The 72,089-nt window shown below is 44.1% G+C and overlaps 1 protein-coding gene across 2 annotated transcripts; it reads right to left on the bottom strand.

Moving 5' to 3' along the window:
- Positions 1-27,022: 27,022 nt before the first annotated feature.
- Positions 27,023-70,684, bottom strand: RCC1L (RCC1 like). 2 transcript variants are annotated; one of them, XM_056556437.1, is made up of 12 exons: positions 70,516-70,683; positions 55,933-56,229; positions 53,317-53,446; positions 52,555-52,683; positions 51,435-51,501; positions 50,702-50,753; positions 49,937-50,021; positions 46,777-46,958; positions 45,255-45,342; positions 42,445-42,618; positions 32,892-32,977; positions 27,026-28,418 (listed from the first exon to the last, which is right to left on the bottom strand). In XM_056556437.1, the coding sequence occupies exons 1-12, from the start codon at positions 70,531-70,533 to the stop codon at positions 28,341-28,343; spliced, it is 1,386 nt and encodes a 461-aa protein (XP_056412412.1). In that variant the 5' UTR covers positions 70,534-70,683; the 3' UTR covers positions 27,026-28,340. The 2 variants fall into 2 exon arrangements, with proteins under 2 accessions (XP_056412413.1, XP_056412412.1); XM_056556438.1 differs by lacking the exon at positions 55,933-56,229 and having other exon boundaries at positions 27,023-28,418; positions 70,516-70,684.
- Positions 70,685-72,089: the final 1,405 nt, after the last annotated feature.

The raw sequence follows: 72,089 nt of genomic DNA, 5'->3' as shown, positions 1-72,089 counted from the left end.
TCCATTTTCCTTACAAGTAGAGAGCTTCAAAGTTAGAAAAATGCTAAATTTTCAAAATTTTCATGAAATTTGGGGATTTCTCACCAAAAAAGGATGCCGAAAATTTACCACCAAAATAAAGTAGAATATGTCACGAAAAACTCTCACAATCAGAATATTCGGTAAGTGTTTTCGAGTTATTAATTCGTAAAACGACGGCGGTCAGAATTGCGAAAAACGGCTCAGTCCTTAAGGTGAAAAAGGGCTGCGTCCTTAAGGGGTTAAAACTGTGGCTGCAAGTTGCGGCTCCTAAATATTCAGAGCAAGCAGGGGGGTAGCCCGGCCCATCAGGAAAATGCCTGGTTTGCCCAATGGCCAGTCCGTCCCTGATGGATACAACTGAGCTGGGATGAATCAAGTTCTGCTTCTAGAATATTGTGAGGATTTAGTAATAGATATATAGAAAAAAGGGAGGTTGCTATCAAATAACAAATATCCATTTGTTCTTAAGCTCCTGTCATTAGGACAACCGGGTCTGCTGCAAGCCACAGACAGAGATCTACCTCATTCTTGGATGTCAAATTCTTCTGGATGATGGAAAGGGTGGACATCCTCTGGGTCTTCATAACGTGTGCTCTAAGCAGGCACTGTTTTATCTCTTTATGGGGAACATGTCCAAGTGCTGACCCACCAGGGACTGACAGGAGTATAAGACATTCAGCTCTTGAGGAGGGAATTTTTATTACTACTAATATATCTGAGTAATAGTATTAGATACCATAGCCACAGTATAATACTGTATTCATACTGGGTTTCCAATAGTAGTACAAAGTTAAAATGATAAAAAGGATCTTTATGTGTTGTGTTTTTACTGGGTTATCAGCTTTGTTGAGTATATACATTAGACTGTAATAGAGAACTTCTTATAAAATGCATTGATTTTGGTGGTTTTATGACTTGTGAGTTAAACAATCTCCCAATCTGTCTATAGCTATCTAAATCTAATGTACAACACACCAGTGTTGGGTCACCTTTGGGCCTTCTTTCTATAGGAAGAAAAAAAGGCAGCGCCAGTGGAATTTGCATTCATCAGACCCTTACGTTCAAATCCCTCAAACACGCCATTTATGTAATAGAGAAACAGGCCTAGATGTATTCTAAAACAGGCAACACCATTAACAAGGTTATCTAGGAAAGCAAAACAGAGACTATTCCTTCCAAAAACAGCACCACTCCTGTCCTCAGGTTGTGTGTGGTATTGCTGTTCAATTCCATTCAAATGAATAAAGCCAAGCTGTAATACCACCCACAACCTAAGGATAGGTATGGTGCTATTTGTGGAAGAAATTAGCTCTATTTTTCTGTTTCTGGATAAACTGTGTAATTGTGTCAGAGATTAGCTAAATCTAGGAAAGTAAAATCTGTCATCGGCATCACCTGCACTAACCTTTAATCTTCATAAACATTCTTCTTCTGCCCTCCACAACAGCTCCAATACATGCTGCGTGCATTTCATCATGTACGGCCCTGGACCTTGAGCGTGTATGCACCACTACCCACCTTGTGCTGGAAAGCAGAAGATGAATATTTATGGAGGGGGCAGTCAGAACACCCCCATTGCACCAAGATCAGCATTTGCATATTAAGATTTTTGGGACCAAGGGAAAACAGACTAACATTAGTTTAATCTACTTTTATCTTGCATCCCACAGCAGCGCAAGTAGTAACCCCACAGTGAGGGCCCTCTTAACTATTGAAACTCAAAAACACCCACGTGAGAGCTGAGACAGCTCTCACATGGTCATTTTTGAGTTTCAATATTTAAGAGGGCCCTCACTGTGGGGTTACTACTTGCGCTGCTGTGGGATGCAAGAACCTTAGAACCTTAATTTTAACTTATAATGGTTAATGTCAATGGCTGATAAACCTAATTCAAACTTAGATTCAGAATTAGCTCTATTTCTCTCAAAGGCACAACAGAATTGTTACAATCGGCATCACCCACACTATTACACTGTATAATCATAATATATCCTTTCAACATAAAACCTATTTCAACGGGAACATAACACTAGTAACAATGTTTCAATTTATTGTGACTTGCACTTGTCTTTGTAGTAATGACATTTCACCTTGTCACACTGATACATTTCCTTACCATCAGTCCGGTCTTGGAGATTAATGCTTGTTTTTTTTCCTCTTTAGTGCACAGCACTATATTTCATCATAAGACAGATAATGACATCAACACCTGCAGACTGTAACCGATAAAAATAAGAGCTCCCTTCTGCTGCTATATGAGTCACTCTTACTGGGTGAAATGGCAAAATATATTTCTTACCAAGACCTTGTGCAGTCTTGCTTTCTAATTCAAATGAGAAAATTGCAGTGACCTAGAAATCACAATAGGTTCTTTCATTTCAAGGACATCCCTGGCCACGGTGAAGGTGCTTCCAGGATTTAGGCGCATTGTTTCATCTTGACACTTATTATTCATTACAGTACTTAAATTGCTACAGGTTGATTTCATGGTTGCCTTATGGTAACTGAACAAAGACTACTCCATAACAAAGCCCAGCTGGCAGCACAATCGCCATGAATAAGAATGAAGCCCATCAATATTGAGCACAGCACAGCCCTACTGCATGTATTAAAGCCATCCACCTTAGAAGCTGCTGTAAAATGTGATCACATCACCAGACAGAACATTATGTTACAGTTTGGTGGTCTGGCTCACTATATTCAGCAGCCTAAAGGTTAAATCACACTCAGGCATGACCACAGGGAACTTCATTCTTCATCACATTCTTCATTTCTATTTGCACAGAAAGGATCAATTTTCAGCACAAATCTATAGCGAGTTTCTGAATTACGCCCACAGGCGGAAAACAATGCTTTGAAGATTAGGCTGTATAAAAGCATAACTAGCCTTAGCGAGAGAATAAACAAGACGGTAACAATTACGCCACCATTCACTCTCTAAACAGCTGTAAATATGAATATCATTAACTTTCCTTCGCTACCATTGTACCATTGTTTTTAATCTCAAGGCCTGTGAAAATAACAATGGCTGCCATCCAGTGTGAACTGTTGGGAATAATAAGAAAATGCAATTATGATTTCAGAAACATAATTAGATTTTTTTTTTCGCATCTGCATTTCAAAAGAAATAAAGCCTTTACCTGCAAGGATTAAACTAAAACCTAACCAATGTAAATGGAGAGGCAGGGACGTGATACTTATAGGGAATGTACCACTTTTTTTTTTTTTTTTTTTTTTTTTAAGGCTGTTATTTTAGTACAAAGTTCAATAGAGAGACAAAAGAATATAGCATAATTGTTTTAATGAACAATCCCATAATCTGATAAACACCCACAGGCTGGGGGGAGGAACCAACACTTTAAAGAAAAAAAAAATAGTTTGGCCCAATGTTGTATAAGAGCCATAGGCACTGACCAAATTAACGTGTTTTGTTAACGTGAATGCAGGCATGTGATATATTGGGCTGATGTCCAATTCTTAGTGATAAGGAGTCTTATACACATTTTTTTTAATGAACAGATAAAGTTAAAGCAGACACACAGTGCATTTATTAGTTTTCAGACCCTTGTACTTCCATGTTAGGTTGCAGCCTCGTCCTAAATTTAACAAAATGAAATTGTTTGCCCATCAATTTTTTTTACTAATTTATAAAAAAAATTCAATTTTACATGGACATAAATATTTAGAACCTTTGCTCAGTATTTCGTTAAAGTTCCATTGGAGGCAATTACAGTCTCCAGTCTTCTTGAGTGTAAGGTCACAAGATTTGTATACCTGGATTTGAGAATGTTCTGCTATTTTTCTTTGCACATCCTCTCAGGCTCTATCAGGTTGGATGGAGACTATCGACGGAAGCTGATGGGTTAAAGTCAGAACTCTGGCTGGCCTCTCAAGGACATTCTCAGAGTGGACCCTAATCTGGTGCCACGACAGCCACTTTAAAATCAGTGCCGACCCTGACATCGCGCTGAGGAGCCACACAAGAGGACGTCATTCACCAGACCCACCGACCCTCCACCTGTGTCTTCGGCAGAACAATGGGAGACACAGGCCAGGTAAAAACTTAATGGCACAGTGGGGGACTGGGGCAGGGCCGGACTGGGGATGAAAACCAGCCTGGAAAGATGGATTACTTACCGGGTAATCTGTTTTTCACTAGCTCATGACAGCACCCCTGGAGAGGACCTCCCACCGCAGGACAGGAAACCTGGGAACATAAAATAGGGACATGCCTCTCCACACCTCAGTTCAAAGTAAAGTACTCCAAAGGAGCCATTAAACACAGAAAAACACTTTCATTCTCTTAGAATAATTAAACAAAGTAAAAAGACTTTTTTTTTTTTTTTTTTTTTTTTTTAGGGTGGGATAAATGAGGGGTGCTGTCATGAGCTAATTAAAAACAGATTACCCGGTAAGTAATCGATCTTTACCTAATCGCTCATCAGGGCGGGACTACCGCCTGAAGGACTTTACGTTACAATTTAACTGTAATCTCTAGTGTTTTAAAAAAGTATGTATTGAGGACCATGTAGCTGCTCTACAGATCTGTTCCAAAGAGGCTTCAGCCTTCTCTGCACAGGAAGAAGCCACTGTTCTGGTAGAATAAGCTGAAAAAAAGGAAGGTGGATCCTGATTCTTTGTAGTATAAGCTAATGTAATTGATGCCCTGATCCATCTACTAATAGTCGGTTTAGATTAAGTCTTGCCTTTATTAAGGTCAGAAAATGTAACTAAAAGATTCTCTGTAGAATGAAAGTCCTTAGTAGAGTCCAGATACTTTAGGAGGCATCTTCTGACATCAAGGTTATGGAACTTAACTTCACCTTCATGTCTCGGCTCATCACAAAAAGAGGGAAGAATAACCTCCTGAGATTTATGAAACTCTGAGACCACTTTCGGCAGAAAAGATGGTAAAGTTCTTATTAGTACTCTGTCATCTAATATCTTGGTATAAGGAGGAAAGGCAGAGGGCGCTTGTAATTCCCCTACCCTCCTAGCCATTGTTATTGCCAGGAGGAAGCACATCTTGAGGGTGAGCAACTTGATGGAGATAGAATCCATAGGTTCGAATGGTGGTCCTGATAAGGCATTTAACACAGTTCAAGTCCCAAGGGGGAACGGTAGGTTTTGATAGAGGATTTAATCATGTAGCCCCAGATATAAAACGTTTAACTAAGATATTATCTGTTAAAAAAGGAACTAAGAGCTGAAATCTGTACTTTAAGGGTACTAGGACTTCGCTTTCTTATGAGGAAATTAAGGATTTGAAGGATATTAGGATCTCCCAATGGATCGACTGCAGGTCCTACTACTCTTAAGAAGGTTCGCCATGTTCTACGCCGTTATACGCCGTAATACGTCGATAAGCCGCTGCAGTTCAATGTTTTAAAGCGGGCGCTTTAAATCAATGAACTGCAGCTGCTTTTGCAGGTCCAGAGACCTGCCGTCGGTGTCCGATTCTCTGCCCCTGCCTGTCCTGGGGTCCAGAGACTGCCGCCGCCACTGCCCCATTGCCTCCCCCATCCCGGTTTTATAATTACCTGTTCCCGGGGTCGGGTCCGCGCTGCTTCTGGCTCCGGCTGCGCAATGACGAGTGACACCTTCAATGCGACGTCACCGTCAGTGGCCCGGCGCACAGTGACAGCTAAGGAAGCCTCCGGAGCCAGAGGCAGCGTGGACCCGACCCCAGGAACAGGTAATTATAAAACCGGGGATGGGGGAGGTAATGGGGCAGCGGCAGCTGCAGTCTGTGGATAGTCAGGGGGGAGAGAAGCGGCGGCAGCAGGACTCCAGCCCCCAGGAAAGGCAGGGGGAGAGAAGCGGGCAGCGACGGCCTCTCTGCCGCTGCCTTTCCTGGGGGCTTCTGCGGGGTCAGAAACAGTTTATCAGGGTATACACATGAACACACAAGCACCCTCATTTTACCAAGGATATTTGTGTAAAAAACTTTTTTTACCCAAATATCCTGGGAAAAATGAGGGTGCGTGTTATAGGCCGGTGCGTGGTATAACCCGATAAATACGGTATATGGCGGATGTTACATCTTTCCTACTTGCAAGTAAGGTGTTTATTACTTGGTCAGATAGGCCTCTAGCTTTTAAAATTGACCTCTCAGCATCCAGACTGTTAGATGAAGGTGAGCTGACTGAGGATGATGAACGGGTCCCTGGTACAGTAGATCCTCCCTGTCTGGAAGAACCCATGGTTGTGAGACTGACATTGTCCTTAGCAATGTAAACCAGGGCCTTCGAGCCCAGAAGTGCGCTATCAATAGCACTAAGGCTCTGTCCTGTCGTATCTTTTTCAAGATCCGAGGGATAAGGCGAAGAGGTGGGAAAGCGTACTCTCTTTCTCTTCCCCAGTCCTGAGAGAGAAGGAGTCTACTGCTGTCGGATAATCCAGTGGGTTGAGAGGTTGAGAGAATAGAACTTGTGGTTCTTCCTGTTTCTTTTTTTTTCTCAACTGTAATTTTTATTAAGGAATTTTGTTTTTGTTTGTACAAGTTAAGTACAAGAACAGTATTGCATATGACTGGAAATGAGAAACAATATAGAGTGGGATAGCCCCGGAGTATAAATGCTCAGAATTACAATAGCCTGTAATAAACCAGAGAGAAAAGTTAAGGCATCATGAACATTAACTTAACCTGTATGGGGATATACAAGTAATCGAAACAACAGAGAGAACAACTCAACACAGAACAAATTCATGCAAGACAACAAAGAGACACTAGAAAGGGAAAGGCAATACATAGACAAGGGGAACAATGTGAGGTGCTCAGGGAGGTTGGCGATCAGTAAAGCAGTTCCAGGGGTCCCAAACAGACAGAAACAGTGGTACAGTATTATGAAGAGAAGAAGTCAAAGACTCCAGGGAGCGGATGTCTCGGACACGGGTCAATAAATCACTCTCTGATTGATTTATCATAAACAACTTAAAGGAGTAGTCCAGTAGTGAACAAGTGGTGAACAACTTATCCCCTATTCTAAGGATAGGGGATAAGTTGCAGATGGGGGGGGGGGGTCCGACCACTGGGGCCCCCTGCGATCTCCTCTACGGGGCCCCGGCATCCTGCGCGAAGGGGGCGTGTCGACCCCCGCACGAAGCGGCGGCCGACACGCCCCCTCAATACAACTCTATGGCAGAGCCGAAGCGCTGGCTTCGGCAATCTCTGGCTCTGCCATAGAGATGTATTGAGGGGGCGTGTCGGCCGCCGCTTCGTGCGGGGGTCGACACCCGATAGCTGGCCGGAGAGCCTGGCCCCCGTACAGAGAGATCGCAGGGGGCCCCAACGGTCGGACCCCCTGCGATCTCAAACTTATCCCCTATCCTTAGGATAGGGGATACGTTTTTCACCACTGGACTACCTCTTTAAGTGGCTTCTTAGATAAAGCAGTATGGGACAAGTGTAAGAGATAGACACAAGGGCCAAGGGGGACCTGAACCTCCAGAACTGAGCTAACTAAATGGGCTACTACCCCCAAAAAAAACCTTATGAGTGGCCAGGACCAGAAGATATATGATCTATGAATCCAATTCCCACACCACAGCACCAGCACTGTGGAGGTATGGAAAGATTCAGTCTGTTGAGTAGCTCAGGAGTGTGGTACCATCCCATGAGCATCTTAAACTGGGTTTCCTTGTAGGCCGTACATATCAAGGCCTTATAGGCCCATTCCCAAATCACCCTCCATTGAGGGATAGTAATACAGGTATTCAAATCCTCCTCCCAATGGCTCATAAAACGATCATTAGGTGCAGCCCCTCCCAAGGGGGAGTTAAGGATATAGTAAATAGCTGAGAGGAGGCCTTTCACCTGCGGTCCCCGTCGGTACAACAGTTCGAAGCTGTTGGGCAAAGAGACCGCCGGGGAGCTCAAGGAAGAGGACATGTGATGACTAGGTTGAAGGTAATTAAACCATTCAGAGGAGGGAAGACCATTATGGGACATCAGCTGATCAAAAGGTAAATGGGTATATGAACTAAAGTGCACAACATCAGCCCAGCAAAAAAGCCCTCTAGTACCCCATTCCCCTACCATAGCAGAAGTCAAGCCCGCCAGGAAGCTGGGATGGTATAGAAACAACCTCATAGGGGAAGCTAAAGAGGCTAATTTAAACTTAACAGAACAGTAGTACCACACATAGAGAGAAGGCCATCGGACCTAAAAGAGGGCCTAGGGAGGGAGAAGAAAGAGGGAGAGTCCAGAGAAGAGGGTTAGGATAAGAGGGCGCCAACCAAAGCTTCTCTAACTCCATTCATCTGCTGTAGGACCACACCACCAGGTGGCGCAAATGGGCACCCCAGTAGTACTTGGTCACATCCGGGACAGCTAGACCTCCAAAGGAGCGACCAGCCATCATTACAGACATAGGGAGACAATGCCTCTTATCGTTCCATATAAAACGAAAGATGGCGGACTGAAATAAGCGAAGAGCAGCAAGAGGGACCTGTATCGGAAAAGTACAACAATTTAGGGAGGATCCTCATCTTAACCGCAGCTATGCGCCCAAAAAAAGGAGATAAATTGGGACCTCCACTTTTCAAAAAGGCCCCGAAGTTCATGAAACAAAGAAGAAAAGTTAGGGAAGCAGAAGAAGAAGTCAGAAAGACCCCAAGATATTTAAGCTTAATAGGAGACCACTGAAAAGAGAAGTTAGCTTGGAAAAGAGAGGACAGAGGAGGGGGGAGATTCAGAGGCATTGGCTCAGTTTTAGAGAGATTGACTTTATAACCCGAAAAAATCCCATAGGAATGCAAGGTCCGGTAGAAAGCAGGGAGAGAAAGTAGAGGGCGAGTAAGGGTCAGAAGAACATCGTCAGCAAACAAACAGATCTTATAGTCCCTATCATGTAGGCAGACCCTTGAGATGTCCGGGTCACCCTGGATCAAGGCAGCAAGAGGCTCTATGCATAGTGCAAAGATCAGGGGCGACAACGGACATCCCTGCCTAGTCCCATTAACTAGGGGGAAGCTCGGAGAAGTAACATGAAGAAGTTTGCAGAGTAAAGGTTCCGCAAGGCAGTCAGAAAAGGCCCTGTAATCCCGAATTTCTGTAGGGTAGCAAAAAGGATAGGTAGCTTATAACTAGCACAGTCAAGGGGGTCCTTACCTTGCTTAGGGATAAGAGTCACCAGAGAATGAAGAAAAGTCTGCGGGATCCACAGGCAGCTACCAAGCGCCACAGCACCGAGAGGGACGGAGAAACGAGAGGCCTCCAGCCAAGAAATCTCAGCCTGAAGCTCCTGGGAACAAGCCAGGGCATCCTTCTTCAATCGAGTACCCAGGGCAATACAATGTCCCCTGACTACCGACTTGTGCGCTTCCCACAAAATAGCCTGTGAGGAAACAGAGCCATCATTAGTAGCGAAGTAGTGGGGGAGATGCAAGCCTGGATTGAGTCCCGGAGGGGGAGTAAGCATAGAGTCATTAAGGCGCCAGTGACCTAGACTGAGGAGAAAAGGAAACCAAGATGGGACTATGGTCCAACCAAGATATCGGCTCCAGGGACTCCTCGGTAAGCAGTGCAACACGGGAAGATTACCGAAAAAATTATCAATACAGGTATGTAACCGATGAGGGAGAGAAAAGAAGGAAAAGGACCGGTCCCTCGGATGATTTATACTCCAAAGATCGTATAGGGAGTAGGAGCGGACAACACGCCGAAAAACAGATGCTAGGCACAAATGAGCAGGGGTGGGAGAGGAACCAGTCAGGGAGTGCCGGTCCATAGAAGGGGAAAAGAGCAAATCAAAATCAGCGGCTAACAGCCATGCAGATGGAGGATATTTATTAAGCTTAGCAAGGAACCTGCATAGGAAAGGGATCTGGGAAGGGTTAGGAGCAAAGCAGTAAAGGCCAACCACTCAGAGTACCCCACAACCATGACATAACGCCCCCCAGGATCTACAATAGAGGAGGTCACTGGAGGTTAAAATAGCTACCCCCCGAAACCTTCCTACCAGAAGTAGCAGAAAAAGCCTCGGGATAAAGATGGTGCAAAAACTGGAAGGAGCCAGTATGGTAAAGTGTGTCTCCTGAAGAAATGCAATATCTGCCTTAAGTTTCACTAATTCCCACTGTAGTAGTAGGCGTCTTGTAGGAGGGGGAGTTGAGACCCTTGATGTTCAAGGAGACACACTTGGCCATGGCGGACACCAAGGAGGGGGAAACGCTAGTAGAGAAGTGCACTCACCACCATCCATAGAGTTGGCGGAAACTTCAGGAGAGTAGAGTCCGAGCCCCAGGAGCCTAGAAAATTAAGGAAGGGGGAAAAGAAAAATAAACACCAAAGTTGACATCAGACAACAGGAGGGGTAACACAGGGAAAGACAACATAGACCACAAAAGACAAAACAAAAAACACATCCAAGAAAAATTTAATGAATGACCTAAAAGTCAAAGAAGAGGCAAAACAGAATCAACACTAACAAATTGTCAGTCCAATTGACACCGCCTCAGAGGGGAAGTGAGAGAACCATTACCAAAAAGAGACCAAGAAGTAAGCGTCTCCACCCCGAAGGACATGTCAAGCTAAGTACCAAAGGGCAAAAATTAATCATAGTATTAAAGAACATGTCTATAAGAAAAATAAAACTCAAACAGCAGTAGAGACATGGCAATTAAAAAGTAATAACGGTGCAATACAGGGGAGAACAAAGCACCACCGAGTCCAGCAACACAGGAAGAAGCTCGCAGTAGAGTTCCGTCAAACCCACAAATCAGAATATCTTCAGGTAGATTCTGCTGAGCAGGAGAGGCCGCCCTCCAACCTGAGCCTGACCGCCGACTGCAGACCAGCTGTCCCACTGGAGGCAAAGGGGGCGGGGGACAGAGACCCCAGTCCTCTACTGAGGGGACAAGGACATCCAGAGTATTGCAGAAAGCAGTGAGGTCAGCAAAGGACCGGAGAACAGCAGAGCGTCCTTCCCGGCGGCAAGGCACTTGATGGCTCCTCAGAATGGCCAGAAGGGGTTGAAGCATTCACCCTTTTCTCAGGGTGATGGCAGTGTGCGTGACCTGCGGTGCGCACGGGAGGAATAGAGTGTGAACGCACAGCAGGAGGAGACAGAGCCCGGAGCGCAGCAGCACTCAGAGCGGGACAGGAGTCCAGAGGCAGGCCCTGCAATGGCGGATGCAGGGCCCTCCAAACTGCCAGGAGGCCTCAGGAAGCGGGTGATGCCAGAAGATGGGGATGGAGGCTGGAGAGATGAGGGTACCTTCCTGGAATGAGTGCCCGTACCGGCAGAATTCGGCTAATTACAGGCCTCAGGGAGCGGGAGCACACCGTCTATGCGGCCATTCCGTTCGCACGCCTCGCCACGTCCTCCCCTTGAAGCAAAGATCTATAGAGAATTTTCTAAACCTTTCCTCTATCATTGCAAATCTCTCCTTGTTTAGACACCATTCGGACTGAAGAAAATGAAAGTCTGCCACCTTGTTGTCTTCCCCTTTCAGGTGAACCACAGAGAGAGATGCCAATCTGGCTTCTTCTAGGGAAAAAATCTGGAAGGAGAGATCTAACAGGGAGTCTGATCTTGTCCCCGTTTGTTTAGGTAAGCTACAGTGGGGGTGTTGTCTGAATATATCAGCACATCCTTCCCTTGAATTTGAGAAATAAGCAGAGATATTGCCTGGAGCACTGCATAGAGCTCTTTGTAATTTGATGTAGACTTATGCATCAGAGGAGACCATCTGCCTTGAAGGAGATGCTGGCCGCAGGAGGCACCCCAACCCCAAGGATTGGCACCTGAAGTCGTACTCACTACCGATGAGGGAAACCAAGATACCCCTTGAGGTAGGTTGTTGGAGTTCATCCACCATATCAAAGAGACCCTTGCTTTTGATGAAAGGGAAAATTTTGGGTTTAGTGATGAGGGATTGCAATCTCACTTTTGAAGGGTATCTGTCTGTAACATCCTGGATCTGTACTGAGCCCATTTCACTGCTACATTACAAGAAGTCATCAGACCTAGTACGGACATTGCTTCCCTGAAGGTGCATAAGTGAGACCGGAAAATAATTTCTACTCTGTCCTTGATGAGGATCTGTTTAGCTAGAGGCAGAAGAGAAAGCTGAGACACTGAATACAGAAGGATGCCCAAGAAAACACACTACCTGGAAGGGGTTAAGTCTGACTTTTTTAGATTCAGATTCCAGCCGAGATCTTTCAGTATGGAGCAAACTACTTGAATGTGCAAATTAAGGGTTTCTGAGGAGTCTGAAGCAATCAGTAAATCGTCCAGATATGGAACGAACAGAATGTTTTGGGTTCTTATGAAAGCTGCCACCTCCGCCATCACTTTGGTGAATACCCTTGGGGCCTGAGAGACCCCAAAGGGAAGGGCTTGGTACTGTAAATGAACCCATGCTCCCTCCATAAACACCGCCACTCTTAGAAACTTTTGATGAGAGTTGTGGATGGGAATATGGTAGTAGGCGTCTTCTAAATCTACAGAGGCCATCATGCAATTTGGAAATAGCATAGGGATTATTGATTTTAGGGACTCCATCCTGAATTTTTTGTATGACAGAAAGTTTGGAGGTAGACTATTTGTTGGGATTGAAGAGGAACCCTCTACCTTTACTAGGGACTTTAAATTTCCTATTGTCCTGAAACTTCTGATCAGGCTTTCTGGATTGTTTTTTTTTCTAAGAAAGGATTCAGGGGCACAACCCTGAATAGGATTTCAGAAGCCTTCTTAAGTACTTCGTCTAAGACAGGACCAAAAAGGCAATCATCAATGCAAGAGATGGAACATAGTTTGCCTTTTGGGCCCACATCGCCCTTCCACTGCCTAAGCCATGTGGCTCTTTTAGAAGAATTAGATAAGGCAGCTGATCTGGCACCCAATCTTAGCGAATCTACCGAGGCATCTGCCAAAAGATCTGCTGCCTTAGAAATTACAGGTAAGGATTCTAAGTCTGATTAACAAGATGGGATTGTAATTGTGAAATCCAGACTCTTAGGGAGCAAGCAACACACGTAGCCGCTACATTGGTTCTGATAGAAGCTGAGGCCGCCTCCCAATTTTTTTTATTTTATTTTTTTAAAGAACTCAGTTTTTTTTTGTCCATTGGAGCAGACAAAGTTCCTAGGTCCTCAAAGGGCAAGGTGTGACTTCTTAGTCATTTTAGCTGCCGGGCATCAATTAATGGGGCTCTATTTCATGACTTACTGATGGACTCCTCAAAGGGGTACTTCCTCTTAAAGAGTTTGGGATAAAATATTTTTTCTCAGGATTTTCCCATTTGTTATCAATTATTTGCTTGATACTTTTATGCTAATTAAACGTATGGGACTTCTTGGGCCCTATACCTTCATATAGGGAGTCTTCAGCCGTGAGTTTCTCTCTGCTCTCCTCAAGGTTAACTGTTAGGCGGATTGCTTTAACCCCTTAAGGACCAAGCCATTTTACACCTTAAGGACCAGAGTATTTTTTGCAATTCTGACCACTGTCACTTTAAACATTAATAACTCTGGAATGCTTTTACTTATCATTCTGATTCCGAGATAGTTTTTTCGTAACATATTCTACTTTAACATAGTGGTAAAATTTTATGGTAACTTGCATCCTTTCTTGATGAAAAATCCCAAAATTTTATGAAGAAATTGAAAATGTTTCATTTTGAAGCTCTCTCTGCTTGTAAGGAAAATGGATATTCAAAATATTATTTTTTTTTGGTTCACATATACAATATGTCTACTTTATGTTTGCATCATAAAATTGACGTGTTTTTACTTTTGGAAGACACCAGAGAGCTTCAAAGTTCAGCAGCAATTTTCCAAATTTTCACAAAATTTTCAAATTCGATATTTTTCAGGGACCAGTTCAGTTTTGAAGTGGATTTGAAGAGTCTTCATATTAGAAATACCCCATAAATGACCCCATTATAAAAACTACACCCCCCAAAGTATTCAAAATGACATTAAGTAAGTGTCTTAACCCTTTAGGTGTTTCACAGGAATAGCAGCAAAGTGAAGGAGAAAATTCAAAATCTTCCTTTTTTACACTCGCATGTTCATGTAGACCCAATTTTTTAATTTTTGCAAGGGGTAAAAGGAGAAAATTTCTACTTGTATTTGTAGCCCAATTTCTCTCGAGTAAGCACATACCTCATATGTCTATGTAAAGTGTTCGGCGGGCACAGTAGAGGGCTCAGAAACGAAGGAGTGACAAGGGGATTTTGGAGAGAACATTTTTCTGAAATGTTTTTTTGGGGGCATGTCACCTTTAGGAAGCCCCTAGGGTGCCAAAACAGCAAAAAAAAAAAACACATGCATACCATTTTGGAAACTAGACCCCTTGAGGAACGTAACAAGGAATTCAGTGAGCCTTAATACCCCACAGGTGTTTCATGACTTTTGCAAATGTAAAAAAAAAAAAAAAATGTACCTAAAATGCTTGTTTTCCCAAAAATTTTACATTTTTAAAAAGGGTAATAGCAGAAAATACCCCCCAAAATTTGAAGCCCAATTTCTCCCGATTCAGAAAACACCCCATATGGAGGTGAAAAGTGCTCTGCTGGCGCACTACAGGTCTCAGAAGAGAAGGAGTCACATTTGGCTTTTTTTAAAGGGTACCTCTCATCAAATAAACTTTTGATATATTTTAGATTAATGAATGTTGAATAACTTTCCAATAGCATGTTAATGAAAAATATGCTTCTTTCTATTGTATTTTTCCCGATCAGTCCTGTTAGCAAGCATTTCTGACTCATGCTGGAGTCCTAAACACTCAGAGCTGCCAGCCTGCTTTGTTCACAGCCAAACAGGCTGTGAACAAAGCAGGCTGGCAGCTCTGAGTGTTCTCCTTTGTGAAAAAAGCAGACTGGCAGCTCGTAGTGTTTAGGACTCCAGCATGAGTCTGAAATGCTTGCTGCCAGGACTGGTAGGGAGACCCCTAGTGGTCATTTCTTCAAAGTGGAAAATGAAATAGAAAGAAGCATATTTTTTAATAACATGCAATTGTGAAGTTATTCTGCATACATTAATCTATAATATATCAAAAGTTTTTTTGATGAGAGGTACCCTTTAAGCAAATTTTGCTCTGGGGGAATGCCGCATTTAGGAAGCCCCTATGGTGCCAGGACAGCAAAAAAAAAAAACCCATATGGCATACCATTTTGGAAACTGGACCCCTTGGGGAACGTAACAAGGGGTAAAGTGAACCTTAATACCCCACAGGGGTTTCACGACTTTAAAATTTGGAAGTCAATGTACCCTGGACTGGTACATTGGAGCCGAATTCTGGGGAATTAAAATTAGGGCAAAGGATGAAAAATTTAGTACTCCATGGAAGTGTGATACTCCCTGAAGCAGCCTATGCAGAGGCCCGGATGATCGGGGTGTGTGTCACATTGGTATGTGGTGTCCTTCCGTCTCCCCTTCCTGTGACACACTCTGCATTTCTTCTGGGTTCGTCCCGTCCTTCCAGTGTTGGGGATCACACCTGGAAAGTGTTGGCCGGGGACTATCCGGGGACCTGAAGTTTCAGAGGTGCTCTGACCCGCTCTTTGGCGGTCACCATAGATGAGGGCCTTTAGAACTACCTCCTGAAACTCCAGGAATGTCCCTGTGTTGCCAGCGTTCTGGTACAGTATAAGAGTTGTACATGGCAACCTGTACCATGTAGACCGCAACCTTTTTATACCATACGCGTGATTTCCGCATGACATTATATAGTTTCGGGATTTCATCAGAAAGATCAACTCCCCCCATATACCGATTGTAGTCCAGAATACAATCGGGCTTGAGGACCAGTCCCGCGGTACCTCGTACAGGGACAGGGGTGCTGCCGTTCCCATGAATAGTGGGGAGCATAAGGACATCCCTCTTGTCCTTATACCGGACCAACAACGGGAAAAGGCACGGGACTCACCCCGGGGGATAGGAGCATGTAGGGGATGGGGCGGAAGGCCTCTTTTATTCTTCCGGACTGTCCCACAAGCGACCGTGGATCTGGCGGCAAGGGATGTGAAAAGAGGAATACTAGTATAAAAGTTATCCACGTAAAGGTGGTAACCTTTATCTAGCAATGGGTGCAAAAGGCCCCAAACGATTTTCCCGCTAACACACAGAGTGGGGGGACATTCTGGGGATTCAAAACGGGAATCTTGTCCCTCATACACTATAAACTTGCAAGTGTACCTGGAAGTACTCTCGCAAAGTATATACATCTTCACGCCATGGTAGGGATGTATTGCCGGACGCTGAGTCTCCCCTTAAAGCTGATGAGAGACTCATCAATAGAGACCTCCCGCCCGGGACATAGGCCTCCCAAAATCTGGCCCCGAAGTGATTGATGACCGGTCTGATTTTATACAGGTGGTCATACGCAGGATCAGTTTAGTGGGGGACATGCCGCATTATCAGCATAATGCAAACATCTCCGAATGGCCTCGAACCGGGAACGTGCCATGGCAATACTATAGAGGGGTGTCTGGTAAAAGATGTCCCCACTCCAATATTGCCTGACACTGTTTTTTTTTTTAACTATACCCATATGCAGCACGAGGCCCCAAAAGGTCCTCATTTCGGCTGCATCGACTGGAGTCCAGCCGCCGGGTCTAGCTAAAAGTGAGCCCGGGTTAGCGGCGACGAACTGTTGGGCATATAGATTTGTCTGTGTAACCATCAAATTAACAAAGTCGTCACTGAAAAAATGACCGAAAAAGTCCTTTTCAGTGAACCCGGCGATGTTAATTTTGATTGCTGAGTCGCCAACAAACTCAGGAATCACGGGCTCATGGTCCGCTGGCTTAGTCCAGACAAGTTCTCTGGTACGATGGGGGGCTTCACTAGTATGAGTGCCAGGGGGACTCATACTAGCATGGGGCACAGGGTCAGAGGAGGTTTGCGGCGCCGCACGGCGGCGTCTCCGCTGCCTTAGTGGCTCATCATCAGAACTAGATGATGAGGGGGACGATGAAATAAGGAAGGTGGGGTCTTCATCGTCCTCTGAGCCGCTCTCAGTGTCGGAGGCAATTATGGCATATGCCTCCTCCGCCAAAAACGCTCTGCGGGCCATTTCCCTACTCTAATGGGGATACGGGTGTGTGTGTGTGTGTGGGGGAAACTTTATTTGCGTATGTGCTGCGTGTGGTGTGGTGCTAGACTACCTCCCTAACCCTCCCTAACCTAAGTAAACTAACCCACCCTAACAGAAAAAAATATAAAATAAAAAGGGGACTTTTTTTTAAAAAAAGGAGACTTCTAACGCAAAAAAGCCCTGCGCCCAAAAAAAAAAGCGTTTATCTAATCAGTGGTGTGCGCACTCATTAGCGCTTGTGGCGGCAGGGTGCGCAGAAGTCAGTGGGGGGTCCAGCCACTCAGCCCAGAACAGTGGCTGGTGGCTTGTACACAGACCCCGCACAAAAAAAAAAGCAAAAATTTTATAAAAAATGCTTTACCCCCAAAAAAATGCACCCACCTGAACCCCAAAGAAAAAACGCTGATCAGTGATAAATCACTGACAGCAGTGGGACAGGCTGCACACACAGGTACGGTCCGTCCACACAGTACACACCTGCTACTGGTGACACGGACCGCCTATGGGTGCAAAAAAACGCGAAAAAAAGTGCCAGCACCACAAAAAAAAAAAATATGCTGATCAGTACTACGGGACTGATCAGCGGCGGGTGGGCTTTAACAAACGGTGGTGGACCGCTCTTTTATAACTAAGAGGGTCTGCACACACGCTTAGGTGGAAAAAAGAGATCTGCGACAAAAAAAACGCTGGCGGCAGACCGCAGCGACCCAGCAGGGCCGGGGTCATGCAGCTAAAGGTGCTATGGACCCCCGGACACCCACTGATGTACGCTGGGAATTTTTTTTTTTTTTTTAAACCCTAACCTGTCCCTACCTAATCTAAAACTAACCCTGGGGAATTCTGTGCCAAGGGGCTACAGAAAGGGGGCAAAGGGCACTTTTTTTAACTGAGGGGACGGTGGGCAGCACGGGGACTCAGTCCTGCTCGCCAGATCTCTGTGGAATGGCGGGCAGAACGGAGCAACATGCTCCTAGCCCCCACCATCCCCTCCCATTACACTGTGATTGCTGTGGCCACCCAATCACAACTGTACTGAGGGGGGTGGCCACAATGCCAGCCCCCAGTACAGCACGGATGGTGATTGGTGGTGTATATTACACCACCAGTCACCATCTATATCCTGGTCACACGTGACCCTGATGACGCGGAACCGCTGCAGAACACCGGTAAGTAGTTACCGGCACCCTGCAACGATCGCCGGTATAGGAGGTCCTCCGGACCTCCTCCGGCACACTGCCGGGATGTCTGCTGAATAAAATCAGCAGACATCCGGCTCCGATCCCTGCCCGGTGAGAGCCTGGGAACGGAATCGCAGCACATCGCTCGTCTGAATTGACAAGCGATGTGCTGCGATCGCCGACAAGAGGTGTCATCATGACCCCCCTGGGCGATATGCCGCGATGCCTGCTGATCGATATCAGCAGGTATCGGGCACCGGCTCACCTCCGGCTAGCGGAATGGACAGGGAATGGACAGGACGTACTCATACGTCCTCGGTCCTTAAGGACTAGGAAACGGGGGCGTAGGAGTACGTCCATTGTGCTTAAGCGGTTAAGGAGCTGATCAGTATCATCTGGAGAAAAGAGCAATTTGGATTTACACTTCTTGCTCTTCATCAGAGGAGGAATATAGAATAAGATTTTCCTCTTGAACACTAGAGGAACTGGAAATGGCAGGGGTGACCACAGAGGAGGCATAAGCACCCATATTCCCAACAATTCCTAGTCCTTTAAGGGATGAATCTATCTCCTCCCAGATCATTACTCTTAGGTTGCTAGCAATTGCAGAGGACTCCTGGGCCACGATAACTTCAATACAGGCATATATTGATTTTTTTTATTGGCAGGATCTAACTACTTCCTACATTCTGCACATTCTTTATTACGGGATTTAGAAGAATTCTTACTACAATACAATACAATACAATACCCTGACTTAGCTAGCAGAATATGGAATGAAATTGAAATAATCTTACCCAGAAGTAGATCCACACCTCCGTAGCTGGGCTGGAATTACTCCTTTTGGAGCATCCATCTCCCTCTGTCGAATGCTTAGACATGCTGGAGGAGTTTTTTCAGCAAAACACTGCAGGGCAACCAATAATGGTCTGCTCAGCTGCTTGCAGGCTGGTACTGTTGGCGCTGGATACTGGCTGCTGCGGCTGGAACTACTGCCCCTGGATACTGCTGCCGTCTTCTGTGGGCTGAAGCTGTTGCCACTGGATACTGCTGCTGCTGTGGCTGGAAGCTGCACTGCTGCGGCTGGAAGCTGCACTGCTGCGGGACTTAAGAATATTGCTGTGGGCTGGCTGGCTGGCTGCCTGCTGTCCACAAGGTTCCACATGCTGAGAACGCCGATGGGGAATCCGAAAATGGAGGATTCCCACGCCCCTTTTGAAAGGAGGCCGGAACCAGAAGTGACGCTACGCTGCCAGTCTGCCGCACATCTGCCGGTGTCACTGGGCAAGCGTCGTTATGATGTCAGAGAGCGCACTACTCCACAGCCCCCTCCTCCTTAACGCCGCAGTGACCGAGAGTAGGATGGAGATGCAGGGCTATCAGGACCCCACCAGACCCCCGCAGGCAGGCTTACGGCTGCTCCCCAGAGGACACTTCTGATGGTCAGGGAGCCCCACTACTGGTGGACCTGCAGCTCCTTGGAGAGGTATGGAAACAGCTCCCATGCCTCCTACCAGAGGACAGGAACCCTGAACTGCGGTGTGGAGAGGCGTGTCCCTATTTTATATTCCCAGGTTTCCTGTCCTGTGGTGGGAGGTCCTCTCCAGGGGTGCTGTCATGAGCGATTAGGTAAATTATTGCATACCAGCCCCACAGCATTGAGTTAACAAATGGCTGCCAAATGCAGGCATATCCCTTTATGTGGCTATATTATATACATATACACACATACTGCTCAAAAAAAAAAAAAAAAGGGAACACTCATATCACACCCTAGATCTGAATGAATGAACTAATCATATGAAATACTTTCGTCTTTACATAGTTGAATGTGCTGACATTAAAAAATCACACAAAAATTATCAATGGAAATCAAATGTATCAACCCATGGAGGTCTGGATATGGAGTCACACTCAAAATCAAAGTGGAAAACCACACTACAGGCTGATCCAACTTTGATGTAATGTCCTTCAAACAAGTCAAAATGAGGCTCAGTAGTGTGTGTGGCCTCCACGTGCTCGTATGACATCCCAACAATGCCTGTGCATGCTCCTGATGAGGTGATGGATGGTCTCCTGAGGGATGTCCTCCCAGACTTGGACTAAAGCATCTGCCAACTCCTGGACAGTCAGTGGTGCAATGTGGCTTTGGTGGATGGAGCGAGACATGATGTCCCAGATGTGCTAAATCGGATTCAGATCTGGGGAACAGGCGGGCCAGTCCATAGCATCAATACCTTCCTCTTGCAGGAATTGTTGACACACTCCAGCCACATGAGGTCTAGCATTGTCTTGCATTAAGAGGAACCTGGGGCCAACCGCACTTGCATATGGTCTCACAAGGGGTCTGAGGATCTCATCTCGGTACCTAATGGCAGTCAGGCTACCTCTGGCAAGCACACTGGTGCAGCCCCCCCCCCCCCCCCCCCCCCAAAGAAATGCCACCCCACACCATTACTGACCGACTGCCAAACCGGTCCTGCTGGAGGATGTTGCAGGCAGCAGGACATTCTCCACGGCGTCTCCTGACTGTCACATGTGCTCAGTGTGAACCTGCTTTCATCTGTGAAGAGCACAGGGCGCCAGTGGCGAATTTGCCAATCTTTGTGTTCTCTGGCAAATGCCAAACGCCCTGCATGGTGTTGGGCTGTAAGCACAACCCCCACCTGTGGAAGTCGGGCCCTCAAACCACCCTCATGGAGTCTGTTTCTGACCATTTGAGTGGACACATGTACATTTGTGGCCTGCTGAAAGTAATTTTGCAGGGCTATGGCAGTGCTCCTCCTGCTCCTTCTTGCACAAAGGCGGAGTTAGCGGTCCTGCTGCTGGGTTGTTGTCCTCTTATGGCCTCCTCCACATCTCCTGATGTACTGGCCTGTCTCCTGGTAGTGCCCCCATGCTCTAGACATTATGCTGACAGACAGCAAACCTTCTTGCCATAGCTCGCATTGATGTGAAATCCTGAATGAGGTGCACTACCTGAGCCACTTGTGTGGGTTGTAGACTCCGTCTCATGCTACCACTAGAGTGAAAGCACCGTCAGCATTCAGATGTGACCAAAACATCAGCCAGGAAGCATAGGAACTGAGAAGTGGTCTGTGGTCACCACCTGCAGAACCACTCCTTTTATTTAGGCCTGCTAATTGCCTATTTGTCTTGCTAATTGCCTATAACTTCCACCTGTTGTCTGTTCCATTTGCACAACAGCATGTGAAATAGATTGTCAATCAGTGTTGCTTCCTGAGTGGACAGTGTGATTTCACAGAAGTGTCATTGACTTGGAGTTACATTGTGTTGATTAAGTGTTCCCTTTATTTTTTTTTTGAGGAGTGTAATAAAGAAGGGGGATTATAACGCCTATTAATGGCTAGAGAAGCTTACTGAATTTTTTATCTAGATACCTTCTACCCAAAAGGGGCTAAATTACAAACAAGAATTATTGTTTCACTATCGATCCAACGTCATTTATTTTCTAGTCTCAGTATGTTTTATTTGTCCAATCTATTGTTTTATAGTAATTGTGAATATTTTATGTTATTTTATTTAAGTCAATGTTCACATCTCACTAGTGCAGTAGCGTTTTTCCATGCTATGCCTAGCTATGAGCAGGTGTGACCTTAACCCCTTGGGGACGAAGCCCATTTTTGTATTTGCACTAATTTTTTCCTCCTCATTTAAAAAAAAAAAATCACAACGCTTTCAATTTTCCACCTATAGACCCATAAAAGGGCTTGTTTTTTGTGTCACCAATTGTACTTTGTACTGACATCACTTATTTTATAACAATCTGTGGCAAAACAAAAAAAAAAGTATTTGTGGGGTGAAAAAAAAGAAACAACGCCATTTTGTAACTTTTGGAGGCTTCCGTTTCTACGCAGTGCACTTTTGGGTAAAAATAACACCTTATCTTCATTCTGTAGGTCCATACGGTTACAAGTATACCCAATTTATGTAGGTTTTATTTTACTACTATTAAAAAATTATAACTACATGCACCAAAATTAGTATGTTGTCCTCTTCTGCCCCCTATAACTTTTATTTTTCCGCATACAGGGCTATATGAGGGCTCATTTTTTATGGGACTTTTTGATTGCTTTTTTATTTAAAAAAATGTATGGTATATGAAGTGACCAAAAATGCAAAATTTTGGACTTAAGTATTTTTTTTTTTTTGTGTGTACGCCATCGACCGTGCGGTTTAAATAACCTTCTATTTTAAGAGTTTGGACATTTATGCACAAGGCCATACCTCATGATTATTTTTATTTTATTTAAAAATGGGGGGGAAAAACTTTTATTAGGAAGGGGGTTAATTTAAAAAGAAAATAATAAAAATGTAAAACTTTTTTTTTTTTTATAGCCCTTAGGGGGTTATACCAAGCAATCTTTTGATTACATATACTGATCAATGCTATGCCATTGCATAGCATTGATCAGTGTTATCGGTGCTCTGCTGAGCAGGCATGGAGCAGCAGGTCACAGATCAGACAGCGAGGCAGCAGGTGAGGACCCTACTGCTGTCCAGTTAGCTGATCAGGACTTCATCCTTAAGTACCGGGACGCGAGGGCGTACCCATACGCCCTCCATCCCCCAACAGGTTAAAGGGGTACTCCGGTAGAAAAAAAATTTTTTTTTCAAATCAACTGGTCCCAGAAAGTTAAACAGATTTGTAAATTATTTCTAAGTTGAGTTGTTCTTTTCTGTCTGACCACAGTGCTCTCTGCTGACACCTCTGTCTGTATCAGGAACTGTTCAGAGTAGAAGCAAAGCCCCACAGCAAACCTCTCCTGCTCCAGACAGTTCCTGACACAGACAGAGGTGTCAGCAAAGAGCACTTTGGTCAGATTGGAAAGAACAACTCAACTTCCTGTGGAGCATACAGCAGTTGATAAGTACCGGAAAGGTTAAAGGGGACTCCACCCCTAGACATCTTATCTCATAAAATGTCTGATCGCGGGGGTCCTGCTGCTGGGAACCCCCGCAATCTCTCCTGCAGCACACAGTGTCATCAGCTGCATGGAGTGAAGTTCACTCCGTGCCTGATGACGGGCGATACAGGGGCCGGAGTATCGTTATGTCACAACCCCGCCTCCTCGTGACGTCCTGCCCACTGAATACAAGTCTATGGGAGTGGGCGTGATGTCCGCCATGCCCCTCCCATAGACTTGCATTGAGGGGGCAGGGTCATGACGTCATGATACACCGGCCCCTGTATCGACCGTCATCAGGCACGGAGCGAAATTCGCTCCATGCAGCAGATGATACGGGCAACTGCAGGAGAGATTGCGGGGTTCCCAGCAGCGGGACCCCCGCGATCAGATATCTTATCCCCTATCCTTTGAATAGGGGGATAAGATGTCTAGAGGTGGAGTACCCCTTTAAGATTTTTTTTTTTTTTAAATAGAAGTAATTTACAAATCTGTTCAACTTTCTGGCACCAGTTGATTTTGAAAAAAAATAAAAAATAAATAAAAATTCCACCAGAGTACCCCTTTAAGCAGGAAGTTCACTGCCGGGTCTCATCCAGTCATAAAAAATAGATGTTTGTTCAGATAGGCAGCCTTGACAAAGGGTGCGGTGGAACCTAAAACATGTAGGTTTTACAATCTTTTGTTGGTTCATACGGTCAATGCTGTTTGACTTTTAAATCTTTTGGAATAAAGTATACTACTATTAGTGAATAACTTTGCTGGATCATCTCTATTTATGGCTTTCATAATGACAGAATTGATGACATCAGTGTGAACAGAGCTCAACACATGGCTGCAGGACTTCCATACACAGTTTTTTTTTGTTTTGTTTTTTAACTGTGGAGACACATATGTCAGCACTAAAACTGTATACACAAGTTTTTATTAGCATTGTTTGGGCACTATAATCAGAGCAAAATATGGTTATAAAGAAAATGGCAAGTTTTGGTTCCAAAATTGTTGGATACTGAAGTTGCTCCACAGACGAAGTCCCTTCTAGCACACAAGTCGATTTTATCCTAGTTAAATGAGGTCAGCACTAGAGATGAGCAAACTTACAGTAAATTCGATTCGTCACGAACTTCTCGGCTCGGCAGTTGATGACTTATCCTGCATAACTTAGTTCAGCTTTCAGGTGCTTCCATGGGCTGGAAAAGGTGGATACAGTCCTCGGAGACTCTTTCCTAGGACTGTATCCACCTTTTCCAACCCACCGAAGCACCTGAAAGCTGAACTAATTTATGCAGGATAAGTCAGCAACTGCCGAGCCGAGAAGTTCGTGACGAATCAAATTTACTGTAAGTTCGCTCATCTCTAGTCAGCACTTTAAACTACAGTGCTTCAGAAATATGGTATTAAACCATCTCTAGGGAAGAAACACTATATTGCTTTGGAACATACAGAAGGGGCTGTTTATTTGCATTATCTCTGGAGCACACAAGCTTCTTGCAGAAAATATGGGATCTGTAAATTCAGTGTTTACAGTGAGAACATTATTTCTTTCTACTGCTAATCGACAAAATGAACTCACTTAATGTTCCATCCATTCACAGAAGATTGCGTTCCGATTAGCTGTTCTACAGTCAGGCACCAGTCCAACAAAAATTGAAAATTCCATACTGAACATTCAAGTTTTTAAAGCAACTATACAGACTATAAAATACCATATTTATGTATGGTGTACAAAATATAGATGATAAAAAAAAAGCAGTATAGACCTTTACTGGAACATGACCTCTGCTAAACCTTCTCTAACCATTTCTGTGTTGGTGAGATGAGGAAGGGGTGTCATCTTCTAAACTTTATAAACATTCTTATATGATTAAAATTATCCACAATGAAAAGGGAGTGTGTAAGGAAGACAAACCCCATAAGGAATCAATATATGTTGTGGAGTACATGTCCAGCCATTCTCTTGAAGCATCCACTTTATTAAATCATACATTCATGTCACGGATGCTCTGTAAAAGTAGAAAACATGCATTTATACACTTTACATTGCAAGTTTCTTTTTAATTTACAATACCCAGTCTTCTCCAAGAATGACATATACAGTATTTGCCTTATAGAGCTATTGGGGTCTGGATATGTTTCTTGCACCTTGTATCATCATACACTCTATTAAAACAATTGTGATTGCTGTATAGACCCTCAATGTATGTAATATTATGTAATACTGTTACTGTTGTACCAACTAAAAGGGCTAAATTCTATCAGCCATCATTTACAGTAACTTCCAGGAGTACTCCGGTGGAAAACTTTAAATCAACTGGTGCCATAAAGTTAAATAGATCTGTAAATTACTTCTATTTAAGAATCTTAATCCTTCCAGTACTTCAGCTGCTGTATGCTCCACAAGTAGTTATTTTCTTTTTTAATTTATTATCTGTATGACCACAGTGCTCTCTGCCAACACCCCTGTCCATGTCAGGAACTGTCTAGAGCAGGAGCAAATCCCCACAGCAAAGCTATCCTGCTCTGGTCAGTTCCTGACATGGACAGAGGTGTCAGCAAAGCGCACTGTGGTCAGTCCGAAAAGAAATTCAAAAAGAAAAGAACTTCCTGTGGAGCATATAGCAGCTGATAAGTACTGGAAGGATTAACATTTTTAAATAGAAGTAATTTACAAATGTGTTTAAACTTTCTGGCACCAGTTGATTTTAAAAATAATAGTTTTCACCAGAGTACCCCTTTAAAAGATACACTTAAAATGACCTCTAAGTAAAAATCTAGAAAGGTATGGTATCGATAACACACCATCTCAGCAAAAATACCGACATCAGAGGAGAAGAATGAAAGTAATGCTATGACACTGAATTTTTAATAGTTGCTTCCATGTTAGGTACTTATCCTGGGTCCTCATAGCACAATATTGAAAGCATAAGATTCTTCCATTTTTGCTATGTAAACCCACTTCTATAGATCATGAAGCACATCCATACAGCAGACAAAGAAAACTCTGCATGTAAACTCATCATACTTTGTAGCAATGTAGCACTGGTTGCAGATACGGATACGGATACATGGCACAAGCACTTGTGAACAAAATCAATAGAAGAGAACAGCTATGGTATAGAATTAATTATATATATATATATATATATATATATATATATATATACACACACACACATACATACACACACACACACACACACACACACACACACACACACATACATACACATACTGCTCAAAAAAATAAAGGGAGCACTTACACAAAATGCAACTCCAAGTCAATCACACTTTTCCTCCCTAAAAATTTTTTTTTTTTTTGGGGGGGGGGGGTTCGCCGTACATTTTATGGTAAAATGAGAGGTTTCATTACAAAGTACAATTACAATTGTAAAACAAGCCCTTATATGGGTCTGTACATGGAAATATAAAGGAGTTACGGATTTTAGAAGGCGAGGAGGAAAAAACGAAAACGCTAAAACAAAATTGGCCTGGTCCTTGAGGTGAAAATGGGCTTGGTCATTAAGGGGTTAAGGACATTACATCAAAGTTGGATCAGCCTGTAGTGTGGTTTTCCCCTTTGATTTTGAGTGTGACTCCATATCCAGACCTCCATGGGTTGAGAAATTTGATTTCCATTGATAATTTTTGTGTGATTTTGTTGTCAGCACATTCAACTATGTAAAGACGAAAGTATTTCATATGATTAGTTCATTCATTCAGATCTAGGATGTGTTATCTTAGTGTTCCCTTTATTTTTTTGAGCAGATATATACACACACATTTTATGCTGGCTTTTTTTTTTTTTTTTTTTTTAGGAAGGCTTAAACTATATCATAATGGAAGATTTCTTGCAGGAAATACAATTTTAGTAAAATATTTTCATGACTTTCAACACTTCATGAACAATATTTATTTTAGTTAATGCCAATAGAATACAAGACAGAATCTATTTACTGAATTACACATTTCGCTTTGTGTTTCTACGGATCTATTTGCAGCTCCTTAGGTAACATGTGGCTGTTAAGTCTCCCCAACACAATGATACGAATGTCACGAATAAGAGCTGTTACAATTGCTGCTATGATCGGAGGGAATCACCTGAAGCAGTTATAGACGTGAGAAACCAACATGATTCTATTTTGCAGAAACACATAGTGCCTCATAGGACACCAATTTAAGAGCATAAGGTCTTTCTCTATATTTTTGCACGTTATAATACAGGGATAAGCAGACTCTCACATTGAAGGGCAACATTTGGATTTTGTAAATAACAGTTCCTTGATGTATTATAAATGATCCCTTAACATCCGGAGTGATTTAATAAATAGCCTACATGATGTGTGACTGTAGCTTGTGCCTGCACTCTATTTTGCCATCAAAATTGTTGTGAAAATTACAGCAAAAACTGTGATATGATGAGAACATGTGAATGCTACCTCACTGAAAATAACAGCAGCTACCAGGCGTATACAGTAATTGTATTAGACATCTGCAATGTACCTGTTATAAAAAAAAAAATAATCTCCTAGGGTCATGTCAAAAGTTTTTATCAGTTGTGCCAAGTCTATGGAGGCTAGACTGTCCCACAGACTTACATTATGTTACCATCTCATTCAGATCCCAAAGTCGGGAGAGAATGAACTAAGCATGCACTTCACCTTTTTCCTAGAGGTGCAGCAAAATAAGACAGCATTTTCACCTGCCCCAATCCCAAGGCACTCATCACAGAAATGAGAAAGACTAGCAGAACAGCAGCGACCAGGTGCCCCCAAAACGGCAGAAGCAGGTGATCAGGAAAGGCAAGTATGACATCTTTTTCATTTTCACTGTACCCCAAGGCATTTAATAAAGCATCCCTGCCAGAAATCTCTTTTTAGTTAAAGTTGAGAATTATATATTTACAGTATAATTTTTTGCTTAGACCATACTATGGTTATAAATGTTTATTATAAAAAGCTTTACATTTACAGGACATTGAAAGCTATATACTTATGCCATAAAAGCAACTCATTTAGGCCATGTGCACATTTGTGTTGGTGGCTCTACTGTTGAAGTTCATCAGGTTCCACATATATTGCACTTTACATAAACTATATCACTTGCCTAACCCGAGGAACAGCATAAGACATATATAACAATAAACCCTGCGTGTTTCCTCTTCATCAAGTAATTGACTTCACAAGTGCTACCATGTGGTCGACACCACAAGCAACATCCACAACTTCTCCAGGTACAGTTACCTGCATGAAATCAAAAATAATGGAGGGGAAAGGAAGCTGATAAGTATCACATGGAGCATTGTAGTAATAACAAACATAAGATGTTATGAAGAAAAGAAAGCAGGAGCCAGCGCACAGTCTTCAGATTTATTCAAGAGGTATACAAAAGTAACAGGATAGTACACATACCGGCACTCCGGATAGGATGTGACGCGTTTCGGGTCACGTGACCCTTTGTCAAACAGATAGTTGGGTGGAGATTAGCCACCTTTTTATATGGTGTTTCACAGGTGCAGCTTGACTGGCTAATGGAAAAAAGTCCATTAACCCTCAATAGCTCGAACATTGTGAAAACATCAAACAAGCTTAACAAGAAAATGTTACAAACATGCACAAAAGCACAAATACAAATAAGTTATGTTGCATATTACAGAGTTCTATATGCTAACATAATAAAATGCTGCATAATTAAAGGTAAAGTGTGGAATTGGTATAATATTGCAGAAAAGAGGTGTAGGACTAATCATAATACAGAATAATATCAGATCTAAAATTTAGACCATACGGCTGGTAACTGCGTAAATTATATATCCAAAAGATTTCTCTGTTGCGAAGGGTTTTAACCCTATCACCACCTCGTTTCTGCTTGTGAACCAATTCTATACCATGGAATGAAAAGTGGGATGTGTCACGGTTATGTTTGTCACAAAAGTGTTTTGAAACACTGGATATATTAACATGATGGGGATTTAGAATACCTCTAATGTGCTCCTGAATCCTGATTTTAAGCGGACGTTTAGTGCTTCCTATATAGGAAAGGTTGCAAAATTTGCAACAAATCCTATATACCACAAAGGTAGTTTGGCAGTTTATAAAGGATTTTATGGGCAAGCTGTGTTGAGCAGAAAGTCCAGGTGTGAATTTACACTTGTCGGCATATCTGCAAACAACACATCTTGAGTTGCCACAAGGAAAAAAACCTTTAACTTTGAGCCAATTGTCGGCTCGTGGACGCACACTGGGTAACATGCTAGGAGATAGCATGCCACCCAGTGTGGGTGCTTTCCTGGAAGAAAAATTACATCCATTTTTAAGAATTTTAGCCAGAGTTGGATCCTGGTCTAAAATGGGAAGATATTTTTTTATGATTTTTAGAATTTGATGATATTCGTTGCTATAAGTGGTAACAAAGCAAACTTTGGATGCACTCACAGGTGCATTCACACGTTGCGTTTTGGGTACCAGCAAGGAATTTCTTTCTTTACCACTGACTATAGATCGAGCCCGATCTATGGTCCACCATGGATAACCTCTATCCCTTAACCTTGAAGTGACCAAGGTAGATTCCAAATTGAATGAATGGGGAGAAGAACAGTTGCGTTTTGCTCTAGTAAATTCACCTACGGGAACAGATTTTATGGTATGTTGAGGATGGCATGATTCTGCCCGCAGTAAAGTATTGCCGGCACTGGGTTTTCTGTATGTGCATGTATGCACAATGTTATTTTCCGCAGAAAGAAAGATATCCAAAAATGGAACCTTTGTTTCATGCCAGGAAAAAGTAAAAAACAAATTGTGAAAATTGTTGTTGACATAATCAATAAACTTGTGTGCACGGTCTTGTGTGGACGACCATATGATGATCACGTCATCCACAAAGCGGCCGTACCACACAATGTCTGAAAAAAAGGGATTTTCCTCACAGAAAATATATTGGAGTTCCCACCAAAAAACATAAAGATTAGCTGCAGATGGGGAGGATTTTGCCCCCATTGAAGCTCCTGTTTTCTGTAGGAAAAATTGGTCTTCAAACATGAAAAAGTTATGTGATAGAATGTAATGCAATGCCTCCAATGTGAATGATTTTAATTCGGAACTGTAAATGGAAAACAGATCCATGACATCCGAAACTGCTTGTACTGACAAGGCATGTGGTAATGATGAATATAAAGATTCAATATCCATTGTGAGCCAAGAATAGGAATTATTCCATTTTATTTGGTCCACAATGGATAGTAAATGTTGGCTGTCCTTAATGTAACTGGGGCATAGCGGTACAAGAGGCTGAAGAATAGAGTCCACCCACTCACACAAGTGTTCATTTAAAGAGCCGATGCCCGCCACGATGGGTCTCATGGGTGGCGGGAATCGGCCCTTGTGAACCTTTGGGAGTGAGTGGAAAATCGGGGTAATAGGATTAGATACTAACATGTAATCATATTGCTTTTGAGTGATGACCCCCATTTGTAATCCTGTATTGAGAAGTTGAGTCAGATTCTCAGTGAACATCACTGTAGGATCAGACTTCAACCGACAATATGTACTGGTGTCATCTAAGAGGGTTTGATTCAGCTGGCAATAAAGTGATCTATTCATGCATATCACAGAACCCCCTTTGTCAGCCGACCGAACTACCAATTCCCGATTGTCACGTAACTGACAGATGGCCATTTTTTCCCCCCTGGACAGGTTACCAGCGCCCCGGTTCTCAGAGCCATGTGCCAAGCACATGAGATCCTGAATGACCAAGTCCTGGAAACTGTCCTGTCTATGTTTTTTGGTGGGAACTCCAATATATTTTCTGTGAGGAAAATCCCTTTTTTTCAGACATTGTGTGGTACGGCCGCTTTGTGGATGACGTGATCATCATATGGTCGTCCACACAAGACCGTGCACACAAGTTTATTGATTATGTCAACAACAATTTTCACAATTTGTTTTTTACTTTTTCCTGGCATGAAACAAAGGTTCCATTTTTGGATATCTTTCTTTCTGCGGAAAATAACATTGTGCATACATGCACATACAGAAAACCCAGTGCCGGCAATACTTTACTGCGGGCAGAATCATGCCATCCTCAACATACCATAAAATCTGTTCCCGTAGGTGAATTTACTAGAGCAAAACGCAACTGTTCTTCTCCCCATTCATTCAATTTGGAATCTACCTTGGTCACTTCAAGGTTAAGGGATAGAGGTTATCCATGGTGGACCATAGATCGGGCTCGATCTATAGTCAGTGGTAAAGAAAGAAATTCCTTGCTGGTACCCAAAACGCAACGTGTGAATGCACCTGTGAGTGCATCCAAAGTTTGCTTTGTTACCACTTATAGCAACGAATATCATCAAATTCTAAAAATCATAAAAAAATATCTTCCCATTTTAGACCAGGATCCAACTCTGGCTAAAATTCTTAAAAATGGATGTAATTTTTCTTCCAGGAAAGCACCCACACTGGGTGGCATGCTATCTCCTAGCATGTTACCCAGTGTGCGTCCACGAGCCGACAATTGGCTCAAAGTTAAAGGTTTTTTTCCTTGTGGCAACTCAAGATGTGTTGTTTGCAGATATGCCGACAAGTGTAAATTCACACCTGGACTTTCTGCTCAACACAGCTTGCCCATAAAATCCTTTATAAACTGCCAAACTACCTTTGTGGTATATAGGATTTGTTGCAAATTTTGCAACCTTTCCTATATAGGAAGCACTAAACGTCCGCTTAAAATCAGGATTCAGGAGCACATTGGAGGTATTCTAAATCCCCATCATGTTAATATATCCAGTGTTTCAAAACACTTTTGTGACAAACATAACCGTGACACATCCCACTTTTCATTCCATGGTATAGAATTGGTTCACAAGCAGAAACGAGGTGGTGATAGGGTTAAAACCCTTCGCAACAGAGAAATCTTTTGGATATATAATTTACGCAGTTACCAGCCGTATGGTCTAAATTTTAGATCTGATATTATTCTGTATTATGATTAGTCCTACACCTCTTTTCTGCAATATTATACCAATTCCACACTTTACCTTTAATTATGCAGCATTTTATTATGTTAGCATATAGAACTCTGTAATATGCAACATAACTTATTTGTATTTGTGCTTTTGTGCATGTTTGTAACATTTTCTTGTTAAGCTTGTTTGATGTTTTCACAATGTTCGAGCTATTGAGGGTTAATGGACTTTTTTCCATTAGCCAGTCAAGCTGCACCTGTGAAACACCATATAAAAAAGGTGGCTAATCTCCACCCAACTATCTGTTTGACAAAGGGTCACGTGACCCGAAACGCGTCACATCCTATCCGGAGTGCCGGTATGTGTACTATCCTGTTACTTTTGTATACCTCTTGAATAAATCTGAAGACTGTGCGCTGGCTCCTGCTTTCTTTTCTTCATATCTCTGAGGAGATTGTCGAGCGCAAGGAAAGGTGTAGCTGACTATCTTCCATTTCGGATAAGATGTTATGCATTAAGTATGAATAAACATAAAAGCATTTTATTAACTAAATTTAAATATATTGAAATAGGACAAAATGACTGAGCCCCTTAATGCATAGACCTCAAGTATAGACCTTAGAAAACACTCCCTCTATCCACAACATATGTGCCTGTACCACAGAAATCTCAAGACACCCGACATTATACCATGACCTTTGAATCAAATAAAATTCAGACTTAAAGAATGGTGATCTGTAGGAAAGTATCTTACCCGCCATGGAAAATATTGATCATCAAATCTTCCAGTACCCAGACAGCCTCTCATATTTTTACCCCAAATAAACAGCTCCCCAATATCTAAAAAATAAAGAAAAAAGTATTACAAGGAGTACTCCAATCAAAACTGCTAGACTGTGTAGTGCCCAGTTAGAGAGCCTTGGTACCTCTTTGAGACTCCCCTCAGACCTAGGACTACACACTGACTAGCGTTTTATTCTAAAAGCATTTGTCATGCCAAGCAAATACATTAAACACTATACTGAAGCACAGTATCTTTGTGCAAGAAGCAGATGTGCTACCATGTCTATTTTTCTCCATTTATGTTTCAAGACTATACTAAGGATTTCTATTACATGCCTTGGTTAATACAACCTGGAGGAAAAGAAGAAAGTCTCCTATACTCTAATGTATTTTTCTTTCTTTTTTATTGAAGAGTCGAGGTACGTGCTCTCAAATCACCCAAGTGCAAGTGTTCACACAAAAAAACGTGCACGAGGATGCAGTCCATTGCAAGCCCTTCTCCAACCTGAGAGAGGCCCTCCAACAAACCCTTTGCCTCTAGGCCAACAGGCACCTGCAAGATTCCAGGTACGATGTCCCCTTTCGTCGAAGCTACTCAGGGACCAAAAAGTGTTCCTGGCGAACAACTAGGCATTAACCAAGTTGCCACCTAGGAACCAGTAAAACCGGTTCAGCATTCGTGCCGAAGCAGGAATGCGATGGGGCAAGGCAAGGAGGAGGGACACCCAGAAGGGCAACCGCACCCTGCCCAAATTCTAGTGTACATAAAAAGAACACAAACGTGTGCACAGTGACCAAGCATATAAAATAAATAAGTGGATGTGCACAGTGTGATACTGCCCAGACATCAGGCCAGATCTATAAAAATTCCTCTGCAGATCAACAGCCAGAAGGCCGGAACACTAGAGGTGAGTGCTCAGAAGAGTGAGAGATAAAGTGCATGCTGCGTGCCATCAGTCAAGTGGGGTCACCACTCCCAGGGCACTTTTGCACCTCGGCTCTTTTGCACCCAAACTTTAGGGAGAGATACAGGTCGCTTCAGGACCCACTGCCTGGCCATACAGCCGGCCCTGGTAAACCTGCACCATTCGGTGTGGTACCCATATCCTGCCTTAGTGGTCTTCCACACCACCAACTAACAGGAAGCTACTACACTTGATCTTATCCAAAAGGCCGAGAATGCTCGATTGTATATTAATTGGATGTCAGTTCCCAATAAGTACTGAAAAATAACAGGCACTGGGAAGAATACAGAACAGAAAAGTAGATTTTTAAAGCTTACAGTAAAATCTCTTTCTCGGAGGATCCATTGGGGGACACAGAGACCGTGGATATATCTTGCTGACACTAGGCATACAAAAAGAAATTTGGCCCCTCCTGGCAAGATATACCCCGCCTACTAACCCTGAGCTAAATAAGTTTAGTCCCAAAAAGCAGTAGGAGAGGACAGAGAGAAAAAAAAAAAAAAAAAACAGCAGGTGTCCGAGGAACCAGACAAAAAGGAACCGAAAACAACCCCTCGGACAGATAACCGAACCACAGTAACAAACACAAATGGGTGGGTGCTGTGTCCCCCAATGGATCCTCCGAGAAAGAGATTTTACGGTATGGCTCCTTTGGGGAACACAGAGACCGTGGGATGTACCAAACCAGTCCCCGGGGTGGGAGAAATACCCAATTAAGAATCAGGCAGAGGACTGAGCCACTGCAGCCTGCAACACCTTGTGACCCAAACCAGCTTCAGCGACGCAAAAGTATGCACCTGGTAGAATTTAGTGAAGGTGTGAAAGGACGACCAGGTGGCCACCTTACAGACTTGTAAGGCCGAAGCCCTATCGCGTAGCACCCAAGAAGCCCCAACGGAACTTGTGGAGTGCGCTGTAACGCAAAAAGGTGGGACCTTTCCTTTACGACAGTACAATTCAGAGATGGCAGAACTGATCCACAGCGAAATGGTCGCCTTTAAAGCCCCTTGCAACGACCCTCCAGAATCACAAAGGATCGTCATCCTGTCGGAAGGAGAAAGTGACAAAGATAGATCTGGACCGCTCGAACAACATCCAGACAATGTAGGGAACATTCCTTAGAGTTGTATGGAGCCAAACAAAAGGAAGGAAGAACGATCTCCTCATTCACGTGAAAGGAGGAAACTACCTTGGGCAAGAAGGACGAAGGTGGCCGAAAAACAACCTTGTCCTGATGAAGGACCAAGAATGGAGAGCGACATGAGAGAGCCGCCAGCTCGGCGACCCTTCTAATGGAGGTAATCGCAATGAGGAAGGCGACCTTCCATGAAAGGAAGCAAAGAGAAGCGTCCCAGAGATGTTCGAACGGAGCCTCCCTCAAAGTGCCAAGTACCAGGTTGGGATTCCAAGGAGGCGTGGGAGATCTGTATGGCGGCGCCGCATGGGCCACGCCCTGCAGGAAGGTGCGGACATGACAGTTGGATGGCCGTTGAAACAGAATAGAAAGAGCCGACACTTGACCCTTAAGAGAGCTAAATGCAAAGCGCTGATCCAGGCCCAATCGCAAGAAGCCACAGAAAAGAAAAGATAACCGGAGAAACAGATTGTGCCTCACACCACTGGAAATAGGCAAGCCAAGTGAGATGGTAGATCCTAGCAGAAGAGGGCTTATGAGAGGGCCCTGGGAGAGCAGATCGGGACAAACTGGAAGACGCAGAGATATGTCAGTGACCAGCCGAATTACTCTGGCGTACTAAGCGCCTCTGGGCCAGTCTGGAGCAACCAGAATGGAGGGAACGCCCTCCGCCTTGAGTTTCCTCAGAACCCTGGGCAGTAGAGGGAGAGGAGGAAAGAGGTAAGGAAGGCTGAAGAACGACCACGGGATCACGAGCGCGTCCACTGCCAGAGCCAGAGGGTCCCGGGACATCGCAACAAAGCAAGGAATCTTTCTGTTGTGGGAGACACGAAGAAATCCTCAAAGATCACAGATCTGCGCAAACACCTCCAGATGAAGAGACCACTCCCCAGGATCCACAGAGGAGCGGCTGAGAAAGTCCACGTCTGCACCGTGAGATGAAGGCTCTTCAAGTTTTGGGACAGGGAAGGAGCTTTGATCAAAAGGTCGTCCAAGTAAGGGAGAACACGAGATCTCCCGAGCCTGAAGGATGGCAATCACCACCGCCATGACCTTGGTGAAAACCCTGGGAGCTGTGGCTAGGCCAAATGGAACATCCACAAACTGGAAATGACCCTCAGGGACGGCAAAGAGGAGAAATCGCTGATGGGCGGGGAAGATGGAGACATGCAGGTAAGCATCCCGGATATCCAACGAGGAAAGAAACTCCCCCTGATCCATGGACGTTACCACCGAGCAGAGGGACGTTGTTCTTGGGAACAACAAAAGGATTGGAGTAGAACCCCGAAAAACAATCCCCTGGAGGAACTGGAACAATCCCTCCCTGAGCGAGGAGGGTACGTAAAGCGACCTGAAAGGCTGTCGCCAAAGGGGCAGTCTTCCGACGGGGATCGGAGCGGCGAGGTTTGTTCTGCGGCAGCAGAGAGCATGTACCTCCAGTTGCTTCAGATATGATCTCGTCCAGGCATGTACTGGAGAAAGGCAACTCAGTGAGGGATTTCGTCCCACACCTTCAGCCACATGGAGCGACGAATCACAACCAAGTTACCTGAGGCAAAGGCCGTACATCGGGCAGACTCAAGGGCTGCGGAACAGAGGAAGTCCTCGGCCTGAGAGAGTTGATGAACGAGGTCCACCAAGTCCTCCCGAGGGGCACCTGACAAACCGAAACAGCCTTTGACACCCAGGTGGAAGCAAAGACAAACCTGCCGCTTCAAAGACAAGCTTTGCCAGGTTCTCGATCTTGTCTGCTGGATCCTTAAAAGGACGCTGCGCCCGCTAAAGGCAGAGTAGTAGATTTGGACAGTGGCGTTGATTTGGACAGAGTAGTAGATTTGCCGGTGGCGTTGTTCACTTGGAAACCAGATCCTGATAAAAGGGAATTTGAGCTTGAATCTTCTTGGTCCCCTGAAATAGTTTGTTCGGATGCTTTCAAGCCACATCCAGCAAGGCGTCAAATTCAGCATGAGAACTGAAAGCTTTGAAGGAACGCCGAGAGCTGCAAAAAGAAACTTCTGGATCAGGATCCAAAGTTCTTGGGTCCTCCAGGTTAAAAGCGTCCCTGATGGCTGACACCAAGCTGTTCACCATATCAGACACAGCAGAGTGGTCCTTATGATCTGAGGTGGATTCCGACCAGTCATCCGCTACTTCCCTTGGAGAGTGGGCGTGTGCGGAGGTAGCTTTGTACTTAGGTGTATTAGACCTTGAACGAGGGGTCGGGGACCTGGGATGGTCACCGGGGGAGCAGCCCCTAGTGTGGGAGCGCTGCCGGCGAGCTGGTGAAGAGGAGCATGATCTATGGGAAGAATGTCTATCCTGATGACACGACTCTGGAGAAGAGCCTGACGAAAGCACTTTAGGGTGCTTTTGAGAGCGCTGAAAGTGGTGGGTCAGGAGAGACTGAGCAGACGCAGGACTCCCTGGGGGTCGTGTGCAGGGAAGACTGCTCCAAGGCAGAAGCCACTGATCTGGAGACCCTAGTCAGGTCGGAGATCAACTAAGAAAGGGAAGAAACCCACTTTGGGGAAGGGGCGGACACCACGCGTTCCAGGGGGATATCCTGAGAATCAGGCACAGGAGGGATGGTGCATGATGAAGGCGGAACAGGTGGATTCAGTGGAACCACCAGACATTTTGGTCTTGCAGCCCACGCAAGAGTAGTAGGTGACTAAGGCTGCGGCCACCTATCTGGGGGGAGGTTCGGGTCTGGGGTCGGACATAGGTGCTAGTAAGAAAGAAGTCAGCAAATAAAATGGAGCAATCTGACCAAGGTCCTGTGTCCCGTGGCTTGAGCTGGGAAGTAGGCTGTAGCTGTGCTGTGTCCCGGCCGGAGCTGAATAGGCAGGCAGCAGCTGAATCTGAATGCAAGCAGGCAGAGGAGGAGGGGGAGAGGGGAGGTGCCAGCTGCACTGACCCAGGAGGAAGGCGGCCTCGGTATCAAAACAGCGTCCTATTGGAGCAGGAGAGGGAGGTACCCAGAAAATGACCCCAGAAGCGCGCACAGCAAGCTGATCAGAGAATCATTGACCCCTGGTGCGAGCGCAGAATGTTATTGGCCACAGGAGGAGGGTGGGAGCCCCGCCAGTGCACCCGTAACATGGGTATTGGGTGGAGCTAAGCCCCAGCGCAGGCCGCAGCCTAAATTAATATAGTCCCTGCTACGCTCCTGCCCGAGAAGCAGGCGAAAACAAAAGTAAAGTGCAGTGCGACTGCAGCCCAGCTGACAGGGACCACGGCCAACAATGGAGCGCAAAACGGACGGCTGGGGTGCTGCAGAATAACGTCTGCCTGAGACGGATAATACAGTAAGAAGGGCCGACGAAGGGGGAGGGGTTGCCCCACTACCCCCGGCATGTGCAAAGAATGAGAGAGCCCGGCGCTGTACCCTGATCCCATAGAGAAAAGTACGTACAGAGTGCATCCCCAGGGAAAATCCCTCTGGAGTGCCAGGTAATAGGGGCCCCGAAAAAGGCAGGTGAAGGTAAGCTGAGGGGAAAGAGGGGAGGGGAACATACCCCATTCCGTGATACTCACCTAAGACATCTTCGGCCAGCTATGGTTACCTGCATATCAGGGCAGGGAAGGTAGGGGACCCAGACCAAAAAGGTACAACCCTAGGAGCTGGCTGTTGGCGGGAAGGGGTTACAACCCCAGGAGCTGGCCGGTGGCGGGAAGGGGTTAACAGTATGCCCCGTGCCCCTTAGAAGCATACGGGGGAACAGATAGTGCCATGCTCCTGGACCCCCACCTAAAAACAAGAAAATAAAAAGGAGAAAAGAATCTACAACAGGTCTAGCTATAAATTAAAAAAAGAAGACCAGGTCTGGAGAACTCTAGACCTGTGTCTGCCTCCTACTGACACTAAGCTAAAACTGATTAGCTCAGGGTTAGTAGGCGGGGTACATCCTGCGAGGAGGGCCGACTTTCTTTTTGAATGCCTAGTGTCAGCAAGATATACCCATGGTCTCTGTGTCCCCCAATGGAGCCGACCGAGTAATCACCATTACCAGGGCAACTTATGAGGCAATGTTTCTTATTTAGGAGAGCCATAAAGACGTGGGGAGACTTGTATGCCATTTATGCTCCACTGGGAATTATGAGAAGAAGTTTATGTAAAGCAGACACACGGTTGGCATCAGAGAGCTCATTTGCATGTCCTTCTTCCCAGGGCAACTCATAAAAGCAAGTATGTTAGGAGAGTTTAAACGAAAACTGTCAGCTTCCCCCCCATTAACCAGCTGTACTGGCTGGTAGTGCAGGGGACGCTGATCAGTTTGATCCATACGGTGCCCGGATCCGCCGCGCCGTTCGGCCTTAAAGGGGTATTCCAGGCAAAAACTTTTTTTTATATATCAACTGGCTCCGGAAAGTTAAACAGATTTGTAAATTACTTCTATTAAAAAATCTTAATCCTTCCAATAGTTATTAGCTTCTGAAGTTGAGTTGTTGTTTTCTGTCTAACTGCTCAATGATGACTCACGTCCTGGGAGCTGTGCAGTTCCTATGGGGAAATTTTCCCATCATGCACAGCTCCCAGGACATGACATCATCATAGAGCAGTTAAACAGAAAAATTCAGAAGCTAATAACTATTGGAAGGATTAAGATTTTTTAATAGAAGTAATTTACAAATCTGTTTAACTTTCTGGAGCCAGTTGATATATATATAAAAAAGTTTTTGCCTGGAATACCCCTTTAACCTCCTTAGCGGTTATCCCGAGCGTGACTCTGGGTTAATTTTCCCTGCCAGGATCGGTCACATTGAGTCACGCTCGGGGTAGAATTGCAGAGTTGCCGGCCGGGCTGCACGATATATTGCAAAAGCAATGCGATATAGCGATACGGCCCCCGGGAAAACATGTGATTATCAGCTCGGGTCGGCTACAGTGGCGGGGGCCGGCCAGAGCAGGTAAAGAAAAATACTAAAAGTCAGTGTTTCCCTACCAGGGGGCCTCCAGCTGTTGCAAAACTATAACTCTCAGCATGCCCGAACAGCAAAAGGCTGTCCGGGCATTCTGGGAGTAGTAGTTTCACAACAGCTGGAGGCACCCTGTTAGAAAAACACTGAGCTAAGTGTAAAAGGAAAAAGGAGTAAAATAAGAAAAACTTTTGCTTACCTAATCCCGGTCCCTGCATATGCCCTTCCCCTCCGTGCGCTCCGGTCCCTGCTCTCTTCACTATTCATCTTCAAGGACCTTTCCCTTTTCAGCCAATCACAGGCCGCAGTGGTTTCAAGCCAGTGATTGGCTGAAGGGGGAAGGGCTTGTTCTGCAGCAAATACACTAGGTTTGAAATCTGCCCGGCAAACCTAGTGTATGCTGCTGCAGGACAAGACAAGGTGACAAGAGGGAAGAACGTGACAAGGGGGGGGGGGGGGAACGTGACAAGGGGGGGGGGGAACGTGACAAGAGGGGGGGGGGAACGTGACAAGGGGGGGGGAACGTGACAAGAGGGGGGGGGAACGTGACAAGAGGGAAGAACGTGACAAGAGGGAAGAACGTGACAAGAGGGAAGAACGTGACAAGAGGGAAGAACGTGACAAGAGGGAAGAACGTGACAAGAGGGAAGAACGTGACAAGAGGGAAGAACGTGACAAGAGGGAAGAACGTGACAAGAGGGAAGAACGTGACAAGAGGGAAGAACGTGACAAGAGGGAAGAACGTGACAAGAGGGAAGAACGTGACAAGAGGGAAGAACGTGACAAGAGGGAAGAACGTGACAAGAGGGAAGAACGTGACAAGAGGGAAGAACGTGACAAGAGGGAAGAACGTGACAAGAGGGAAGAACGTGACAAGAGGGAAGAACGTGACAAGAGGGAAGAACGTGACAAGAGGGAAGAACGTGACAAGAGGGAAGAACGTGACAAGAGGGAAGAACGTGACAAGAGGGAAGAACGTGACAAGAGGGAAGAACGTGACAAGAGGGAAGAACGTGACAAGAGGGAAGAACGTGACAAGAGGGAAGAACGTGACAAGAGGGAAGAACGTGACAAGAGGGAAGAACGTGACAAGAGGGAAGAACGTGACAAGAGGGAAGAACGTGACAAGAGGGAAGAACGTGACAAGAGGGAAGAACGTGACAAGAGGGAAGAACGTGACAAGAGGGAAGAACGTGACAAGAGGGAAGAACGTGACAAGAGGGAAGAACGTGACAAGAGGGAAGAACGTGACAAGAGGGAAGAACGTGACAAGAGGGAAGAACGTGACAAGAGGGAAGAACGTGACAAGAGGGAAGAACGTGACATGAAGGGGGGATGTGACAAGGGGGAGGAGAATGTGACAAGGGGGGGATGTGACAAGGGGGAGGAGAATGTGACAAGGGGGGGATGTGACAAGGGGGAGGAGAATGTGATAAGGGGGGGAATGTGACAAGGGAGGGGGAATGTGACAAGGGAGGGGGAATGTGACAAGGGGGAGATGTGAAATGGGCGGGGCATTATTTCAATGAAAAAAATTGTACCGCTTTTGGTACAAATTTCCAGACAGAATCATACCGCCAGGGAGGTTAATCTTCTATTTTCTGTATATTCAAATGAGGTGCTAACTGCCACTCTGACGTCAGTGCCGGGCCACAGCGCCGCCCAGCTGTTCAATATTCCTCCCCTCTCTCTTCATTACAGAGCGGGGAGAAGAGGGAGGGTAGGAATATTGAACAGCTGGGCGGCGCTGTGGCCCAGCACTGACATCAGAGTGCCAGTTAGCTTCTCATTTGAATATACAGAAAATAGAAGATTAAGGCCGAACGACGGAGCGGATCCGGGCACGGTAAGGATCAAACTGATCAGCGTCCCCCCGCATTACCAGCCAGTACCGCTGGTTAGTGCGGGGGGAGAAAGCTGACAGTTTTCCTTTAAGCAGTATTACTGGGAAATAAATATTTACACATAAACATATACACCACTCAACAATGGAATTTAAACCATTGAAGGGTGAACATCATGGATTACCTAGTGATAATAGCACTAGTGAAGTATATAAGGCAGAAAGTGAGAAGTCAGTCCTTGAAGTTAGTTACATCGTTTATAAAGTGGAAAAAAGATCCAGGAGGACAAAACTCCTCTGTGAGGCAGATACCAATTGCCCAATAACAGAGAAAAAAATCGTTTCCGACTCCAATATGGCAGCCAGAATAAATCCCTTGATGTATTGTTGGGTTTGAAAAAGGAAGAGGGCAAGTGTGATAAAGGACTGGGTCTGCATCTCAAAAATGGGAAATCTTGTGACATTGCTTGAATGCAGTGGCAAAGGGAACCTGTCAATTGTTTTGTGCCCAAACCATAATCAGCATTAAATAAAAACAGGCAGCAGAATACCTGGACATTGATTTACTTTGAAGTTTTTTTTTCCAGAAGACTTAGGAGGTAGGCAGACAATGTAACAGAGCAGAGGGACGTGCTAGCAGAATGCTTTGACATAAACTTACTTGTTATTGCAGCAAAGTGCCCCAGCCCAGAGGAGATTGTGGACACCTTCACATTATGGTTGAAGTCATTTAAGCCAAACAGCGTTGGAGGAATTATTTCTGGGATGGAAGACTCCAAAAAGTTTGGTCCTTTTCCCAGAATACCATAACCCCAAACAAAGACATTTCCGTCTTCTACATTAGAAAGGGAAAAAAAATTGTTAATCAACCTCACAATGTTACATTAGTAAAAATAGTAAATCAGAATTAACCCCTTAACAACCAGGCCAATTTTTGTAACCAAGTTCCAAATGTCAAATCTTACATGTATTATTTTTTTTGACCAAGCGATCATGGGAAATCTGCTTGTAATAAAGATCGCCACACCACATAAATCCACCATAAGTACAATTCAATATTTATTTAGCTAATTCTGACTTTTTTAGAAATATTCCATATGTGGTGCTTGTACGCTACACACACAGGCCTCAGACAAGAGGGAGCACCTAGTGAATGTTAGGATATTTTGTAGTCATCATATCAAGTTTCAGAGGCTTTGGGATTCCAAAACTTTTTATTTTTTGGTGGCAACCTGACATTTTTATTGGTACCATTCTGGGTACATGTTCCACTATGGTTGCTTGGTATTTAGTTTTATGAGGAAGCATGGATTAAAAAAAATATGAATGACAAACCATATTCTGCATGTCAGTTAAAATATTACTTTTACACAATAAAAACAATTTTTCATTTGAAAAACCTAACTGAGATTTATCAAAACCTGTACAAAGGAAAGTTGACCAGTTGCCATAGCAACAAGATTTCTTATTTTTTTCTGGTTTTCACCACCTGGTATAATTGATACGTTAAAGGAGTACTCTAGTGCAGAGTATTCCTGCTCCGTTTTGCCCGGGCTGCAAAATAAATGAAAATGAACCATCACTCACCTCCCTGGGTTCCCGCGGAGCGTCACTACAGCTGATCGGTCCTCCGGTCCATCTCCTTCATACTTCCGGGTGTAACGAAGCGTCACATGGCGCTCAGCCTATCGCCGGCCGAGGCTGAACATTGCGGCGGCCGGCGATAGGCTGAGCGCCATGTGATGCTTCGTTACACCCGGAAGTATGAAGAGGATGGACCGGAGGACCGAACAGCTGTAGTGGCGCTCCGCGGGAACCCAGGGAGGTGAGTGATGGTTCATTTTCATTTATTTTGCAGCCAGGGCAGAACGGAGCAGGAATACTATGCACTAGAGTACTCCTTTAATTTTATTTAGCAGGTCGGTATACTTATGGCGATATCTAACTTGTATTATTTTTAATGCACTTTTTCATTTCATCATTTCATTAAAAAAAAAATTAAAAAAATAAAAACCCATTTGTGCATGGCCATATTCTGCGAGCCATCATGTTTAAAAAAATATTTTTTCACCAACAAACTTGTGTGAGGGCTTCTTTTTAGCAGGATGACGTTTGTAGTGGTAGTATTATTGGCTACACGTGGCATTTTGAGCACTTTTTGTTTTGCTTTTATGGAGGCAGAATTAAAAAATGAGTACTTCTGGTGAGTTTGTGTTTTTCTAAATTGTTCAACATCTTAGTGAAATAATGTCATCATTTATTTATGTTGTTCAGGATGCAGTGATACCAAATATATATTTATTTAATTTTGTTTCCTCTTCTTAAAACCATTTTTAATAGGGGGAAATAGGGATTGTGTACTTAATATTTTGTGTTCTTTACAATTGTTTTTTCTTTTACTTAATTTTTACTTTTATTTTATTGTTCCACCAGGGGAATAGACTGTGCAATCTCCTGATAGCAGATATAATACACTGCAGTACAGATACTGCTCATTCAGTGCCTGATTGGCATCAATAGCAGGCATACAGGAGGAGTCTCCAGCCGCCAGCCGCTCGATGCCGTGGTTATGATTGGCACCCTACGATCTCTTTGTAGGGTGCCAATGAAAAACAGAGGGGTCCCCTCCCTCTGTAACTCCGGTGATTCTTGAGTCACACTGTTTGACAGATCTGAACACAGCTCCACTCCAGATAATTGCATCTGGAGTCTGTAAAAACACAGCACACTGCTTCAACTGTGAATGTCCCTGTCACACTAAAAGAATGCTGTATATGTACGTCAGTATGCATTAAGGCACAGCATACCCAGCCGTACATGTACGCCATTCTGTGTTAAGTGGTTAAGATGCATTTCTCACCTTGGTAAATGTTTTGCTTGATAACAAGAGCTTTATAAAAGAAGGTTAATAATCTCCATTTCAGAATGGAATAACATGTGCAGTGCTGAACTAATAGCATAACGATAATTAGCTATGATGTTTCTAGTAACCCCAGTTTCCCCCACGAAGAGAAATAAGTGTCACTGTTCAATATAAGAAGCTGTATCCTGACTGTACAAAGTAAGACAAATAAGACTACATTAAAAAGGTCTGTCCAATCAGGGCATTATTTGTTGGGCAGCTCCTGACAGCGAGTACATTGGGATTCCATTGGCCGGAGGCAGGCAATCAACTAATATTGCCAAGAAAAGCTGTCTGTGTTTACATATGTTCCCTTCAGCAATGAAGGTAAATCAATAGGCAAATATGTAATAAAGGGTTTTGCAGAATTGGCATAGCAGCTTATGTCAATAAAACTAAAGAGTCAGTAAAAGCACAACAAAAAGATTCCAAAAAAGGCTCTTTAACACTAAGTTTGGTATGTATGCAACTGATGCCTTTGACTCTTACTGTATTTATTTATATATGTTCCCTAGAGAAATAACTACAAAGAGCAACCTATATACCAAGTCACAACACTTGACACTGACCATTTAAAAGGGCACAACCAGTCCCACCACATGCCACCTGTTTCACTTTGCCAACATTCTGGAATGGTAACAGCCGTGGAACATTGACCTTAAGAAGAATGGAAAACAGAAAATAGGGTCTCTATCCGAATGCTATATTACCATATGTACATTACATATCAATCAGAACAGAAAAATGTATATGAAATGTGCTGCCATATTACTATACAAGAGATACAATGAACACCTGCATTTAACCCCTTAAGGACCAAGGATGCACTGGTACATCCTGAGTCCTCTCCCTTACTATAACGCAGGGGCCAAGGCGTGGCCCCGAGTCATATTGTTGATTGCTGCATCTAAAGTGAAACTAAACTGCAGCCAGTTAGCTCAGGGGGCTGTTTGGGATTGCTGCGTCGAAATCGCGGTATCCCGAACAGCTGTGGGACACGAGGAGGGTCCCCTTACTTGCCTCCTGGTGTCCGATTGCCGAATGACTACTCAGTGCCTGAGATCCAGCCATGAGCATTCAAGCGGCAAAATCATTGATCTGTGTTGTCCTATGGGATAATAAAGATCAATGTAAAAGAAAAAAGAAAAGTTAAAGATCATTTAACCCCTTCCCTAATAAAAGTTTGAATCACCCCCCTTTTCCCATTAAAAAAAAAAAAACAATAAAAATAAACATATATGATATCACTGCGTGCGGAAATGTCCGATTTATAGAAATATATAGTTAATTAAACCGCACAGTCAATGGTGTATGCGCAAAAAAATTCCAAAGTCCAAAATAGCGTATTTTTGGTCACTTTTTATATCATGAAAATATTAATTAAAAGCGATCAAAAAGTCCGATCAATACAAAAATGGTACAGCTAAAAACTTCCGATCACGGCGCAAAAAATACCCTCATACCGCCCGGTACGCGGAAAAATAAAGTTATAGGGGTCAGAAGATGACAATTTTAAACGTATACATTTTCCTGCATGTAGTTATGATTTTTTACGACAAAATCAAACCTATATAAGTAGGGTATCATTTTATTTGTATGGACCTACAGAATAAAGATAAGGTGTCACTTTTACTGGAAAATGTACTGCATAGAAACGGAAGCCCCCAAAATTTACAAAATGGCATTTTTCTTCAATTTTGTCGCACAATGATTTTTTTCCATTTTGCCGTAGATTTTTGGGTAAAATAACTGATGTCATTACAAAGAAGAATTGATGGCGCAAAAAAAAAGAAGCTATCAAATGGATTTTTAGGTGCAAAATTGAAAGGGTTATGATTTTTAAAAAGGTAGGGAGGAAAAAACTAAAGTGCAAAAACTGAAAAACGCTCCGTCCTTAAGAGGTTAAATACTATGGCTTAGGACACATTTACATGGCAGTAGCAGCATCCTCCACTCCATTATATCATTCTCTATATAAAAGCAACTCCTTAGGCTAAGAATACAAACACAATATAATTTTTTTTTTAAACACAAGACAATCCCTACATCAAAACTCCTTTGTAGAAATATATTTGTAAATTATTATCTTACCTGGGTGAGATCAGTTATGGATGCAAACTGTAAATATTCAGAATTTCCCCAGCCATAAACATCTCCTTCACTTGACACTGCCAGACAACAATCTCCAAAAGTGGCTAACTGCACAACATTCACACCAGCCAAATCACCAGAAAGTTTGGTAGGTTCACTGCTGATGTTGTAATGTCCCTGACCTGTAGAACATAGAGCAAAAGAAAAAGCTATTCACAACATGTCCATGTCACAAACTGATGTCTCCCAAAAAGGAAAAAAAAAAAAAAACATTTTCACTTGGCATATGACCTAATCATTAAATAAATAAAAAATAAATAAAAAAATTATATAATATATATATATATATATACATACACATATTTATATATGCACACACACACACATTTATATACACACACACACACACATTATATTATATATATATATATACACACACACACACACACACACTGTGTGTATATATATATATATATATATATATATATATATATATATATATATATATATACACACACACACACATATATATATGCAAATCATATGTTGCATTATCTTGTAATACCTTTTTTGTTGGACTAACAGCATTTTATAGAGTCAAGCTTTCGGGATTCCTCCCTTTATCAAGTCCAAAGGATATCTAAGCTCACAAGCAGAAGACACATGTTACATCTCACAAATATGCGGGGGTTATATATATGTATGTATAATATTATATATATATATATATATATATATATATATATATATATATATATATATATATATATAAAACCAAAGAATAAGTTGGCCAGCACTATTGATTCCAAACTATTATATAGACCTGGCTTACAGGTGCAGGCTGCTGGGCTAAATATACAGCAACAGGAGAATACAGCAGCACACTGCTAGCACACTGCTAGCACAAAGATGAGTATATCCCCCCCCTGCGACACCACTGCAGATCATTAATTTAAAGTGGGCGCTTTAAATCAATGAACTGCAGCGGCTTTTGCGGTGCCATAGACCGCCACCGCCACCCGCTTCTCTCCCCCTGCCTGTCCGGGGGTCCTGAGTCCTATCACCGCCACCCCCCACCACCGCACTGCTCCGCATCGCACCCCCCACCGCACCGCCCCGGCCCCATTGCCTTACCCATTCCCGGTTTTATAATTACCTGTTCCCGGGGCCCAGGGTCCACTCTACATCGGGCTCCTGTGGCGTCCTCCTGAGCTGTCACTGTGCGCACTGACGGTGACGTCACGTCGCGTCACTCGTCATTGCGCACAGCGTAACGCAGGACGCAGCAGGAGCCAGAAGTAGCGTGGACCTCGGGCCCCGGGAACAGGTAATTATAAAACCGGGGATGGGGGAGGCAATGGGGCCGGGGCGGGGCGGTGGGTCGGGGACGGTCGCGGTGCGGGCGGTGCATTATCGGCAAGGCAATTGCCGATACCGATAATGCCCAAAATCGTGATTATCGGCCGATAATAGTGATGTTTGGGAGAGTTTGCCAAGTTTCTTTTGTGAGATTTTGTGAGATAGAACGTGTGTTTTCTCCTTGTGAGCTCAGAAATGCTTATGACTTGATAAAGGGAGGAATCGCGAAAGCTTGTCTCTACAAAATCTTGTTAGTCCAAAAAAAAAAGGTATTACAAGATACTGCAACTACAGATGATATTTCATATATATATATATATATATATATATATATATATATATATCCACAGGAAAGGATGGCAGCACACAAAAAGTTTCAAATCCATGTGTAGTTTATGTCATCCTCAGCACAATACAAAGGTGCGACGTTTGAACGACCTCACATTGTTCACATGCTTGAGAAAGACGATGTGAGGTCGTTGAAACGTCGCACCTTTGTATTGTGCTGAGGATGACATAAACTACACATGGATTTGAAACTTTTTGTGTGCTGCCATCCTTTCCTGTGGATATTTGAACATTGGGATCTCTGACCAAGACCCAGATGATGGCGTGCACCGACTAGTTTCATTCTTTTATTGGATGTGCTGTTTGTATCTAATATATATATATATATATATATATATATATATATATATATATATATATATATACACACACACACACACACACGCACACATATACATACAAACAGAAGCTAGACACAAACACACACAAATCAATCCATTTTTCTCTCTTGCATAGATTGATAAATCTGGGCCAAAGTGTCCTACTTGTTTTCACTAGAGAGCACCTAGCTGGGAATTATCCCTGGTGCTGGGTCAAATCCTCTATCTTGTTCTCCTTGACATCAAGATCCAGAAGATCCTGGTCCTGCATATGACAACAGTGATTCCAACAAATGTGAGTGACAACACTGGATCTCTACAGCAGCAGCCCAAACCTCTTTAGCCAACTTCTTAACAACACATTTATTGACTTATTTAAAGGCTCAAGTATAGGGATCGACCGATTATCGGTTTGGTCGATATTATCAGCCGATAATCATGATTTTGGGCATTATCGCATCCCCGCCCCGCGACCCGGCCCCATTGCCTCCCCCATCCCCGGTTTTATAATTACCTGTTCCCGGGGCCCACGCTACTTCTGGCTCCTACTGCGTCCTGCGTTACGCTGTGCGCAATGACGAGTGACGTGACGTCACCGTCAGTGCGCACAGTGACAGCTCAGGAGGACGCCACCGGAGCCAGATGTAGAGTGGACCCCGGGAACAGGTAATTATAAAACCGGGGATGGAGGAGGCAATGGGGCCGGGGCGGTGCGGCGGTGGGGGGGATGCGAAGGCGGTGATAGGACTCAGGAGGACCCCCGGACAGGCAGGGGGAGAGTAGCGGGTGGCGGTCTATGGCACCGCAAAAGCCACTGTAGTGCATTGATTTAAAGCGCCCGCTTTAAATCAATAATCTGCAGCGGTGTCGCGGGGATAAATAGCTGATAACTTATACCGGAATATCGGTATAAGTTACCGGCTATCGGCCCTATCCTCCACCGATTATCGGTATCGGCCCTAAAAAAAAAACATATCGGTCGATCCCTACTCAAGTACTCCCTAATGAGAATTGATAATGGACAACTGCAGCGGTTCCCCTGAATACATATGTTTATATATGGCACGTTACTTATATACTTAAATAGACATATAAATAATCTAAAACAAGATCAAACCCTATCTTAAGCTAACCTGTTTGACCATCAGCTCCCCAGCCACAGGAATAAACCTCTCCGCTCTCTGTCCTGAATAGAGAGTGATCTTGACCACATGCAACCTGCAGATACAAAGATGACATTGTCAAATGTTTGGAAAGCAAAAATCATTTAAAAAGGAATTGCCCAGTGTAAAACCTTTTTACCATAATGTCCCCCCAGCCTGTCTAATAAAATAATAAAAACTTTAACTCACCTTCCTCCACTCTCTCATAGCCTCCGATATCCAGACGCCCAGTCTTTGGCCAGCCTCTGTTAGCAGTCTGTCGGCCAGAGCTGTAGACATGACATCACAGTGCCCCTCAGCCAATCACTGGCCGCAGCAGTGTACCACCTCAGCCACCTTACTTTTGAGCCTATGGCAAAGCTAACATTCCCTAAGTTCTAGGGCATCCAATCCCAAGCAACCAATCGTACCAAAGCACTCAGAGGGTCAATGCTGCTGTCAGAGGTCACTACCACCCAATGTTATGTTGAAATGGACTATAAATAGCGGTGTTCTAATACATTTTGGGGATAACCTTGTAACATTGCTATTTATAATAAATTAACTAGGGTTACTAATACCATGCATAATTAGAAATTGTCAAACACACCCCTAGTTGAATGCATTAAATCAGATATCACTATACAGATTTTTTTTGTCATTCCCCTTGACATGCACACTTTCTCCTAAGTGCACTATTGGTATTGATTAATAACTAAAAACATGCAATTTAAGTACAAAGATACTGTGTCTTACCTGAACAACTCTGCTATCAAGCTGCTTGACTCTATGAATCAACTGGCTTTCACTAGCAAAAAAAGATAGAGCAATAAAAAGTTTACCATGCCATTCTTTACACAAGGTTTTTTTTATCAAGTGTCAAAAATGTGGCTAATGTTCTGCTCAGGAGGATGGACAAGTCACATCTCATTCTTTTAAAGCCATGTTCAAATGCCATGGTTTTTACATGCAAACTGCACTAACTTTCCTATAAAAAAACTGTGCTCTCTCACTTTAAAAAAAATCTGCTTGCTTTGACTTCAATGGGAGATGGGGAACTGTGCAAATACAAAAACAGATATAACAAAATAGTGAAATGGGAGAAAATGCAATAAATTTTACTTTAGGACTCCCAGAAAAGGTTATCCTGTTTGCTATGGGCCACCTCTATGGTGTACACTGCTGTGTAGTTATTTACCAGTGCCTTTGTAAGCCAGTTATCAGATCTATTCTATATCCTATTCTAGGTCTGCCCTGGACACATGTGAGTGAAACTTCCAGTAATGCCTGCACTCTCTATATTCATATCAATGACAGCATCAATTTGCTTCTAACCGAAGGAAAAGAAAGGCGACTTCTGCATTGCCCACAACTGACTTATAATGGCACAGATATTGAACTACACTACACTGCGGAGGTGCCTAACAGGCCACAACATTATTGGAGTGCCACTTCAGCTATTCAAAAATGTACATTTCTTACTCCTTACCTGTAAATTTCACCTTCAACAATTCGTCTAGCACACTGTCCATATGAATTATTCCCAAAACTAAAAACTGAAACAATAATGCATATTAGGTCCTGGCATACAAATTTGCTCTATAGCATCCAGACAAAGTTTAAAGGGAGGGTCACTCAAGGCGCATCTTCAGTCTATTTCGCGCTGCGGATGTACTGACAGCAGTCACAGAAGAACTCAGGAGTAAGCTCCTGGCTACAGCCGGATAGCTCTGTGTATCCACTCATAGTGGTGAATTTCCCACTGTAGAAATCCGCAGCTACGAGCAGACACACAGAGATATCCGGTCATAGCTCGCTCTGCAGTCCCTCTGTGACTGCTGTTGGCACATCCCCAGCATGAAATACACTGCTGATGCGCCCTGTGTGACTCTGCCCTAAAACATTTTTTATGCTGCCAATGAGAGAGTATTTAAAGAGCTCATGATGGTATCCTTGGCATCTAGAGCAATGAAGGTGATAATGGGGGAGATTTATCAAAACTTGTGCAGAGTAAAACTTGCCCATAGCAACCAATCAGCTTGCTTTTTTTTTTTCACAGGCCTCCTTAAAAATCAAAGAAGAAATCTGATTGGTTGCTATGGGCAACTGGGCAAGCTTTCCTCTGCACAGGTTTTGATAAATCTCCCCCAATGTCTCCATCCCTGGTGTTAATGTTGGAATACTTGGAGGTTAAAGGGTACTCCGGTGCAAAACATCTTATCCCCTATCAAAAGGATAGGGAATAAGATGTTAGATAGCGGGGATTCCGCACCTGGGGACCACCGACGTGGCACCTCGGTCATCCGTGCACGGAGCAAACTCCGCTCCGTGCCGGATAACTGGTAACTAATGCTGCCGCACCCCCCTCTGTTCAGGTCTGTGGGAGGAGGACATACTAGCAGTCACGTCCCCTCCACAGACATGAATGGAGGGGGCGTGCCGCGACATCACGAACATGGGAGCTCCACGTGTCATCACATGTTCTTCTATAGGCAGCCATGTATGGACAATGAGCCAAAAAGAGCATAAGGAATGCATTATTTCCTCTAAAGCAGACAACCCCTTTAACGTTACACAGACAAAACTAATGTTTAGATCATATCAATTACCTCCTTCATTATCTGTCAAAATAAGGGAGTGTGCTCTGCCACAAGAGACCTGCAAAACTCGTGTAGCCTGCGGTTTGTCCAGCGGTAGGGGAACAGGTGATGGCTCCAGGATGTATTCATAACCTTTAGCTTTTCAAAAAGGACACAATTGAAAAAAGACAATTCACAATTCTGCTTTTAGCATACAAGTAAATACAGTGATAAGTGTATGATGGTGTGGGGGGAGGTCTGACTACAAGGTAACTCCCAAAGAGAATAAATGGAGAAGTGATGCGCATACACAACCCGCCGCTCCATTTAATGCAAAACCTATGTTGCGTTTGGGTCCCAGTAGCTGGACCCCCAACTTATCTTATTTTCAAAATATAGTACATAAGTCTTGAATGATCATATGTCTGAGTATTTAAGAAAGCACTTACTATGAGGAAAAACAAATATGTACATTCACATGTACAGGATCTGCAGCATATTTTTGCTTCACATTTTGCGCAGCTGATTTTGCTACCCATTAACTTTAATGGGTAGCAAAATCAGTTGCACAAAATATGCAGCAGATCCTGTACATGTGAATGTACCCTAATACAGGGGGTACATTTTATTTTTTTTATACAAGAATAGAGACTAGAGGATGTCCCTAAAGACTAGGATTAGGTTATCATGCCTGTATAATGTGAAATATTGTGGACCACTTATTTGTCATGTCAGACAGACCTTCACCTAGCCTACAGACTATACAATAACACTTATGAGGAACATGCTTACTTCGATCTCTTCGGCTTCTATGGAATCCTATTTGTGAATCCTTATTTAATCCCATTCCCCACACCTTCGTGACATCACTCGTCTTGGATGATAACAACGTGAAGCCATAACCACATGCAGCCGATGAGATCTGAGACATGATACAGTGGGACAAATATAGTTAAATATCCCTTCTGGGTCACATTTATTTCACTCCATAAACCTTGGCTATTTTTCTGAGCTTGTGTGTGTCATTCTTCACTACTCATTCTTTTAGAATATTTATAAAATGAAAAACAGAAAAAAATGGAATGCTTCATCAATGTGTTACCCTTTTACTTAGCAACAAAGGAAGGCAGCATTGAGCAGTTTATTATTATTATAGTCATTCAGTGATTCATACTTATAATAATTATGCTACAGTATATTTGTTTTATATTGTTTGGGATGGTGAAAAGATTAAACCTGATGGTCTCCAGCAGAAAAGTCTATAATTCAATCTAAATAGTTACAGCACTCATATAGCGGTAGCAGCTTTTCTTTTACTCCCACCGAGTTCCAAATCTGTTGCTTTCCTTCATACAGCCACATGCTAAAATTCTGTTTGCTTGAAGCAACCAGGAGCTAACTTCCAAAGGATTAATAAAGCATTCACTGAACTAGAAAATACATTCATACGCGGAGCGCTAACTATAGAGAAAAATATGTGGTAAAATCTCCTTCCTTACTACGCCCGAGACAGATTCCAGCCGACAGCGGCAAGGAAGATGTTAACTTTGAAAGGTGTCCCTTGCCAGCTTGTAAGTAGGCCCCTAGGCGAGTAGCCATCCTTTTAGCCCCATCTGCTCCAGCTGTAATCACGCCCCCTCAGCGTGATTGACGGCCTGGGCACAGCCCGGGTGAGGGAGCAGAGCGAAGACGACGGTTGTCAGTCACGATAAGGGGGCATGATCGCAGACAGAACAAGCAGGACTACAAGGATGGCTCGGAAAATTCTATTTTGTAGCTGGTAATTGGGACGGCCATCTGCTTTACAGCAGCTATGTGGACCATATCTGTGAACATGAAAGGTCTCACTGACTTCAACGAAAAAGTGTGCTAGGTATTTTCAGTGTCCTGTGCATTAGCCACTGCGCAGGAAAGAGAGGAGGTGAGCTGGGACCATCACCTATTCTCAGTGGTTTATCATGTGTTATCAGCCTCCAACTTTATAACAGAGGTAAAGTTTAGTGTAACCCTGCTTAAAGGGGTACTGCGCCCATAAACATCTTATCTCTATCCAAAGGAAAGGGGATAAGATGTCTGATCGTGTGGGGTCCGGTCACTGGGACCCCCATGATCTCTGGCACGGTGTTCAAGCCGTCACGCCCTTTCCCATGGACATGAATGGAGGGGGCATGGTGTGATGTTACGAACACAGAAGCCTCAAGCTTCCGAGTTCAGTACTTCCGCAGTGTCAGACTGGAGATCGCAGGGGGTCGATATGAGGTGGAGTACCTCTTTAAAGAGGAGACTGCTGAGGAGTGATCTCTATAGAAGAGTAGGTGCAGATTATTATTAGTCTCAGTGGTCAGTGTGAAAGCTGCAATACTTTAGGTTTATTTTTAGTGTATATATAGTAACATGGATAAAAAGTTTAAAAAAACAAAATAAAAAACACAAAAACTTTAGATACTATGTAATTTTCATACCTGAAAGGTGTTTTCTTCTGAACTGTCCAGAAACCTACTAACTACACCCCTAAGTAAAGGCCCTTTTACACTGGCTGATTATCCCCTAAATGAGGGTTCATAGCAATGTTTGTTTAATAAATCAGCGCATGTAAAAGGGCCAGTCACGAGCCAAAAAAATGGGAAAATGCTTGTTCATCTGCTGATCACATCTTCTGTACAGCAATATAAATTATCATTAATCGACTGCACCTCACTCTTAGGATAGGTTTTCACACAGGCATTTTTCTGGCGTTTTTGAGCCAAAGTCAGAAAAGGATCCAGCAGGAAGGAGACTTTTAGGATCCTTCTTTTATATTCCCCATTCCTTTTAAATACACTTCTGGCTTTTACTCAAAAACTGCAATGGCAGTTTTCCAAAAACACCAGAAAAAGAAAGAAAAAAAAAAAAAAACACGCTAGAAAAGAAAATGGAGACTTACCCTTAGGAAAATATGATGTGCAGATAACGATTAAATTAAAGGTCTGCACAAACAATCCAGTGATAGTTCATGCAGCCTGGGTTGAGCCATGTAAAGGCTTATTAAATAAGCACCAATCAATGAGACAGGTGCTCATTATTGTGCATCCCGACTACAGTGTACACAGGAAGTCCGTTACAACAATACTATTAGGACCCATTCACACTACGTATTTTCTGAGTGCAAATCAGCTTCGGAATTCCACACAGAAAACAAGGTGCAGCAGCCTTCTGTTTTCAATGGGAATCTGCTGCACCGTATTGAAACGGCACATTACCACGTGGTCCTAGCACAGTCTTGTTTTGCTGGTGCCCACTATTAATGGAATCTCTGTGTGAATGGTCCCTTATGTGTTTTGGTATTGTGAACAGACAGCTGAAAATAGGTTTGAACTTATCAAATATATCTCACAATTGTTTCATGCTTTAAGGAGACACATTCCTTACCTTTTCCTCCATATCAAGTCTATAAGGAGTTAGTTGGTATTGTTTAGGCTTTTTCCTCCCAGAGTCAGGTACTACAAAGCTTGGAATTCCCAACGCCCCTGTGTATGAGAATCCCCAAACAAAAACACGGTTCTTTCTTTTAGGTTTGTGTCCAACATACTGAAAAGTCGGAAGGTCATCTCTTTGTTTGCTTTTCCCCACAGTCGTCGCAAGGTGTCGCACATGTGTAAAGTTTGGCTTCAAACTGTTGAGGCCCCAAAGTAACAAAGAAGGCAGCATTGTACCATATAGATAAAGCTGAAAAATATACACAATATTATATTATACACGTAGTACTGATTTAAACAAGCACAATATTATATTCCATACACCAGATTCGACGTTGTACAACCCTCAATCACGGATCAGTAACTGCAGATTTTACAAGGCAAGTCTTATGTATTTTTGATTGGCAGGTCAATAAAGTGACCTTGTAAATGCGTAACTACGAATTTCACATCTGAGAATTCGCAACTTCAAAACCACAGTGGTCCCGGTGTGTGTGAAAACACCATAAAGATACAAAATCAGTACTTATGATGGACACAATTAAAACTTACTGATTGTCTATATAGCGGACACCTTGACTCTAGATCAATTCTAATTGTAAGTAGTGTTTCTTGATAATAAGCAGATCTCATTGTGTCCCCCAATTAACATACTAATACAAAGACATGGGCTCTCATTTACTACTGCAAACCCGAAATGTTTTATCGCATTGCGCCAGATTTTGCGCCAGAATTGAAAAAACTCCGACTAACTCTCCATTTTGCTAAGAAAACCCAGAAAAGGGGCGTGGCCTCTGGGGAAGGGGCTTCGTCTCCAAAAGGGGCATGTTCCCGACATTTTCACAAAAAAAATAAAACATATTTACTAAGGTTTCCACAGAAAATGTGGTGGATTTGAGCTGAGGAAAACCCGACAGATCAGAGCATGTGTAAAAAAAGCAAAGTGTAGGGAATATGGAAAATGTAGGGAAACCTTAGTAAATACGGTGGAAAATAAATTGTAGGGAATTAAAACCAACAAAGAAACCTACACTCCACTCTTAGTAAATGAGGGCCATAGTGTACCTAAGATCAGGGCAATACGAAGAAGATATCCAGGGCTCCCAGACCTTTTGAAATCCCTCCGCCCCGTCCTCACGGATAGCCGAAAGCTTTTCAAAAAGTACAATTACATTAATGCGTGCAATAAAAGCATCCCACAATAAGTCAGGTTGTTTCCATCAGGAGGCAATATGGATCCTAGCAGCCAGTAACAAAGTTGGACAGACGAAAAAGACGGAAAGACATACGGGACGGCTTATCACTTAAACAAAAGGAAGGTGTAAAAGGGACAGGGAAACCCTGTAATGGCACACATGAGATCCACCACCATCTTCCAAAATGCATGGACCACTGAGCAGTTCCACCAAGTGTGGGACATATCACCCATAGTGGGACAATAAGGAGATGAGGAAGGAAACATAACATGTAATCTAGCGGGGATATAAGCCCTATGTAAGATCTTCAGAGAAGTCTCCATAAGAAACACCTGCCAACTCCCTTTACTCACAGCAAGCCTGCCATCACTACAAGGGCATATCAAAGTGAACAGTAATTATTGGTCCTTAGGAGGGGCATTGAGGACTGCATACAGATGGGGCAACCAACCCGTACGGAGGGCAGAGTATCGGGCAACATTCTCCAAAACAGTGGAAGAAATAGATTGTACCTGGAGCCAAGGAGCAAAGAAAAGAAAAAACCTGGTGGGAACGAAACAGCTCAGAGTGTGGAGGATGGAAAGTATTCCGAAAATCCTTGTGTCCGAACTAGAAAATCAGCCAAACAGACAAGACATTTCTCCGTCCACTAGAAGAAATTAGAAGGGAGGAGACCCGGAGTGAAAGCAGGATTAAAGAGCAATGGAGTAAGAGGAGAGGGGAGGGATTGCAGAGAAAAGCCAAAGCGCACCTGTCGCCAGAGAGAAAGAGCATAAAGAACCACAAGAGGAGAAGAAGAAGGGCTGTTAGGGAGTACAGTCTGACTAAATCAGATTCAGGTAAATCCACAAGGGACCCCCCTGAGATGCATTTACCATAGTCAGTTGGGCTATTCTGGCTGCATAATAATATTTCATAAGGATCGGAACTGGTAGGCCACCCAACGTTTATGAAAATACATAACGGCATGGGGAATACGAGGTCGTTTATTCCTCTAAATAAAGCGGATTAACTCTGCCTGAAAGGCCTTCAAATCAGCCCCAATCACCGGGACTGGGAGGGTGCGAAATAAGTATAAAAGGTAGAGATAAATTAGTTCAGCTTTCAGGGGCTCCAGTGGCCTGGAAAAGGTGGATACAGTCATAGGAGACTCTTTCCTAGGACTGTATCCACCTTTTCCAGCCCACCGGAGCACCTGAAGGCTGAACTAATTTACGCAGGATAAGTCATCAACTGCCGAGCCGAGAAGTTCGTGACAAATCGAATTTACTGTAAGTTCGCTCATCTCTAATAAAAGGCATGGTAAAAATCACCATTGGCCCTCCCAATCCAGGAGATATAGGAAAGATCCCATCTCCTAAGGTCCTCTCTTAAAGACTTAAACAAGCGGGGATAGTAAGCAGCATAAATGGAGGGAAGTGTGCTAGTCATATATACACTCCTAAATATGGAAGACTGGAAGAGGGCCTCTGAAACCCAAAGTTCAGGTCAATGAGCTTCTGAGTGGCAGAGGGGACTCCACAATACAGGACCTCCGAATTGGAGCTATTAACATGAAGGCCAGACATCTCCGCTAATTCTGATAGAATCTTAAAACAGATTTGGAAGAGATATAAGGGGGTGCATTAAGGTAAGTAGAAGGTCATCTGCAAATAAATTTAGCTTATAAGAATGAGAACCCACCTGTATTCCCCTAACATCAGGACAGGACCAGGGAACAGTCGCCAGGGGCTCCATCACCAGGGCAAAAAGCTCCGGGGATAAGGGACACCCCCAGGGATGTGGAATTTCTATCGCCAGACGCCCGGGACTAGCAGTTTTGGGCGCCGGGCAGGTGAATTTGTCCGGCCCTTAGCCCGGCTTTGGGCAAGCAGGGCCGGACCTGACAAGTGCGGCGGATCTGCAGTCTGTATGGAGCGGGCTCCCGACTCCTGCCCGCTCCATACTCTGCAGCCTGTGTAGCAGAGCAGGGGAGATGAGAAGCTGTGTATGTGTCTTCTCTCCCCTGCTCTGCAGACGTGCAGGGGGAGATGAGGGGGCGTGGCTTATTTCTCCCCGTGCAGACCTGCGTCCTCTGCCTTCACTCCCCGCACGTCTGCACGGGGAGATGCTTGCGGCGCTCTGCAGTATGTATGGAGCGGGTTCCGGATTCCTGCCCGCTCCATACTCTGCAGCCCCCGGCTGTTCTCAGTAGCCGGGGGCCGCCGCTAATAGCCAGCATGCGGCGATCGCCGCGGCTGGCTATTAACCCTTTAGATCGCCGCTGTCAAAGCTGACAGCGGCGTCTAAAGGGAGATGTGAATGCTCCCTGGTGGGCTAGTGGGGTGGATCGCCCCCCCGCAGCGCGATCGCAGGGGGGGGGGGCGATCCACTATGGAGGTAGCCAGAGGACTTACCTCTGCTTCCTCCAGTCCCAGCTCTGTCATTGATAGATCCTGGCTGGACCAGGCTCTATCAATGGATCACAGAGCACACAGATTAATAGAGTTCAATAGAACTCTATTCATCTGTCTGAGGAATCTAATGATTCCTCCTATAAGTCTAATAAAGTGTAAAAAAATAAATAAATAAAATAAAAAAGTTTTAATACAAGTTTGAAAGACACACATTAACCCAGTGGTCTTCAAACTGTGCCCCTCCAGATGTTACAAAACTACAATTCCCAGCATGCCAGGACAGCCGTTTTGCAACATCTGGAGGGCCACAGTTTGAAGACCGCTGCATTAACCCCTTCCATGTTAAAAGTTCAAATCACCCCCTTTTCCTATATAAAAACATGCAAACATAATAAAAATAAACATATTTGGTATCGCTTCGTGCGTAATTGTACAACCTATTAAAATATAACATTATGTATCCCGTACGGTAAATGTAAAAAAATACCAAACCACAGATTTGCAATTTTTATAATATCCCAGAAAAAAAAGTTAAAAAGCGATTAAAAAGTCAGATCAATAGCAAAATGGTACCGATACAAAAAACAGATTATGGCGCAAAAAATGAGCCCTCATACAGCCTGGTATGCGGAAAAAAAAAATAAAGCTACAGGGGTTAAAAAATGGCAACTAAAAAAAATTGAAAAAGTCCAGAATTTGTAAAACATGATGTAAACGATACAAATCTGGTATCGCTGTAATCATGCGCCTAAAGTATAAAACTAACATTTTACCTCAACCACAAGGTAAATGGCGCAGAAAAGAAAAACCACCAAATCTGCTAAATTATCTTTTACTATTTCACTTCCCTTAATTAATATATATATATATATATTTTTTTTTTTTTTTTTTTTTTTTTGGTTCGGAGAATATGTTATTGAAAAATTAAAAGGTATCATTATAGTAGGTAGTTATGGCTATTATAGGGCGAGGAGGAAAAAACGAGAGTGTAAAAAAGCGAAAATTGGCCGGATAAGTGGATCGTCATGAGGGACAAGTAGATTTTGCTACATTTTAGTCCCGTGGACAAGTAGTTTTTTTTAATAAAATTTCCACACCTCTGACCCCTGACGAGTGCCCCGGGATATAGAGATTGGACGATGGGTATCAGTAGGCATCTTAAGAAAGTCCTTCGGACAGGAATAGAGCAAATGAAGTATGCTCACAAACGAACCAGAAAAGCCAATCCTCTCCAGGACTGCAAAAAGATACTGCCAGGAAACGCAATCAAATGCCTTCTCGATATCCAACGCCAACAAAGTATGTGGAATCGAGGAGGCATTTGAGTGGGCCACTAAATTAAGTACCCTCCGGGCATTATCCGGGCCCTGTCTGCCTGGCACAAAAGCCACCCATGGGGAAGAGATTCAGAGGTAAAAATAGAGTTATATAATTTGGTAAGGTGGGTGGGGGGGGGGGGCTGGGATCAGTTGGTCAGCACATTTTTTATAAGTTGCCGACAGCCCATCAGGGCCTGGAGACTTGCCAAGTTTTAAACCAGTAATAGTCTCCTCCACCTCCTCAACAGTAAGAGGGGCATTTAATACTGCTCTAGCCTCCTCAGAGAGAGTAGACAGAGGGATATTTCTCAAGTATTCACAAAGTCGATCCCCATGAGTAGAGGGATGGCGGGGCTCACTATAAAGTTTGGCATAATAATTGTGAAAGGCCAAGTAAATACGATGCGGATGAGATGTGGTAAACCAGGGCGCAGCTGGATCCCATGAGTAATATTCAAAGACTGGCGTTGACGTAGCATGTTGGCCAAAAGTCGGTCTGGCTTGTTAGCAAAACGGTAGTATGTCGCTTTGGTCCAGCGGACCGCTTTTTCCACACGGACCGAAAGAATGGAGTCCAGCTGCACCCTGTATAGCTTTATACAAATATGTATCAGGGCGCCTCTGATGCGCCAAGGATAACAGCCAATTTATGTTCTAGCATGGACTGTTGCCTGTCACAGGCTTTACGGAGACCCGAAGCAATAGCAATTATACGGCCTCTAATAAACGCTTTATAAGCAGATCACACTCACTTTGGTTCTGACCCAGAGCCATCATGATCGGCAAAAAAGACAAATCCTCAGACATCTGAGACACTACAGAGGGATTAGTCAGAAGAGCCTCATTAAAGGGGTACACCGGTGAAAACCTTTTTTCTTTTAAATCAACTGGTACCAGAAACAGATTTGTAAATCACTTCTATTAAAAAAACTTAATCCTTCCTGTACTTATTAGCTGCTGAATACTACAGAGGAAATTATTTTCTTTTTGGAATTCTCTCTGATGACATCACGAGCACAGTGCTCTTTGCTGACGTCATTATAATAATAATAATAATAACTCTTTATTTATTGTTGTCGTTAGTGGGATTTGTACCTAAGGCCCCAGAGCTGCAAGGCAGCAGTGCTAACCACTGAGCCACGATGCCGCCCTTAGGATACATCTGCTATGCACGGTTGCCAAAATGGACAGAGATGTCAGCAGAGAGCACTGTGCTCGTGATGTCATCAGTGTTCCAAAAAGAAAGGAATTTCCTCTGTAGCATTCAGCAGCTAATAAGTACTGGAAGGATTAAGATTTTTTTATAGAAGTAATTTACAAATATGTTTAACTTTCTGGCACCAGTTGATTTAAAAGAAAAAAAGGTTTTCACCGGAGTACCCCTTTAAGGTGCCACCTGAATGGTGTGTGTGTGGCCTACCCACAAAGTCCAGAGCAGCTAAGACTATGTCATGGTCTGACCAGGGCACAACTACATATCTAGCAAATAATAGGGAAGGGAGAGTAGCAGCATTTGTCAGCAGTCTATCCTTGTATAGAGTGCGTGAGCTGGAGAATAGTACGAATACCCCCAGGCCGTTCCCATTATGTTCCCTCCACATGTCTGCCATAAAAAGGACCGAGTCCGAAATCAGAGTTAATGAGACGCTGCTGTGCCCCCAAGCGACAAAACATAGTCTTGATAGAATGGTTCAGTTTTCCATTGAAAACAAAGTTAATGTCTCCGGCCAAAAGCAGCATGTCATAACTCAATGTAGAGACATACTTACACAGAGTATCAAAACATGCAATAGGGTCATCATTTAGTGTATAGGAATTAAGTTAAAAAATTCACTTCTCATACAGGGAGCCAAAAAGAACCACATAACGTCCTTAAGGGTCAATGACTGTACTGGTAAACTCAAGGGGAAAATCATTACGTAAACAAACTAGAACACCCCTACTTTTAGTCTCAAAAGATGCTAATAACATCCTAGAATATGGCTTTAGGGAAAGATCGAGGAGTAAAACGTGTCTCCTGTAAACATTTACAGTAACCCCCCGACCTGCGATGGCCTCCCACATATGATAAAATTAACATACGATGGCCTCTCAGAGGCCATCGCATGTCGATGTCAGCATCGACATACGCTGCTTTTATATGTCGGGGCCATCGCATTAACTGCTATCCGACAGTGCAAAATGCTTAAGCTGCTGTCGGATAGCAGTTTAACCCCTTAAGGACCCAGCCCAAATATACCTTAAGGACCCCGCCATTTTTTGAACATCTGACCACTGTCACTTCAAGCATTAATAACTCTGGGATGCTTTTACCTTTCATTCTGATTCCGAGATTGTTTTTTCGTGACATATTCTACTTTATGTTAGTGGTAAAATTTTGTCGATACTTGCATCATTTCTTGGTGAAAAATTCCAAAATTTGATGAAAAAATTGAAAATTTTGCATTTTTTTTACTTTGAAGCTCACTGCTTGTAAGGAAAATGGATATTCCAAATAGATTATACATTGATTCACATATACAATATGTCTACTTTATGTTTGCATCATAAAATTGATGTGTTTTTACTTTTGGAAGACATCAGAGGGCTTCAAAGTTCAGCAGCAATTTTCCAATTTTTCACAAAATTTTCAAAATCGGAATTTTTCAGGGACCAGTTCAGTTTTGAAGTGGATTTGAAGGGCCTTCATATTAGAAATACCCTACAAATGACCCCATTATAAAAACTGCACCCCTCAAAGTATTCAAAATGACATTCAGTAAGTGTGTTAACCCTTTAGGTGTTTCACAGGAATAGCAGCAAAGTGAAGGAGAAAATTCAAAATCTTCATTTTTTACACTCGCATGTTCTTGTAGACCCAGTTTTTGAATTTTTACAAGGGGTAATAGATGAAAAATCCCCCCAAAATTTGTAACCCAATTTCTCTCGATTAAGGAAATACCTCATATGTGTATGTCAAGTGTTCGGCGGGTGCACTAGAGGGCTCAGAAGGGAAGGAGCGACAATAGGATTTTGGAGAGGGAATTTTGCTGAAATGGTTTTTGGGGGGCATGTCACATTTAGGAAGCCCCTATGGTGCCAGAACAGCAGAAAACCCCAACATGGCATACCATTTTGGTAACTAGACCCCTCAAGGCACGTAACAAGGGGTCCAGTGAGCCTTAACACCCCACAGGTGTTTGACGACTTTTCGTTAAAGTCGGATGTGTAAATGAAAAAAAAAATTTTTTTCACTAAAGTGCAGTTTTCCCCCAAATTTACCATTTTTACAAAGGGTAATGGGAGAAAATGCCCCCCCAAATTTGTAACCCCATCTCTTCTGAGTATGGAAATACCCCATGTTAGGACGTAAAATGCTTTGCGGGCAAACTACAATGCTCAGAAGAGAAGGAGTCACATTTGGCTTTTTGAAAGCAACTTTTGCTGAAATGGTTTTTTGGGGGCATGTCCCATTTAGGAAGCCCCTGTGGTGCCAGAAAAGCAAAAAATACCCACATGGCATACTATTTTGGAAACTACACCCCTCAAGGAACGTAACAAGGGGTCCGCTGAGCCTTAAAACCCCACAGGTGTTTGACGACTTTTCGTTAAAGTTGGATGTGTAAATGAAAAAAAAATTTTTTTTTTTAACTAAAATGCAGTTTTCCCCTAAATTTTACATTTTTACAAGGGGTAATAGGAGAAAATGACCCCCAAAATGTGTAACCCCATTTCTTCTGAGTATGGAAATACCCCATGTTAGGACGTAAAATGCTCTGCTGGCGAACTACAATGCTCAGAAGAGGAGGAGCGCCATTGAGCTTTTGGAAAGAGAATTAGTTTGGAATGGTAGTCAGGGGCCATGTGCGTTTACAAAGCCCCCCGTGGTGCCAGAACAGTGGAACCCCCCACATGTGACCCCATTTTGGAAACTACACCCCTCACAGAATTTAATAAGGGGTGCAGTGAGTATTTACACCCCACAGATCTTTGGAACAGTGGGCTGTGCAAATGAAAAATTTTATTTTTCATTTTTACGGACCACTTTTCCAAAAATCTGTCAGACACCTGTGGGGCGTAAATTCTCAATGTACCCCTTATTACATTACGTGAGGGGTGTAGTTTGGAAAATGGGGTCACATGTATCGGGGGTCCATTGTTCTGGCACTATGGGGGCTTTGTAAACACATGTGGCCTTCAATTCCGGACAAATTTTCTCTACAAAATCCCAATGGCGCTCCTTCTCTTCTGAGCATTGTAGTTCGCCCGCAGAGCACTTTAAATTCACATATGGGGTATGTTCTTACTCAGAAGAGATGGGTTTACAAATTTGGGGGGGCTTTTTTCCTATTTCCTGATGTGAAAATGAAAAATTTAGGGTAACACCAGCATTTTAGCGAAAAAATATAATTTTTTTCATTTTCCCATCCAACTTTAATGAAAATTCGTCAAACACCTGTGGGGTGTTCAGGCTCACTATACCCCTTGTCACGTTCGGTGAGGGGTGTAGTTTCCAAAATGGGGTCACATGTGGGTATTTTTTTTTTTTTTGCGTTTGTCAGAACCGCTGTAAAATCAGCCACCCCTGTGCAAATCACCAATTTAGGCCTCAAATGTACATGGTGCTCTCTCACTCCTGAGCCTTGTTGTGTGCCCGCAGAGCATTTTACGCCCACATCTGGGGTATTTCTGTACTCAGGAGAAATTGCGTTACAACTTTTGGGGGTCTTTTTTTCCTTTTACCGCTTGTGGAAATAAAAAGTATGGGGCAACACCTGCATGTTAGTGTAAAAAAATTAAAAAAATTTACACTAACAGGCTGGTGTAGCCCCCAACTTTTCCTTTTCACAAGCGGTGAAAGGAAAAAAAAGCCCCCCAAAATTTGTAGTGTAATTTCTCCTGAGTACAGAGATACCCCATATGTGGCCCTAAACTGTTTCCTTGAAATACGACAGGGCTCCGAAGTAAGAGAGCACCATGCGCATTTGAGGACTAAATTAGGGATTGCATAGGGGTGGACATAGGGGTATTCTACGCCAGTGATTCCCAAACAGGGTGCCTCCAGCTGTTGCTAAACTCCCAGCATGCCTGGACAGTCAGTGGCTGTCCAGAAATGCTGGGAGTTGTTGTTTTGCAACAGCTGGAGGCTCCGTTTTGGAAACCCTGCCGTACAAGACATTTTAAATTGTTTATTGGGGGGGGACAGTGTAAGGGGTGTATATGTAGTGTTTTACCCTTTATTAGGTGTTAGTGTAGTGTAGTGTTTTTAGGGTACATTCACACTGGTGGGTTACAGTGAATTTCCCGCTAGGAGTTTGCACTGCGGCAAAAAATTTGCCGCAGCCCAAACTTGAAGCAGGAAATTTACTGTAAACCCGCCTATGTGAATGTACCCTGTACGTTCACATGGGGGGGGCAAACCTCCAGCTGTTTCAAAACTACAACTCCCAGCATGTACTGACAGACCGTGCATGCTGGGAGTTGTAGTTTTGCAACAGCTGGAGGCACACTGGTTGGAAAACCTTCAGTTAGGTTCTGTTACCTAACTCAATATTTTCCAACCAGTGTGCCTCCAGCTGTTGCAAAACTACAACTCCCAGCATGTACTAATCACCGAAGGGCATGCTGGGAGATGTAGTTATGCAATAGCTGGAGGTACCCAACTACAACTCCCAGCATGCCGAGACAGCTGTTTGCTTTCTGGGCATGCTGGGAATTGCAGTTTTGCAACATCTGGAGAGCTACAGTTTTTAGACCACTGCATGTCCAGACAACAAACAGCTATGTGGGCATGCTAGGAGTTGTAGTTTTGCAACATCTGGAGGGATATAGTTTAGAGACCACTGTATAGTGGTCTCAAACTGCAGCCCCCCAGCTGTTGCAAAACTACATATTCCAGCATGCCCAAACAGCTGTCTGGGCATGCTGGGAGTTGTAGTTTTGCAACATCTGGAGGGCTACAGTTAGAGACCACGGTCCCAGACTGTAGCCCTCCAGATCTACTTACCGGCTTCCGTAGGATCCCGGCAGCCGTCCTCTTCAGACGCACGTGACGCCGCCCGCCAATCAACGTCGCCGCAGCCTCCGGACGGGTAAGTGGACGTCGGCGCCCGGTCCCCTTCGGTTCCCCGTTCTGCCCCGTCTATTGTGGGTGGGCAGGACGGGGAAAACGAAAGTTAACCCCCCCGCCCCCGGTCTGCTATTGGTCGTCGCCTCTGACGGGGTGCACGGGGTGCCTGCTGATTGATATGGATATGGATACGCCCTGGGTCCTTAAGTACCAGGACGTCAAGGCGTATCCATACGCCCTAGGTCCTGAAGTGGTTAAGCATCCCGGGCAGGTTCGCCTATCTATTCCCGCTGCTCTGGGTCCACTTCACGATCCTCCGGCGTCTTCCGCATCTTCTCCAGGGTCCGGGCCTCGCTTTCCGGCGTCGTTATTACGTCACTACCCACGCCGCACCGGCGCAGCAGCATAATAACGTCACCAGAAAGCGAGGCCCGGACCCTGCAGAAGATGCGGAAGAAGCCGGAGGATCGCGAAGAAGACACCGGAGCAGCAGAACAGCATCGGGAGCCCCTTGGACAGCATCGGGAGTGGTGAGGACCTGGTCCGGAGTGGCGGGGACAGGTGAGTGCAGCTTCCTATACTTTACATTGCACTGATCCCTCAACATACGATGGATTCGACAAACGATGGATCGTTTGGAACGAATTACCATCGTATGTTGAGGGACCACTGTAATATCCGGCCTATGCTGAGCATACTCCCGAAAAGCCTTCTTACGTTTCGTGGGGGATTTAAAACCCTGCACATTGTGAGATAGGATTCTACACATAGGGAGTGGGAAAAAAGGTGCTTAAAGGGGTACTCCGCCCCGAGACATCTTATCCTCTATCCAAAGGATAGGGGATAAGATGTGCGATCGCGGTGGTCCTGTCGCCAGGGACCCCGAGGATCTCGGCTGAGGCACCCCGCTGTCATTATTGCACAGGGCAAACTCGCACTGTGCGTAATGACGGGCATTACAGGGGCCGGAGCATCGTGACGTCACGGCTCCGCCCCTTGTGACATCACGGTCCGCCCCCCCTCAATACAAGTCTATGGGAGGGGGGGGGTGGCGGCTGTCACTCCTTTATGTGACAGCATAGGACAAGTTTAATACTGGCATGGTGGGATGTAGAGATATGCCACACACGTCACCTGGCTAGTCAGGCGAGACGAGAAGAAGCACATTGTCCCGAGCACACAGGAAGCCGAGAAAGGCTCAAGGCAATTGTAATCCATAGTGCAGAGACATGCTGTACCTCTAGGGGCATGAAAATACAAAAAAATGGGATGATCCGTCCCTGACAGGTAACTTACAGAACTGGGCATTAGGGGCAGATTACTTTAAAGTACAAAAAAAACTGGAATATACCTTTAAGCACATGGATAGGATCATTAAAAGTTAAAGGGGAACTCCTTAACTTTTATTCTTATCCCATAGGGATAAGTGTATGATCGCCAAGGTCTAATCGCTGGTTCCCCTGCCCAGCACCCGGTGTTCTGAAGATGTGTGTTGAGAACACCGGCTATACCTGAGTACGGAGCGGCGGTGGTCGACACATCCCCTCCATGCACTGTCTATAGGAGATTGGGAGATATACGAGTACTGTATTTGTGTATGCTAGGCTCTCCCATAGACCATGCATGGAGGGGGCGTGCCAACCACTGCCGTTTCGGGCACGGGGATAGCCGGTGTTCAGAACACCAGGGTGCTGGGCAGGCGAGGCCAGAGATTAGACCTCGGTGATCAGAAACGCATCCCCTATCCTGTGGGCAGGCAGGAGATAGCAGGGGGTCCAAGCGTTTAGACCCCCACGATCAGACAGAATAAGAATAAAAATACCGTAGTTCCTCTTTATGGTCTTTTCACACGTACAGTATTCTGCGCAGATTTGATGCGCAGGATTTTCTGCTGCAGATTTCAATGTAAACTAAATGACTGAACATGCTGTATGTGTGAATAGCCCCTTAAAGAGTAAGCCTGGAGCATTTCATTAGGACATTTTTTTTATAAGTGATACTCTAGGTCAGTGGTCTTCAACCTACAGACCTCCAGATGTTGCAAAACTACAACTCCCAGCATGCCCGGACAGCCGTTGGCTGTCCGGGCATGCTGGGAATTGTAGTTTTGCAACATCTGGAGGTCCGCAGGTTGAAGACCACTGCTCTAGGTCATGGCTGGTCAACCTCCAACTATCAAACCAATGGCAGTCACTCACATCGTAATATGATGTAGCTGGACAGCCGGATCTGGCAGGGGAATTTTAACACTGCCTCCTGCCATATGGCTGACCAACCCGTGCCATACCCCTTTACTCTAATAAGGTGACCGGAGTCAGCTAGTGATGGGCTCACTTTCCACCCATATTCAGTTTTTGAACCAGTCTGAAAAGTGCAGATACGGTAGGAAAATATACCGACCATAGACTCCGGTCACCTAACTGAAATGAATGGGGTATGACAGCGGCCCGGCAAGGATACGGTTTTGAAATTCCCCTCCTGGACACGGCTGCTGTATGCCCCAAACATGGGATGAATTCAGCCTTACTCATATCCGGCCCTGTCCTCAATGGGGCTCTCAGTCTTATCCCTGGATTGTAGGGCACTAAACTGTGACAGACCAATACGGCGAACAGTCCCCAAACACTGTTGTGGTAACATCGGTAAACATAAGTGGTATGAACCTAGCCTAATAGAAAACTCACTTCCACATAGAGCAGAGTAGGCTGTCTGGGCATGCTGGGACTTGTTGTTTTGCAACAGCTGGAGGAACTTTTTTTTTTTTTTCAGAGCCGAGGCAAGTGCTCTCTATCACCCAAAGTGCAAGAAAAAGTGCAAACGCGTCACACTAAAAAACGTGCACAAAGGATGTGGTCTATCGCTAAGCCCTTCTTCAACAGGAGAGAGGCCCCCCTCAAACCTACCCTTCACCTCCGGGCCAAAAGGCACCTGCAAGGATCCAGGTTCGATGCCCCTTTTGGCCGAAGCTACTAAGGGGCCGCAAATGCCCCTGGCTTCAACCTAGGAGTTAACCAGGGTATCAGCCAAGGAGCCATATACTGATGGCATCTCGACCGAAGCCAAGATGCCCAGGGGTTGCAGGGAGGTGAGGAACCTAATGGCCACACATACCTCCCCTAGACCGCCAGGAGGGACACCCAGAAGGGCTACCGCATTCTGACAAATCCTGGGTACAAATAAAACACGTAAAGTGGCACAGTGACATACAAAAAGAATAAATAAGTGAATGAATGAGTACTGGAGGAACATTGGTTGGGAAACACTGCAATTGATGGTGATGACATGGTCACTGCATTTGCCCTTCAGGACATGACAGGAATTTTTGTAGTTTTGTAACAGTTGGAGAGACACAGTTGGGGTGCACTGATTTAGTCCCATTAAAGCAAATGGCATTAAAGATGGGCAGTGCCACCTTAACAGACAGCTGGCACACATTGGCACAATCACCATTACCAAATGCTACCTATGGGATGATTTAACCCTTGAATCTACACAGTGCGGATTCATTATTAGAGCCATCTTTATGTTCATCGTGTGAACGAGACCATAAGTACATGTGAGACAGATGACACTCACCATCCAGGCGCATGGCATATGACGCACTCTCTAAATCCCAGGCTTCCACTAGCTGTACTGGCACATGCCGTCACTCATTCTGCTCATGTAGACGCCACAAGAATCACTATACTACACGCCGGCATAGGCGCAGCCATATTGGTGACCTCCCTGAGAAAACTACAAATCCCGTCATGCAGCCGGCTTATGTCAGGGGGCGTGGCTGCTGTAAAGGCAGCGAATAGAGGAAGCGTCTGGAGAGAAGACGTTCTGTGTTCCCGACCACACCTCTAACCGGCGTGGTACAAGTCAGTGTGTAGGTGAATGGTTATGTATATGGGCTATACCACCTTTTAGTGAAGGGAACATATTCTGCTGTTTTACGTGATTAAAACAATTATTTTCGACTTTCTGTTGTTCAGCCTTTTGTGGCCTTTCAGCTGGAGGTCACTGGCGTGTAAACATTTATTAAGGGAACATGGAGTAGTTTCCTATGACAACCAATGAGGTTACAAAGAGCATCTAAAAATAAATGGTGGAGTCTGGTTGCTAGGGGCAACTACTCCTTTTGTTATGCTAGTTCTGATAAATCCCCCAAGTTGTATGCAGCCGCAGTATGGCACACATTCTGTACCTAGTGCATATCCAATTGTACATGAAGACTTCCACAAAGGATCAGTGCACACTTCATTTATAGGCACATCGGAGGTGTACACAATTAGTATTCCAGGATATATCTCCAACGTATGCCAGGGGTAGCCTACCTCCACCACTTCATCAATTGAGGAAAAACGTACTTTACGGAATACGCGTTTGTTTAATGTGTAATTTTGTATAGAAAAGCATAACTACCTGCACCCAAAGCAGGCCCCACATAGTCAGCCCCCCAAGACCCATAAGAAACACAATAGTCTTCTCTCTTTTTGTGGATGTGGTGGCCACAGCTTTATTGATATTCACACATAACGTAACAACCAATTTTTATAGTAAGCAATTTGCTCCTTGCCAAAGCAACCTGCAATCTCATATCCCGATTTCATATTCTGTCCTCATATCCCGTCATCATATCTTGTCCTCATACCCTGACCTCATATCTCGTCATTATATCTCCTTCTTCTACCTCAACCTTATATCCTGTCATCATATCTCATCCTTATATTTCGACCTCATATCCCGTCCCCATATCTTGACCTCGTGTCCAGATCTCATATCCCATCCTCATATTTCATCCTCATACCCTGACCTAATATCTCGTCATTATATTCCGACCTCATATCCCGTCCTCATATGCAGACCCCATATCCCGTCCCCATATCCCATCCTCATATCCCGACCTCTTATCCCGTCCTCATGTCCAGATCTCATATCCTGTCCTCATATTTCATCCTCATACCCGACAACATATCTCGTCATTATATTCCAACCTCATATCCCATCCTCATATCCAGACCCCATATCCCATCCCCATATCCCGACCTCTTATCCCATCCTCATGTCAAGATCTCATATCCTGTCCTCATATTTCGTCCTCATACCCTGACCTCATATCTCATCATTATATCTCCTGCTCATACCTCAACCTCATATCCCATCAT

The sequence above is a fragment of the Hyla sarda genome, chromosome 2, assembly GCF_029499605.1.
Source record: "Hyla sarda isolate aHylSar1 chromosome 2, aHylSar1.hap1, whole genome shotgun sequence".
NCBI lineage: Eukaryota > Metazoa > Chordata > Amphibia > Anura > Hylidae > Hyla > Hyla sarda.
This window is presented reverse-complemented; position numbering and strand designations above follow the sequence as displayed.

Coding starts and splice junctions, on each gene's coding strand:
- RCC1L (XM_056556437.1), bottom strand. Junction 52,684..53,316: donor TAGAAGCCGAAGAGATCGAA/GTAAGCATGTTC, acceptor CTTTTTGAAAAG/CTAAAGGTTATGAATACATC. Junction 50,754..51,434: donor GTTGAAGGTGAAATTTACAG/GTAAGGAGTAAG, acceptor TTTTTTTGCTAG/TGAAAGCCAGTTGATTCATA.